This window comes from Schistocerca nitens, chromosome 4 (genome assembly GCF_023898315.1).
Source record: "Schistocerca nitens isolate TAMUIC-IGC-003100 chromosome 4, iqSchNite1.1, whole genome shotgun sequence".
Lineage (NCBI taxonomy): Eukaryota > Metazoa > Arthropoda > Insecta > Orthoptera > Acrididae > Schistocerca > Schistocerca nitens.
In genome coordinates, this window is record NC_064617.1 from 505,874,543 (window position 1) to 505,946,631 (window position 72,089).

The 72,089-nt window shown below is 42.4% G+C and overlaps 1 protein-coding gene across 1 annotated transcript; it reads left to right on the forward strand.

The window, feature by feature from the left end:
• The first annotated feature begins 1,981 nt into the window (after nt 1-1,981).
• Nucleotides 1,982-60,182, forward strand: LOC126252393 (cingulin-like). Its single transcript, XM_049953284.1, has 3 exons — nt 1,982-2,665; nt 3,760-4,260; nt 60,081-60,182. The coding sequence occupies exons 1-3, from the start codon at nt 1,982-1,984 to the stop codon at nt 60,180-60,182; spliced, it is 1,287 nt and encodes a 428-aa protein (XP_049809241.1).
• The last annotated feature ends 11,907 nt before the right edge of the window (nt 60,183-72,089 follow it).

Below are 72,089 nucleotides of genomic sequence, written 5' to 3' on the forward strand. Positions count from 1 at the left end.
GAGATTCCGCGTCTACCGCGTCGGCATTATTTGGATTACAGTGTGGGATTACAGTGATTGTATTTTGCGTGTGACGATTATGAATAACGAAGAAACCTGTGCTGAGATTAGCCGTTATTAACAGTGTATGACGAAGGCAGTGGCTGTCTCCTTATCTTTGTGGTTTTTGAGATGAATATAGGTCTTGATTAGTGAAGCTGTGTTGTTGTTCTCTTGCCACCAGACATTTCATTATTACAGCATTTGAGAAGGACAGAATGGAATGTAACAACTCCGTAGCAGTCCAATCCGATTGCCAGCCCCATTAGGTACACGGTCATATTAATTAATACTTATGTGGGCTGCTATTCAGATCCGCGAACGAGCGGATACACTAGAATATAAGGGAGTGTTACACCCTTGGCTTACCGTGAAAGGACAAATGCAATTTTCGGACAAATCGTAATGAACAATAGGTAATTTTACCGTGCTTAACGCAAGAAAATATTTTTTCAATTTGGAGCGAGACAGAGTAGGAACTTTAAAATCGCGATAAGGAACAGTGCATTTTTGAACAATACGAAGTAATAATATCTTACGATTGTGACTAAACTTTTTCCTTGCCATATTAGATAAGAACAATAGTGTCAATAAACTGTGTTATAATGTGCAAACGCGTAAATCCGCGCAAAAAACTGTGAAAAGTGAACGCCAAAGAAAGACACGTGTGAACAGTAAAATAGCAAAACGAACTAAGAATTCGTCACGAAAGTTGTTAATGAAGTGTTTAGTGGTAGTATTTTGACTGAAATTGCTTTTTGAACAGTGAAAATCGGACAGCTTCATGTGGACCTATAAACTGTTATGCGGACGACAATGTATTGTGGCGACGCAATTATTGAGTGACGTCACGCAGACCTGTGTAGCAGTTGCGCCAAAGAGTTTCGCTCTGCGAGGTGATTTCACACGTCATCCCAACTACCTGTGCAAGGAGTAGTTCAAGCACAGATGCACTACACCGAGCGCCGTCCCAGCATCTAGCGGCCGAACTACAAACTACGCCCACCTGCAGCGCCACGGAGCGGCCGGCTGAGAACTACATCCCACCACGGCGAGCGACGCGACTTCGAGACACTGAGCGCAGTCCCGGCATCTAGCAGCCGAACTACAAACTACGCCCGCATGCAGCGCCATGGAGCGGCCGACGGAGAACTACGACGACTCGGCAGCGCAACTTCACGCAGCTCCAGCGGCAGTACAGCGCCACGCCCACTTCAAACGTCAAAACATCGCGACTCGCGGTAACGTCAGCTGGTGAGTGAAGACGACTGGTTGACCTAACATTAAATTGCGGTGTGCAGTCTTCGCGATAAATAAACAGTTTTTAACTGATATTTACATTAGGAAAAGTGTCCAATTGCAGTAATTTCCGAAAAGTTTGCAAAAAATACTCTGTTATATAGCATACTTATTTATGCACACTGCACTGTCTAAAGGGTAATTATACAGATGTGCTCATTGTTTTTGGGGATTTTACATTTATAGATTTTATGAGTGTTGTGATTTATCTTGTTTAGAACATTTTTTTTTCTACATAAACGGTGTATGTGGAAATTGTTATTGGAAATTATTAGTTTTTTGAGAGTGGTTATGTCAGTACTCATGCATGTTGTATCAATTTTGGGATTAACTGAAAGGACTGCAGGTACTGTTTGATTAGTTTCATGATAATTAGGAGTGTTTTGGGTTATTAGAGGTTATATCATATTACTTGCCTGTGCATTAAAAAAAAAATAAACCAAACATGTCTACTGAAGATAAGCAGGTCTGTGAGGCAGTAGTTGGAAGGAAAGGGATAGGACAGGAAAACAGAGGTGATTCATGAATCAGTGATTGTGGATTGTCATTGGGAAGCCCATTAGCACATTCCACTAGTTATCCCGAGACACCGGGACAAACGACGAGAGCTAGGCCAGTTTCAGAGGATGCCGATAGGTAGTCGATGTTGGTAGACTTGATAAAGAAGAGTTCACAAGAAACTAGAGAAGAGGGAAGAATATTCCGAGAATCAGTAGAGAAAAGTTTACAAGAAAATAGCGCATCATTAGAGAAAGGTCTCAGAGAATCATTAAAGGAAGATTTAGATGAAATTAGAGAAGAGGGAAGAATATCCCGAGAATCGTTAGAGAAGAATTTACAAGCAACCAACGCAGCGTTAGAGAAGAATTTACAAGAAACCAACGCAGCGTTAGAGAAGAATTCACAAGGAACAAGAGAATCGTTAGAGAAGGGTTTACAAGAAATCAAAACATCACAAATGAAGATGGAATGTAATTTGAAGAAGGAAATGCAGGAGTTACAAGAACAACTGAAGATGGACATCGACGAGAGAGTGAGGAAGCTACGGAAGAGTATAGACCAAGTCCAGGAAGACGTGGAGAAGGTGGAAGGAAAGTTAACAAAAAAGATAGAAGACAATATTGAAGAAACGAAAGCCGATTTGGGAGAAAGAATCAACGAAGTGGAAACAAATTGCAATCATCGAATCGCCGAGGTGACGCAGATCCAGAAACAATGCAATGATGCAGTTAAGGGGATAGGAGATAGGCAAAACCAACTGGCTGTCAATCTGAGAAATGCTATAGCCGTGCAACGAGAAGAGGATAACAAGAGGGTTGAAATGGAGGTCAGACAATTACAACAGGGAGTACAGCAATTGGAGAGCAAGACAGAAGAAATTGATAGACGAATTAGCAATGCCACTTTAACCGTTGGGGGGGATAAGGTCGTTACCTTGATGAGCAGTCATAATCGGTACGTCCAAAATAATACAGGGCAGAAATTTAGACCGAAAGGAGGGTTGCACCCAATGATATTTATGAAATGGCTAAAAGGAGTTTTTCCAGCACATCTTAAGGACTCAGACAAGATTCAATTTGCAATAGATAGAATGGAAGGTGAGGCCTTCACTTGGGGAGTCAGAAAGAAAGAAGGGACTACTAGTTATGATCAGTTTGAAGAGGAATTCTTGAAGAAATACTGGTCCAAAAGTCATCAGTGTGCAGCAATTGAGGACCTGCTACACCGCAAGTCACTTAGTACATGGAGAGGAACGTTGAAAGAGTTTGCCGAACATTTGTGGGAATTGAACGAGACCTTGGAACAACCCCTGAGTGATGACGTAATGATATCTGCGATAAAAAGAAGATTGAATCAGAGAATGCAAGAAACTGTATCCGGGAGCCTAATTAAAGATAGAGAGGCCTTGATGGAAATACTGGAACAGTTGGAATCTGTTCGATCACAGGGACACAATCAAGCTAATGATCAAAACCGAGGGGGAAGTAATGACCCAAGGAATCATTTTGGTAATTCGTCTAATTATAGAGGAAGAGGTGGTGGCCATAGGTACAGGAACCATGGTGGTGAACGGCAATGGAGAAATGATTGGAGAAGGAGTGAAGAACCAAGAGATCATGAGAGAAGATGGGATAGGCGAATGAATGACACAGTGCATATAGAAGAAGCGGAGAGACCGGAAAACTGAATGACACTCCAGATGAGGTCCGATCAGGAGTGAGAGCTACAAGGACCAGGGTAAACCTACTAAGACACGACAATGGTGGAGATCTGAGAGAAGATCTACTGGAGGAAAGAAGTGGGATTCCCAAAGAACCCATGCTACCCATGATAGGGATCAAGTTATGTGGACTGAATATCGAGGCATTAGTCGATACAGGAAGTGAAGCATGTGCAATATCCAAAAGGTTATATGAACAGATACTAAAAGCAAATGTTAGCTTGCCTAGTTTCCCAGTGAGTGGAGTGAGAATTGTGAACGCGTTGGGTGCAAGGAGTGAACCTATTAAAGAACAAGTGTTGATTACATTCGAGATAGAGGGAGAAGAATATGAAGGAACATTTTTGGTGGTGGCCGGATTGAACACATCAATTATTTTAGGGATAGATTGGTTGAATGAAGTTGATGCAGTAGTGAGTTTTGATGAAGGTACTATCAAGGTCAAAGGAAGAAAAGGAGAAGAGAAGAGGTTAAAGTTTGCTGAGGGGAGTGCAATCGAAGAAGAGGAAGAATTCAGAAGAATAAATTTGTGTCATGAAGAGGAACCCACCATGGGATACGAGGAAGAGGAACTAGGAGAAGAAGTGTTGATATACCTTGAGGGACTAGCACGAGAGGACAGACATAAAGAGGATAAGATTAGTAAAAAGTTGGAGGAGATGACACACCTAGATGAGAGGACTAAGGAGAAATTAGCCACAGTATTATACAGGCGTTGTAAAGTATTTTCTCAACGGCCAGGTATCATGAAAGGGGTGGAGTGTAAGCTGAAGATAAAGAACCATAAACCATTCAATATAAAATATTCCATTCCCCAGGCGAAACGAAGAGCAGTAGATGAAGAGATACAGATGATGATGGACCTTGGTGTTATAGAAAGGGCCAACAGTCAATATAACAACCCCCTGTTTGTTGGTGATAAGAAGGATGGAAAGGTGAGGATAGTTTTGGATGCACGAACAGTGAACAAAATCATCGAACCGGAGCGGGACAAACCAGAGACTATAGAAGAACTGATTAAAAAATTCCGAGGAGCAAAGGTGCTTAGTAGTATCGACTTAACTGCTGGTTACTGGCAAATACCATTGGCCACAGAGTCCCGCCAGTATACAGCATTTACTTATGGAGGAAGGTGCTATCAATTTAGAGTGTTGCCATTTGGGCTTAATGTGTCAGTGTCTGAATTTATAAGAGCGATGGATAAGATACTAGGCGAGGAGTTACTTAAGAAGGTCACCGTCTACGTGGATGACCTCTTGATAGCAAGCGAATCATGGGAAGAACATTTAAATAGACTGGATGCAATCTTGGCAGCTTTTGAAACCGCAGGGGTAACTGTAAACCTGGACAAGTCGGAATTTGGCAAATCAAAGATGAAATTTCTGGGCCATATAATATCCGAGGAGGGTATCTATCCTGATCCTAGTAAAATGGAGGCTATTAGAAATTTTCCGACTCCCCATAGTAAGAAGCAGTTGCGAGCATTCTTTGGGGTTTGTGAGTTTTATAGGAAATTTGTCAAAGGATCTGTACTTAAAGCCCCGAGTATGTGGGAATTGACCAAGGCAAGGATGCCGTGGCATTGGAGTGCAGAGTGCCAAACCGAGTTTGAGAATATCAAGGAAGCACTATATAATGCAGATATATTGTACCACCTGGATTTTTCCAAGGATTTTTATTTAGGAGCAGACAGCTCTGACTATGGACTAGGAATACATTTGTACCAAATAGAGAGGAGCGGAAATGGTGAGAGTGTGAGAACAATAGCGTTCGATAGCAGAAGTTTAAATGCTTGGGAGAGGAAATATTCGATTACTGAAAGGGAGGCATTGGCAATTGTGTGGGGGTTTAAGCGTTTCCGGTATTATTTGGCCGGGAGGCATGTGAAAGTCGTGACTGACCATAAGGCCCTTACATTTCTGACTACAAGCAAGTTGAGGCATAGCAGACTAACGCGATGGGCCCTGGCATTACAGGACTATGACTTCGAGATAATTTATGAACCAGGAGCAACACACATAATACCTGATGCTTTGTCAAGATTACCATCTGACTCGAGAGGAATGTTGGTGGACAGGCCAGAAGGAGAAGGAGTTAGAATTAACCTGATGAGGGGAGTACAGTATGAAGAATTCATAGGGAAGTTCCTAAAGAATGTGCGTAGGGAACAGAACGAGGACGAGAAATTAAAGACAATTAAAAACAAATACAGGTGTGCAGGAGAGGAAAGGATTCACACATTTTATTATATTCACAATGGGATACTTTATAAAAGAAACAGGGAGAGTGAGGAGAACTGGAAACTCTGTGTGCCTGAGCATGTGGTAGAAAAATTAATTTGGTATACGCACTATAGTAATGCGCATTATGGACCGAAGAAGTGTCTGGAGAAGTTGAAGTTAGATTGTGCTTTCAACAACATGGGAAGGCGTATACGTAAAATACTGAGTACATGTGACACCTGTCAAAAATCTAAAACGACTACAGTACAGCACAAAGGATATATGCATCCAATTGTACCAACAGCAATTAAGGACATAGTGGCAGTGGATCTTTTTGGACCACTTCCTGCCTCACGAGGGAATTACACACAAATATTAGTAGTGGAAGAACTGGTTTCCAAGTACATAAAATTTTACCCATTGAAGAAAGCTACTAGTAGAGCCATCATTAACCATTTTGAGAAAGACTATTTTCAAAAGGTGTGTATTCCTAAGCGACTTTTGAGTGATAATGGGTCACAATTCAGGTCAAAGGAGTGGACAGAGATGCTAAATGAGCACAGAATAGAGCAAATTGCCATTTCTAGGTATAGGCCAGCTTCTAACCCAGCAGAACGAACAATGAAGGAATTGAACCGTTTGTGCCGAACCTACTGTCATAGGAAGCATGGTTCATGGAAAGAATATCTGGAAGAATTTGAGCGGGTTAGGAATCACCTCCCACATGATTCTACAGGGTTTGCACCATGTGAAGTATTGCTCAATCAAGAACCCGATAGTATTTTTCGTGAGTTGGTAGTCTACCCACCAGGAAGTTCATTGACCTGGGAAAGGATATTGGAGCTAGTGGAATTAAGTATGAAGAGAAGGCTAGGAAAAGGCAAGAAAGACATGACAAGCTAGTGAAACCGATAACTTACCGAGTGGGAGACCTGGTATTAGTAAAGGTTCATGCTAAATCAAAGAAGATAAACTCTGAAATACATAAGTTTAACCACGTTTATAAGGGACCGTACAGGATTATAAAAATTGGTCATCCTAACACTGTGGAATTGGAATATGCACGGACAAAGAGAGTGCATGGCAAGGAACATGTAGAAAACATAAAAAGGTACTACTCACACGAGAGCAGGGATAACCCAGATGAGGAAGAGAAACTTGATTAGGGCAAATGTCTGAACTGAGAGTATTCAAGCTCCTTTGATGTAGTTGGGTAGGACATGTTTAGAACATTTAATTGTTAAACGAACATTTGAAAAAGGGAAAGGTTTATTTACATTGTGTTTTGTGATGTATTACAATTAGAATTGCATATTTCACATCGAAGATTATCTGAGAATAGGTATAAAATCTGTAACAACTATTTTGTAGTGTGGTAATTCATATGTCATATGTTTAGGTAATAATTTTTGAGTGTATGTTGCGTGTTTCATTCAATATTGGACTAGAGAGGACTATTGCTGCTTGATAAAAAAAATTGTAATTTGGACAATATCATATTTATGTGATGTAATAACCTTTTGTAAGAATTATTGTGGAGGCAGCCCACTACCGGAGTCGAGGGATTATTTAGTGAATTGTAATTTCATTAATTATTTACACTGTGTGTTTGTTTAAATGTAGCAATGTTTAATTCTCTTGCCGATTCTTTTTCGCCTGCGGCTCTAAAGAAGTTTTCGAGGGCGGGGATGTAAGGGGTCCGCAGGCCCTTACTGCTAAGTTTGCATCAGCACAGGTCGACAGGGCAACTATCGATAGTGTGTTGGGTCGCGAGAGCGAGAGTCAGTTGAGTTCAGTGTGTGTTGTAGGTTCCCGCGAGGCGGGGAGAGCTGTGCAGAAGCCAGCAGTTGATTTAATGCAGAGAATTACCGTCAAAGGGAACCCCTTTGTGTTAGTATTATACGGGAAAGTGAAGAAGTTTAATTACAAGTGTGATCAGTGATATATGTGTGCCGTTATTGAGATTCCGCGTCTACCGCGCCGGCATTATTTGGATTACAGTGTTGGATTACAGTGATTGTATTTTGCGTGTGACGGTTATGAATAACGAAGAAACCTGTGCTGAGATTAGCCGTTATTAACAGTGTATGACGAAGGCAGTGGCTGTCTCCTTATCTTTGTGGTTTTTGAGATGAATATAGGTCTTGATTAGTGAAGCTGTGTTGTTGTTCTCTTGCCACCAGACATTTCATTATTACAGCATTTGAGAAGGACAGAATGGAATGTAACAACTCCGTAGCAGTCCAATCCGATTGCCAGCCCCATTAGGTACACGGTCATATTAATTAATACTTATGTGGGCTGCTATTCAGATCCGCGAACGAGCGGATACACTAGAATATAAGGGAGTGTTACATAGTCCAGCTCGAGCGAGGTGGCGCAGAGGTTAACACTCTGTGGACTCGCATTCGGGAGGACGACGGTTCAGTTCCGCGTCCGGCCATCCTGATTTGGGTTTTCTGTGACTTCCCTAAATCTCTCCAGTCAAATGCCGGGTTGGTTTCTTCGAAAGGACACGGCCGACTTCCTTCCCTAATCCGATAAGACCGATGACCTCGCTGTTTGGTCTCTTCCCCCCAAACCACTCAACCCTCGTAGTCTATTTGTGTAGCATGTGTTGTCATCGTTGGAGCTGCCGATGAGGCCGGCTGCGGGTCAGGTCCCATCGGCCGGCGACCGGCCGACTCCAGTGCGGTCGAGGCAGGCTGCCTCGGCCGTGCTCGTCCTAAACATCTGCGACATCGTTCACTTGAATTATTTATATTGATTTCCACTTTTTCTGTTTTTATTTGACATCTTGTGTACAAAGAGTGATCGCCTTTGGCGATTGTTTCTTCTGAGGTGACTTTCAAGATATGGGAAATAACTTGACGTTATTGTGTATTCGCTTGCAAATGAACTTGGGTTCTCTGTGGGTCCTTGAGTCCTTTAAGGGTGTTGGTTAGGTAGTCGTATGAGTGATTGACTGTAACTATTTAGATGTAAGATACCGAATAACTGAACTTTGAGTCATCTTTGATGGTTCAATGGGGATGTAATAATGCCTCGAGGCACCTAGCATTTGTGCCAATGTCGTGGTAGGGCCTGGCCTACATTCGCAAGCTGGAGGACATTTCCCCGATACTCGTCTTATTTTTGAAAAAGACGAATTGCCTTGTCTTTCATCTTTCCAGCGACGTATTTTCCTCTAGTCAGCTTGTGTATTTCTCTCGCCCTGGCCCACCTTGGGGCGCCTAGGCTCCACTTCAGACACCTATTTTTGTAGTGCTTGCAAACTATGTGTATTAGAGTCACATGTTATTCCCCGAGACGTCGAGCCGTGCAGAAGGGAGAGCTGTACCGTTGCTCCATAAAGTTTTAATTACGTTGATGGGTGTAAATTCCTGCTCCTCAAAAAAGGCGTGAGTGCCTGGATCATCTTCATAGTATTCAATTTTCTATCTTGTACGTGTGGCATAAAAGTCATCCCTTTATCTAGTATGACTCCCAGGTATTTCGTCGTCATAGTCCAGGATATTGGCTGTCCATTGATGGCAAGTCGCAGCCTCAGTTCCGGCCGTTTCTTCTTAAACAGTATTGCTGCAGTTTTCGTAGGGTTTAGGGTGATTTTATTGCTCTTCGCCCACTGTTCGGTGACGTCAAGTAGTCGCTGCATCCTGGATGTTCCTTCCAGAGATTAGGTAGGTCGTGTCATCGGCATACGTGATGAATAGTGGGACGTCGTTAATATACAAATTAAACAGGTATAGCGAGATCACCGCTCCCTGTAGGATGCCAGCTGAGACAGCTTTCAGTGATGACTACTACCGATCTTCTTGTACAAACGGACGCCTGTCCTGCAAAAAGCTATCAATCAGCTTGATGCAACAGTCGGGAAGACGGGTTTGATCGACTAATTTGGCTATAAGCTTGTCACTCCACACCAAACAGCATTCCTCTTCGATGTCTAGGGAAACTCCAACTGTGGAGTTTCGTCTATTCAGGTTGAGTTGGGTTATGTGATCCGAAGCAGATGAATCCACCGATAACCTGGCTGGAAGCCAAACTGTTCGTGGCATGGCGTTATTTTCTTCCAGATGCCTTTGAGACGCTGTAGTAACACCGGTTTCAATATGTTGCCGAGTGTGGGCAACAGACTAATCGGGCTGTAGCTGTCTCGCAACGTTGAGTTTTTTCCTCTCTTTGGAATAAGGATCGTCTCCACTGCCTTCCAGTCTGCAGGGAAGCAGACGTTGAGTAAGCAGCTGTTGATAATTCGAGTTAAGAGAACGATGGCCCTTCGCGGAAGATGCTTAAGATCGGCGTTTGTCACAGAGTCCTTGCCAGGCACTGAATTGTTCGTCTTGAGTTTTTTAACTTCAGCGGGAGTGCTAAGAACACGCCTCTGTTGTGTGGGGAGTTGGTGAAAGTCAACGATTCTTTGCCCGATACGGTCCTCTTCCCTTGCATCCTCTGTATCCTGTGCGGGTGGAGCTGTCATGTGCTAATCATATACGTCGGCATAATATTCAGCTTGGGCAAGCGAGTCGTATATGAGGCCATCTGGGCCGCGTATTGCTCTCTTTGGCCGTCTCTGTTGGCGTAGTGGCCTGACAAATTGTCACTCTTCCCTAGTCTGGAGAAACATTTTTCCGTCTTTGCTTCTCAGACGTCTCGCCGCCACTCTTCAGCTCGGCGGCGTAGCTCCTGGGACAAACGATGCATCAGCTGTCTATCTTCTGGATATCTGTATCGTTGCCATCGTTTTCTGTGATTATTCCGGAGATGCTTGATTTCGTTGAGATGGGGAGGGAATGTTTCAAATTGATGGTCGTGACAAAAGATTTCAGTTGCTGCACGTCTTGTTGCCCGTTGGACTTTAGCTGTCAGGGTTGCCACAGCGATGTCAATTTCCAGAATTGTAGACACTGCTTGGGTCGGTCGGACGTTATTGTTAAGGTATGTCGGAAAGAGGTCCCAGTTAACAGCTCTGGAGCTTGGAGGTTGTATTGGGAGGCCGCCACCCTCGAGAAGTCCTAGAACTGGTAGATGATCAGATGACAGGTCCTGGATGGTCTTGAGCTGTAGATTTGCAGCGATATTTTTAACAGTCGCTATGTCGAGAACGTCAGTTTCCTGGAGGGCGAACGCAGGGATGCGTGTCGGCTCCCATGGCCCATAGATGGTGACTTGAAGGTCGCTCTCTAGATCGTAGAGCAGCTGTCCCTTTCCGTTGGCCCGTTGTTTGGAGTTGAGGTCGCCTCCCAGCAAGTCCTTATTGAATCGGTCAAAGACAGCATGAAGATTTCTGGCCACCAACTGTTTGTTGGGCTCCGAGCACTATGGGACTTAACATCTATGGTCATTAGTCACTGTTTGTTGGGGCTAAGATACGCCGCCACCAGAGTTATGTTTTATATTGCCGTGAAGATTGTAATCGCTGTGACTTCTAGTGATTCCAGGGGCGGTAGATCCTCCTAATGATGACGGTGTTTCTGACGAACACTGCAATTCCGCCACTCTTTGTCCAACCCTGTCTTCCTATAACCATGCATATTGCATAATTTGAAAGTAACCATCTCCGTCAGGTGCTTTTCCGATATCAGAACTATATCCGACATGTGCCTAAAAACAAGTTCGTTCAGTCTGATTTCCGCTTTATAAGCGCTAGGTCTGCCACCTGCTGTCTGTGAGTGGTTATTACACGTTGCCGTCGGACATGGGAGGTGGCCACATTAATGCGACTGGACCGTGTACGTGCCCCTTCGATAGACCGGTAACAAATTAATCCGAACGATGTTTAGTCTATGATACATCGACAGTTCATTCACCTAGACACATTTAACTATCACTAGAGCCGTAATTAAATCTTCCACTCTAGTATGCACCGTGATTCATTCGTTCGTATCCTGTCTCTCCTAGTGATTCCCAAAATGCGACTCTCCATTACTGATTGAGTGACTCAGCTTTCGAACGGTAAATTAAAAGGTAATATATGTTATTGCGAACTTCCTGTTTCATACACAGCGGAAAGTTAAGTTTGAAGACACAATTTAGTTTACCAAAAGCACTCCAGCCATGCTTACTCTTACGTTTGTCTTCAGCTGCGCTAAATAAAAAAAGTCTTGAAGCGGTTGTATAATTCCAGTGTTGATTTGAACAATTTTCTTAACAACTTGTTGATTATATATTATTTTAGCCACATTATGAATGATTTCCAGAGATTCTTTCAAACATGCTTTGATATCATTTCCCATTTGTCGTTCTAGATTATCTATACTAGCGGGAAACAGGAGAGTGTGAACAAATAAATCACAGTGGTTCAGAAATGTTACACTAAAACGTTCGCTAAAGAGCTACAGCATTCTGGCCGCTGTCCAACACAAAACTGGATGCTGCCTCTTGGGTTTGCGGGCACATGGCGCTCTAACTCAGTCCGAAAAGGAGTCTGAAGTCCTCACGGTAGAGATCGACCACCGCGTCGTGCTCAGCTCACAGACGTCACCGGATGCGCATATGTGGTCAGCACATCGGCTCTTAACTTCGGTGATCTGATGGGAATCGATGTTACCACAGCAACAAGGGCGTTGGGACGTGACGCTACAAGGAACGTATATATGTGGACGCAAGACAAGTGGGAGATCATTCTAGCGACGATACGGGTCGCTAATGGGAAAATTCCCTGACATCGACAAACAATACATTTAGTTATACTTAGAAGGAGAGACAGCATTGGTCGTATTTTTTGTTTTATTAACCACAAAATCGATTTTCGGTCACTTAGTGACCATCCTCAGTGCTGTAATATATAATTTAAATTGTTAGGCACTGGTGTCAACAAGTGACCGAAAATCGATTTTGTGGTTAATAAAACAAAAAATACGACCAATGCTGTCTCTCCTTCTAAGTATATCCATTATCTGGTCGTGGTGCACGGGACACTCCATGGAGTCGCCAATCAATAACCAATACATTGTTACGATCTAGCGCCTGCAAACGAGCATCTCGCAAACAGGAGATCAGCTAGGTTCTTTGCGTACTACAGTCGTGAGCATCTATGAAGAGTGACTGAGAGAACAGTGAAAGCAGGAGCAGGCGACAAGGTGTGGGACGTCCACGCCTCATCACAGAACTTGGAGGTCGGAGACTTGTACTCTTCATAAAGTAGGATCGGTGGCGATCTGTGGCAGATCTGGCGACAGAGTACATTACTCGAGCGGGCACGAGTGTTCCTGAGCACACTGTTCAATGCACATAGTTGCACATATGGCTCCTCAGCAGAGGACAGCACAGGTTCCCATATAGACTCAACAACATCGTCCATAAAGACTACAGTGGCACAGGAAATTTCTAGGAATGAATACGGATTCTCAGTAGAACTGATGTGAACACACAAAAATAATTCCAAGCGTAATGTCAACAGTATTGAGTACTGTCATCAGTATGCAAAGTGAGTGTCTTTTAGTCACTACTCATATGAACACTTACTTCTTAGTTAAAGCATTCTTTTCTGGGAACAAATGCACAAATAATGAACACAGTTTGCAAACTACAGAAAAAGGTGCCAATAAAAACAACCTAAAATGATAGTAAATTCGTATAAAGGTTCCTTAAAACAATGGGGATTTTAACCAAACCATGTGAGTACATTTGCCAATCATTTATGCACATCAAATGGAAATCTCATAATTAATGCTCAAACAGCTCTCTCCACTACGAAGGAACAGTACCTAGGGTGAACTTACATTTATCAAGGAATAATAAAATAAAACTCAAAATAGCATATTCTACCGAAGAATGAAACTGTAAAATAAATTGCTCAAGGAGGTTAAAGAGATTACTAAAACAAACGTATTTAAAAAAGTAATTACAAACCTCATGTTATACAATACAGTCTCCACAGTGAAGTATTACGTAGACAACACAGAATAGGGGCTCGGTAAAATTTAACACAAATAAATAATAATAACGATAATAAAACATCAATCATTTCACGTAACACTCTCACTCAATTTTTTCTTCATTTTTCTTTCCTTTTCTTTTTTTCTTTGCTGGCAAGATTTACTTTCAAAGTGATGCAGTGTAAGAGATTAACACATTATCTTCTATCTGACATCAACATATCACTCGTTGTGGGAGGTTGCTGACTCAGTTTTTGAGGTTACCGAGTGGGAAGTTGCAGTACACAGAATGGAAACCAACCATTGTCGCCATGATCCTGACGTGTGCTGATAGCGTCTATAGTCCCACATTATGAAATAATGTTTTGTAATGTGTGTAGTATGTGCGGGGAGTGGGAGCGGAAATGAATGATCAGTGTTGCACTAGGCTATTACATTAATAAATAATTCCTTTGGAAAACTATTGTTAATTTTTTTGGAAATTTGTGGTAAGGTCTTATGAGACCAAACTGCTGAGGTCATCAGTCGCTAAGCTTACACACTATTTAATCTAACTTAAACTAACTTACGCTAAGCACAACACACACACACTCATGCCCAAGGGAGAACTCGAATCTCTGACGGAGGGAGCCTCGCGGACCGTGACAAGACGCCTTAGACCGTGCGATTAACCCGCACGGCAAAAAGAGAGAGAAAAAGGAAAAGCTATTGTACACTGTGTGTAAGACAGAACAGGTACCGAGCGAGGTGGCGCAGTGGTAGCACACTGGACTCGCATTCGGGAGGACGACGGTTCAATCCCGCTTCCGGCCATCCTGATTTAGGTTTTCCGTGATTTCCCTAAATCGCTTCAGGCAAATGCTGGAATGGTTCCTTTGAAATGGCACGGCCGACTTCCTTCCCCATCCTTCCCTAATCCGATGAGACCGATGACCTCGCTGTTTGTTCTCTTCCCCCAAACAACCCAACCCAACCCAGAAAAGATAGCACTGTTTTAAACTGACTGAAGGTGTGTTCGGAAAGGTTGAAGCTCCTATATTTATTAATTAACTGCAAAAACACAACACAAGACGTACCGGCCATGTTGCACTCAAAACTTCAAATTTTCGCAGCCACACTGTGTGCTGATTGGAATTGCCTTACATGTGCCAGTTATACATAATTTTCAAAGTCTAAATGGAGAATATAAACATAGTATCACTAGTGCACAAATAGTAACATTGAATCTATAAAAAACACTGCATGTACTAAACGGATCCGCTGCGAGTAACAACCAAGCGCAAACTAATTCATGGTAGTGCGTGTGATCTTAAGTCAAGGTGCTAGGATATCGATACAATTTACATACTGCGATCTTACAGGCATGTGTAATAAACTACATAAATATTAAAAATGAAATGTGAGGAAAACTACTTAACTGTCATCTTTCATTTGTTCAAAAATTAATTGCACCGTTAAAAACATATGTGCAGACTTTACAGCAAGATAAATGACATTACTCGCAATAAACAATTTCAGTCTACACGTACGAGTCACATTTACTGTTGCTCATTAATGCAACTTCCATTTACATTCATTTTAAATACACTCCTGGAAATTGAAATAAGAACACCGTGAATTCATTGTCCCAGGAAGGGGAAACTTTATTGACACATTCCTGGGGTCAGATACATCACATGATCACACTGACAGAACCACAGGCACATAGACACAGGCAACAGAGCATGCACAATCTCGGCACTAGTACAGTGTATATCCACCTTTCGCAGCAATGCAGGCTGCTATTCTCCCATGGAGACGATCGTAGAGATGCTGGATGTAGTCCTGTGGAACGGCTTGCCATGCCATTTCCACCTGGCGCCTCAGTTGGACCAGCGTTCGTGCTGGACGTGCAGACCGCGTGAGACGACGCTTCATCCAGTCCCAAACATGCTCAATGGGGGACAGATCCGGAGATCTTGCTGGCCAGGGTAGTTGACTTACACCTTCTAGAGTACGTTGGGTGGCACGGGATACATGCGGACGTGCATTGTCCTGTAGGAACAGCAAGTTCCCTTGCCGGTCTAGGAATGGTAGAACGATGGGTTCGATGACGGTTTGGATGTACCGTGCACTATTCAGTGTCCCCTCGACGATCACCAGTGGTGTACGGCCAGTGTAGGAGATCGCTCCCCACACCATGATGCCGGGTGTTGGCCCTGTGTGCCTCGGTCGTATGCAGTCCTGATTGTGGCGCTCACCTGCACGGCGCCAAACACGCATACGACCATCATTGGCACCAAGGCAGAAGCGACTCTCATCGCTGAAGACGACACGTCTCCATTCGTCCCTCCATTCACGCCTGTCGCGACACCACTGGAGGCGGGCTGCACGATGTTGGGGCGTGAGCGGAAGACTGCCTAACGGTGTGCGGGACCGTAGCCCAGCTTCATGGAGACGGTTGCGAATGGTCCTCGCCGATACCCCAGGAGCAACAGTGTCCCTAATTTGCTGGGAAGTGGCGGTGCGGTCCCCTACGGCACTGCGTAGGATCCTATGGTCTTGGCGTGCATCCGTGCGTCGCTGCGGTCCGGTCCCAGGTCGACGGGCACGTGCACCTTCCGCTGACCACTGGCGACAACATCGATGTACTGTGGAGACCTCACGCCCCACGTGTTGAGCAATTCGGCGGTACGTCCACCCGGCCTCCCGCATGCCCACTATACGCCCTCGCTCAAAGTCCGTCAACTGCACATACGGTTCACGTCCACGCTGTCGCGGCATGCTACCAGTGTTAAAGACTGCGATGGAGCTCCGTATGCCACGGCAAACTGGCTGACACTGACGGCGGCGGTGCACAAATGCTGCGCAGCTAGCGCCATTCGACGGCCAACACCGCGGTTCCTGGTGTGTCCGCTGTGCCGTGCGTGTGATCATTGCTTGTACAGCCCTCTCGCAGTGTCCGGAGCAAGTATGGTGGGTCTGACACACCGGTGTCAATGTGTTCTTTTTTCCATTTCCAGGAGTGTATATTTACACACACGTATGGGAACTCTCAAAGGACAATAAAGTAAGTAATCTTACACTACACTGTTCACACAGCTAACCATGGACATTATTACGTTCTCTTTTAGGAAAGGTAGGTGGCATTCCTTTGAAAAAACGTAATTACGGCTTAACTGTGTTGTGACAGTTATTATAGAATACAGTCCGTTAACGATGCATCACCGTGATATTATTTACAGTGCATTAAAGTACACATTTTGCATTAATGGATATATCTAAGAATAAACGTACATGTTTGCATACACGCTATAATATACATGTGTAGATTTACATAATGGAAGAGCAGTTGGTGAAAAACGGAATACTTTATCGTGTGGTGGAAGGAAGGGATGGGGGTGGGGCGGTTTGGGGGACGAGTAAGGAAGAAAGTGGAAGGAGAAATATTGCAACTAAGACAAAATTACTCCTGATGTAAAGAACATTCCATGTGAAATCGTTTGTTTTACTATTACAAAGAAAAAGAGTTATGTGAATCATAATGTTTGATATAGTTATAGTTTGGAAGTTAGAAACATATTAATAGTGGATATAAGTTTTAAATTAAATATCAGATTTTTAAATTTCAGTTAATTCAAAATAATGCATATGCTTCGTGGTGGCAACAGAGTATTAATTGTACAATAAAAACCATCACTGCTATTATAAGATTTAAAAGAAGCGATAGAACTGGAATTTGGTTTCCTAGAATGATGTGCAGGCGACGGCAGTATCATGCTATGGGGGACATTCACCTGGGCTTCAATGGGAGCTGTGGTGGTAATCGAAGGCACCATGACGTCTGTGGACTACGTCCACGTTACTGCGGATCACGTGCGTCCCTTCATGGTTCCTACATGGTGATGGCGTCTTCCAACAAGATAAATGCCTTTGTTACAAGGTCAGAATCGCATTACAAACATTTGAGGAGCTTACTACTGGTCTCTTGTTGATGTCTGGGCCACCAAATCTTTCTGATTTGGATCCAATACAAAACATCTGGGACACTATTGGGTGCCAGCTCTACTACCACAAACCACCGGCCGGTATTTTATGGGAATAGCTTGACCTGTGCTTAAACTTCTGTTGCTACATTCTGCTGGAAACATTCTAAGGATCTGTCGATTTTATGTCATACGCATCGCTGCTGCATTGAATTCCAAAAATGGACCTGTCCGCCGCTCGTGGTCGTGCGGTAGCGTTCTCGCTTCCCACGCCCGGGTTCACGGGTTCGATTCCCGGCGGGGTCAGGGATTTTCTCTGCCTCGTGATGACTGGGTGTTGTGTACTGTCCTTAGGTTAGTTAGGTTTAAGTAGTTCTAAGTTCTAGGGGACTGATGACCATAAATGTTAAGTCCCATAGTGCTCAGAGCAATTGTTTTGAAAAATGGACCGGAACGGCATTAAACATATGATCATGCTGTTTCAGTTCATTGGTTTATTTCTTCTTTGTTACCAGTTTAAGGACCTGAAAAGCCTCTCTATGGCTGCTGAGAGTGACTTTGAAGATATGAGAATTCCCTGCTTCGTGTATAAATAAAAAATAAAATTGCCTTCTGGCACGATAAAGAAACTTAACACCATCGCAGTTGTAAAAACATTCGTTGTTTCTTTACTCAAAGGGGTTCTCAGATACATTATAAGACAAACAAATAAAAAACGACGCAGCACTAAAGAATTACTCGAATGCCACTAAATCTTTAGATGTGATGTACATGTACAGACAAACAAATGATTTCCATTTCAGAAAAAATGTGATGATTTATTCAAGAGCTAGTACTTCACAAACTGAGCAAGTCAATAGCGCGTTGATCCACCTCTGGCTCTTATGCGAGCAATTATTCGACTTGACAGTGATTGATTGAGTGGTCGAATAACCTTCTGAGGGATATCGTGCCAAATTCTGTTCAACTGGCGCGTGAGGTCGTCAAAATCCTGAGCTGGTTGGAGGTCCTGTCCACAATACTCCAAACGTTCTCAATTAGAGAGAGATCCAGCGACCTTTCTGGCCAAGATAGGTCTTAGCAAGCATGAAGACAGCCAGTAGAATATTGTTGTAATATAAGCCCAGGATTGTTTGCCATGAATGGCAACAAAAAAGGGTGTAGAATATCGTCGACGTACCTCTGTACTGTAAGGTTGCCGCCGTTGACAACCTAAGTGGTCTCGATATTAAAATAAGTGGCATCCGAGACCATCAGTCCTGCTTGTCTGGCCGTATGGCGGGTGACAGTCAGGTTGCTATTCCACGCTTGTCTGGGGCGTCTCCAGACACTTCTTTCCTGGCCATCGGGGCTCAGTTCGAAGAGGGATTCATCACTGGAGTCAATCTATACTGTCAATAATATTCCTGGCCAAAGAGGTCTGGGGTGTCAGTTCTTTTCACGGCAGGACCCCTCTGGTTGTCATCCATGGCACGCTAACCGCACAGTAGTACGTCGACGATATTTGCGCCCCTTTTCGTAGTCAATCTTTGCAAGCCATCCTGGGCTTCCTTTCAGCAATATAATGTCAGCCTGCACACAATGAGAGTTTGCGCCGCCTGTCATCCTTCTTGCTAAGCCCTACCTTAGCCAGCAAGGTTGCTGGCTTTCTTCCCAATTGAGAACTTTTGGAGCATTAGGGGCAGGCTTCTACAGCCAGCTCGGGATTTGGACGATCTAACACACCAGCCGCATAGAATTTGGCACGATATCCCTCAGGAAAATATCTAACAACTTTATCAATTGATACTAAGCCGAATAATTGCTTGCATAAGGACCAAAGGTGGACCAGCGTGTTATTGACTTGCTCAATCCGTGAAGCTCTTTCTCTTGGACAAATCACGGAATTTTGTTGAAATGATAATGATTTACTTGTGTGCACATGTGTGCACATGCACATTCCGTCGACCGATTTCTTCCTCGTTAGGCTAATTCCTTCGTGGTGCGTTCTTTTTATGTGTCCTACAGTCGTAGAGTGTATGTACGCATGACTGAATCGACATCTTTCCAGAGATTTTGTCGACGGAAAATCCAAGACAATCACGGGGAATCCAATCCAGAAAAAATATAGCGTGGCTAACAACTAGAAAACAGTAGCGGTAACATAGTTAGTATCAGGTTTCAAATACAGTGATTAAAAAGTCAAGATTACAGAATTTTAAGATTCATTTCGATAAATAATATCAACTGAATTCATTTTCTGCTTGAGAAATATTTCGGCGTTAGCTCTCTCTCAAATGGTCTGTGATATAGTTAACTCCGCAACGCAATGTTCTTTATGAAAATTTACATTCACTTGTATAGTCGTGAAGCTAGCGGTTTCGCTGCTATTTCACTTCGGTGATGGAAACAAAAACTGGCGGAATTAAGTATAGGCATGAAAACGACACGCTACCAATCCGACACGGACAGGCACTCAAGCAAGAGGGCTGAGAGAGTTAAATGCCGCGAAGGCACCACAGATGTCAATATTCGCTGCTTACGGATCTTGATAAAGATTCTGACCTTGCGGAAAACTGCAGGATGCTCAACACGTTGGACAGCTCACGGCACTGATTCTTCTGACCGTCACATACAGCACGTTTTGTAGCAGTGGGGGTGTTATAATCAACACGGATGCCGAAGAGTCTGTGGATGGACTTAGACCAGCAGTTGAGAGCTTTGGAAGAACATCTGCTAGCGTAGAAAAATCTCATGAAAATCATTGCTGCTGGACACAGAAAGTAGAGCACTATATTTCACTTTATTCCACACTAAGTATTGTGATAACGTTATTTCAAGTGTGCAGTTAACTTCTAAGATGTTAGCGTTATTCTGTATAAGTTTATTCCTACTGTTGAACTAGGCCATCAATTCCCATACGGTAAAAATCGTTATTCATGTTCCGTCATCACTTACTCAGTCTTCATTTTGAAAACTGTACGCCCAAAAACTCACGTCAAGTGGTCTGAGGAGATGAAGTGCCTTTAGTGCTAAGTTCAGGCTATATTGTGCCTTAGACAAAACCTACTGCCAAAATTTTACATTTTTCTCTTTCATGTTCGGTGAAATGAATGGGATTCATGTTTTGTGCACGAGAAAAAAGGTAGGCTGGTGCTTAGATGGAAGAATTCATCTCAGACGCTCTCGCGTACTGTAGTTGCTACATATTGCTCAGAGTTTACTGTCACACCTTCGCTGAAGAAATCCCTGACAGTTATGGCTTCCACATCAAAGAAGGTAGGTCTAAAATTTTATTTACTGATAGTACACATCTTCTACTTTCCTTTTCGGATCTTGGTTCTGAATGAGAGATGAGAGTCTACGTTTCATAAATGTAACTGTGTTCTGCAAAATTGCACTTCTTATACTGTAACGCTTAAAAATATTTTGTTTCATTCGAGTAATTTTGGTTCGGGTCGGCACTCCAGCAATACATCACGTACAAACATTGGATAACTTTGGAGTTCAATAACTGATACATCATTTTGGTGGTGATAGACGAGAATAATTCGTTCATTACTGGCCCCGAGCTGCACCAGTGCATCATGGCCCCGAGGGCTCCGAATTACGTAAAATCAAGATAACCATTGTACACAAAAGTTTAGGTATTTCTATTAATATTTAAGTAAGTAGTAATCGGTTAACAACAGAAGAAAACGAAGTACATAACTTTTACAAAATTCTCGGCCGACGTTGGTTTACCGATTTTTCTGGCCACGGAAAGTCTCTTGGACGTTTGTCTACATCTACATCTACATTTATACTCCGCAAGCCACCCAACGGTGTGTGGCGGAGGGCACTTTACGTGCCACTGTCATTACCTCCCTTTCCTGTTCCAGTCGCGTATGGTTCGCGGGAAGAACGACTGTCTGAAAGCCACTGTGCGCGCTCTAATCTCTCTAATTTTACATTCGTGATCTCCTCGGGATGTATAAGTAGGGGGAAGCAATATATTCGATACCTCATCCAGAAACGCACCCTGTCGAAACCTGGCGAGCAAGCTACACCGCGATGCAGAGCGCCTCTCTTGCAGAGTCTGCCACTTTAGTTTGCTAAACATCTCCGTAACGCTATCACGGTGACCAAATAACCCTGTGACGAAACGCGCCGCTCTTCTTTGGATCTTCTCTATCTCCTCCGTCAACCCGATCTGGTACGGATCCCACAATGATGAGCAATACTCAAGTATAGGTCGAACGAGTGTTTTGTAAGCCACCTCCTTTGTTGATGGACTACATTTTCTAAGCACTCTCCCAATGAATCTCAACCTGGTACCCGCCTTACCAACAATTAATTTTATATGATCATTCCACTTCAAATCGTTCCGCACGCATACTCCCAGATATTTTACAGAAGTAACTGCTACCAGTGTTTGTTCCCCTATCATATAATCATACAATAAAGGATCCTTCTTTCTATGTATTCGCAATACATTACATTTGTCTATGTTAAGGGACAGTTGCCACTCCCTGCACCAAGTGCCTCTCCGCTGCAGATCTTCCTGCATTTCGCTACAATTTTCTAATGCTGCAACTTCTCTGTATACTACAGCATCATCCGCGAAAAACCACATGGAACTTCCGACACTATCTACTAGGTCATTTATATATAGTGTGAAAAGCAATGGTCCCATAACACTCCCCTGTGGCACGCCAGAGGTTACTTTAACGTCTGTAGACGTCTCTCCATTGATAACAACATGCTGTGTTCTGTTTGCTAAAAACTCTCCAATCCAGCCACACAGCTGGTCTGATATTCCGTAGGCTCTTACTTTGTTTATCAGGCGGCAGTGCGGAACTGTATCGAACGCCTTCCGGAAGTCAAGAAAAATAGCATCTACCTGGGAGCCTGTATCTAATATTTTCTGGGTCTCATTAACAAATAAAGGATTTGGGTCTCACACGATCGCTGTTTCCGGAATCCATGTTGATTCCTATATAGTAGATTCTGGGTTTCCAAAAATGACACGATACTCGAGCAAAAATCATGTTCTAAAATTCTACAACAGATCGACGTCAGAGATATAGGTCTATAGTTTTGCGCATCTGCTCGACGACCCTTCTTGAAGACTGGGTCTACCTGGGCTCTTTTCCAATCATTTGGAACCCTCCGTTCCTCTAGAGACTTGCGGTACACGCCTGTTAGAAGAGGGGCAAGTTCTTTCGCGTACTCTGTGTAGAATCGAATTGGTATCCCGTCAGGTCCAGTGGACTTTCCTCTGTTGAGTGATTCCAGTTGCTTTTCTATTCCTTGGACACTTATTTCGATGTCAGCCATTTTTTCGTTTGTGCGAGGATTTAGAGAAGGAACTGCAGTGCGGACTTCCTCTGTGAAACAGCTAAGGAAAAAGGTGTTTAGTATTTCAGCTTTACGCATGTCATCCTCTGTTTCAATGCCATCATCATCCCGGAGTGTCTGGATATGGTGTTTCGAGCCACTTACTGATTTAACGTAAGACCAGAACTTCCTAGGATTTTCTGTCAAGTCGGTACATAGAATTTTACTTTCGAATTCACTGAACCTGAGAGGTTTTGGCTGCGTTTAAACTTGGAGTGAAGCTCTCTTTGCTTTCGCATTAGTTTCCTAACTTTGTTGTTGTACCACGGTGGGTTTTTCCTGTCCCTCACAGTTTTACTCGGCACGTACCTGTTCTGCGGTCTCGAAATCTACTCCAGCCCACCAAAAGCAATGGAGGGCAAAGTTTTGACGATGCCAGCAACTCGTGTTGACGAAACGTTATGAAACCAAGGGCACATTTTCAAATGGATAACTTTTTTCCACAAGCAGTTTAAATTCTTTCTTCTTGGCAGTTGTTTTCGCCGTACACCCCAGTGCACACATGCCAACTTGCTTCCCGATTAGCTACTAGCAGCGCAATGTGTGATGGGCATTGTGCATACATTACCAGATCAACGGACACGGGCATCTACTAGTGGACATTAATACGGGGTGTGTTTACAGACTGTATCCTGCTCCAAGACAACTGCAACATCTACAAACAGTCTACATCTACGTCTAAAGACATATGTTGCAAGCTGCTGTACAGCGTATGATGCAGATGATGATGATGATATTTGTTTTGTGGAACGCTCAAATGGTGGTTATCAGCCCCTGTAAAAATTCCCCATTTTTTCACTGTCCAGTCCTGCCACTTTCTATAATGAAGGTGATTAAATGATGAGGTCAGCACAAACAGTCTGTCCCCAGGCGGAGAAAATCTTCGACCTGGCAGGGAATAGAACTCGGGTCCCCGTGATCCAAAGGCAGCAACGCTATCTACTAGACCACGTGCTTCGGACCGCACGGTGCAAGGTGTGTCATAACAATATTACCGATTTTATTTCCGATTGCCCTCTCATGAACTTATCGAGGAAAGAATGGTTATCTGTATGCCTTTGTATGTGCCCTTATCTTCATCTTATGATCACTATGCCAGATATATGACGGTGGTCACTTTGCAGCCCTTTAGAAAAGCATCTACTGCCCTACGTCTCACCTCCTAGAGGATAATTCTCTTTGCGTCGTCATTTTCCATCAATTACTCTACTTTCATCGACCAAGTTTTCTACTGTCTCGCTCTGGCTCTGTGATACGTCACCCAGTTGCTCCAGATAGAATCCTGAATCCTGAGCTAATCTGCTTCTTATAGTGTGTACGAGATTCCCCCCCCCCCCCCCCCATAGTTGCTCGAACGTAGGCCATTTCTTTACACCCCCGCCCCCCTCCCTCCCAAGATATGTAATAAAGACAAATGGCTTTCCTTCCCGTGCCAATGCAACTTGGTCATATACAACAATCGCTCGTCCATCTAGAAACCCATTCTTGTGGATGCCACTACTTCATTCACAAATGACAACAAGTCCTTAGTTGACTTTCCAGGAAAGAGTTAACGAAACTGGTGGCATCTGAATCTAACGCCTATGCATCTCTGTGTTATGTGTTGTATCTATAGTTTTTATGTAATGGAACAGGATACTTACTATGCAGTACTTGTACATCTCACTGCAACCTCAACCCTGTGGAATAACATTATATGTAGGAAACAATAGTAGCAGTTTATAAACATTCTTCATGGTAGCTGTTTCGTCAAAATCGTGTTTTCGTTTATTTGACCTCGATCCAACACAAGTTCAGTTTTCAACATCAACTGCATGTAAAAAATAATTTCTTTAATAGGGACTGGCTTCTGTCTGTTCGAGACATTGATTCTCTTTCTTATACTCTATGGAATAAAATTATTTTAGGGAAAGAAAGCAGTTTATAGTTCTTTTCCTTTAGAAATGTAGAATTACATTATTTGTAGAAAAACCACTTGAAGCAAAAAAAATGGGTTATGCAGCATTTTTTACAAACTGTAACATAGGAGTTGTAACTGTGCCTCTAATCCAATGTAAACAATGCAGAATATCCGATAGAGAAACTTATCGTCCGTGTCTCCCACATCCTAAGCTTCATGTAAACTAATCTGTATTGCTGTAGGTCACGTTAGTATTGTGTTTTATTACTGAAATACTCAGAAGAGACTTCATACACTATGCTCGCCATTTATGTTTACCGTTACCCACTGCGTCAGTACGTCCAATATGTGATCAATGTGCCAATACATGATCAATGTGTACTTTTTGCTGATATAGAATTAATGCGCCACAACAGTAGTGCTACAAGTGTGTTTCTTACACGAAATCTTATATGTGTTGATAGAGACCATTCTTATATTTTGACGTGATCAGAGTTGTATAACCATAATTGCACACTTGAAATTTGGTGTCTCTATTAATTACTGTATCAGCCTCGGTGTTTTTGTAAAGTGAGATGTCACTTCCAGATGAATCGTGTAATGGCATGCTCACCTACACAAAATATTGCATAAGTCACTTCTTCAAACTTAAGTTCCGTTGTGGTACATACGTTTTTGTTCTTTAGCGTATATTAAGAAGCTGCAGTAGAAGAAAGTAAAAGAAATAGATGTTATCTTTTTTAGCTGGTTCTCCAGAAAGATATTATGAGAACCAGCAAGCATGAAGCTGTACATAAGAGAGTTAAAATCAGCACACTCATCTTAGATGCGCTGTAAACCACACCACTTCCCTCACAATCTACATGTTTTACTGTACGTAATGAGTGGCTTTGACAGGTATCAGTGTACTGACGGAACGTTTTCTACGCAGACATTTAGAGGGATAAGAAGTGGTGTTGCAAGGAGTTCATAGATAATCTGGCTGGGTGGGGTAATTAGGATGCTAAAGAAACCATCCGATGCTTGGTAGGGTAAGGTATAAGATGATGGATATTCCTGTACAAAATATTTACTTTTTTTTACATTTGTATTTACACGCGGAAAACATTTATATCTTTAAGTTTTTTTTTTTGCTTTTTGATAGCACCCAGCTCAGTTTTTAAATGATGGTTTAAATCTACATCCAAATCATCTATTCCGTTCTCCAGACAGTAATTTGACAAATACAGCGAACGGATGTTCTCTAATACTGACCTGTATCTAATTTTTCTCCTGTTAAGTACCTGTTTCATGGCTTTCGTAGTCTACTCGATTGCTTCCTGCAATTCTTCTAGTTGAGATCGTTCTAGAACTTTAATCTTAGCTCTTATTTCCTGCATTACACTATTGTTAAAACAATCATCAACTTTTTGGGTATACCCTGGCAACTCTTCTGCTCCACGTTCTTGCAGAATTATTGTGTAAACATTCAAGTTTATAATTTTTTCAAAGAAAATGCCATTAAATGATATTATTCTGTCACTTTTAAACAGTGCAAACGGATGTTCTGCTGCAGTCATCCAGTTCACTACATTTTGATACAATGTGGCCATCCTTTTTAAGTGAATCGAAATGAGAACTAATGTTTATAGAAATTATATAATTTTTTTCATATATATGCTTTAAGACATTAAACATCCAAGGATACATTAATGTCTGAGTATACCACAATGTATGACCACTTTTCATTCATGTTTACAGTAAATGCCAATATCTATTATTCCTCACTCATACATATATGTATTCAAGTAATATGTAAGCCTTGTTTGAAAATATGCAATGGCTTGTTGTTTTTCCTATAACCGTTTATGTTCCTCGTTCATAGCACTTATTTTCAATATAAATTCCCGTTTTCGTTGTTTGACTTGGATCGTCCCACCTCCAGTATTCTTTTTTGTACACATAACGCATCATCTTTACTCAAAGATGCAATTTCTTTGATAGAGTATACACATTGGTTCTTTTCTTAAACCCTGCAGAGTAACATTATTTGTGGGGATCAACAGTAATTTGGTAATATCTACATTTAATGGTACTGAGAAAAATATGTTTCTCTAGCTTTAATGTAGCACTTCTGTATAATACTTCTGTATAATACTAATATCCAAGTAGTTTAAAGGTAAAACATTGAAAACATAGACAGACAGAACATAACTTATAATCTTTTCTCTGCCTTGAATGTTTGGAAGGTTTATTTCCATACCAGTCACTTTCAATTGTTCTTATTGCCACAGTAGACAAACAACAGAAATGCGATGTGTTAAATACAACACAGCAGCTACTCTATAACCTGTCTGATAAGTTACACCCGATAGAAGTGATTGATACTGAGTACAGTGTAGCACATTGTAGATACTTTTTGTTGGAATTCAGTAGATCCCATAGTTAAACAGTCTCACAGAAGTTTGAACACACCATTCTATAATTGTAAATCGTAACTTCCAGCCTGGTAATATGTTCTTTAGCCAATGAAGACATAAATGATTCTGCTATCACAATTGCAGATATGGTTATAAGTCTCTGACCAAATGTAAAATCAATAATTGTCTGTATTACTTATCAAAATACATATGGTGACACATTTAGCGTAAGTTCTGTAATTTGTTTGTTATTTAGCAGCAAAAAGATACAAATAGATCACATATTAGCTGTACTGGATTAGTGGATGATAGTATGCATGAAATGGTGAAAATAGTGTATGCAGTCTCTTCTAAGCATTCCATTAATAAAACACAGTAGTACTGTGACGTATAGCAGGAGACATTAGATTGCAGGATACTTTAGATTGGGAGACATGGAAGATAAGTAAATTCTTTAGATGTTCTGTATAGTTTGCATTGGCTCAGAGGAACACAGTCACAGTTGCTAGTGCAGAGTTAGCAGAGAAAGCTATATAATCAATTAACATTACATACGTCTTAAGAACAAGAATCAGTATATAGACAAGCCAGTCCCTATCACAGAAATTATTTCTTTAAGTCCAGTTAATGTGGAAAACAAGAAATATTTTAGATGAAGGTGAAATAAATGAAGCCCGAGGAATCTGGCGAAACAATTGCCATGTAGAATGACTATCAAGTGCTACTGAGGGTTTCTACAAATAGTGTTATTCCATAAGCTTGAGCCTGCAGTGGAGTGTATTGTATGATGTCCGATTCCACTACATAACAACTAAATATTGGATAACATGGAGATGCACAGGTAGCTAGCTCCTATGAGAAAGGATATAGCTTCATACAGTTTGGCCTCTCCTTTGTTAGATTCAGCTGCCACTAGGTTGGTTAGTCCTTTGAAAGATCAACTAGTGGAAGATGCAGAGATTAGTTTTAGGGTAGATGAGCAATTATAGCATATGACTGACTGCTTGTGGGGCTGCCTGTGGTGTTGATGGTGATGGTTGGGGGACAGTGGAGATGGTCGATATTTGTCTAAAATAGATATGCAACTATACCCATCCAATCCCTTTACACCATGGGTTCACCATGGCCATATAAGAAATCACTCATGGTAGTTATTAAAACTTGAAACCAAGTGCTGTCAGCATAATTTGTTCATGGATCTCCAAAGCGTAATGTAGTAGTGTCTTGTAAGTATGATTCATAACATGTTTTTAATATAAAAATGGAAATGAGCGTATGGCATCATTGGCCAGGAGGGCTAATTCGGTGAAGTTCGGCTGCCAAGTGCAACTCTTATTTCATTCGACGACACATTAGGCGACTTGCGCGCCGGTGATGAGGATGAAATGATGATGACAACACACCACCCTGTCCACGAGAGGAGAAAATCTCCAACTCAGCTGGGAATCGAACCCAGGCCCGCTTGCATGGGCGGCAAGCACCTTACAACCCAGCTAAGCAGGTGGACGTTTTTAATGTAATACTGGTATATAAATGTACTGCATGAAAACACCATGTAGACCGCATAAGTGGGATTCCCATCATTCTTAAACTCAGGGTAAGTGGGGTTTTTTCATTTTCCACCATATTTCACACGTCCAGTTAATGTTGTACTGTTGGACTTACCTTTGGCAGTTGTGTCTGGATAGTTGGTCATAAATTATACTGAGTTTTGCATTTTACACTTAGTACAGCATCTGGGATACCCAGTACCATAGGATTTTAACATGATACTAGTGCATGGATGTCAGAAATATTCCTACAATATGAACTTCTTTAATTTCTCACAATTTTAAACTTGTCACAACTATGCGTAAAAGAGCTACATAAATTTAGATTTATCTCCTGCAACAGCGAGATGTCTTGGATTTTCCCACCAATTTTGAATTTCCACTCAACTTTACTTAGCAGGTGAGCAGTATGGTGTTATAGGGGCCATATCACACTACACCTTCTTGTATAAAATGTCTTGGCAATCGTTTTGTTTGGGTCACAAATTATACTAACGTACCAGATTAGTGTTTGACAGTGATGTAGACTATTGTATTTTGGATTTTTTTAAATTTCCCGCCATTTTAAAAGTACGCATTGGATGAATCTGGCAACTATATTGGCTGTCACAGCATTCCCACAACTTTTGGGTCACTAATCATAAAGAATTAATAATAATTAGGTAACGCAGAAAGGGTGTGGCTGAAAGGGACAAGTCATTAATAATGGTACTAAATTAGATTCACCACACTGGATAAATCTGACATTCATGCAGCCTGAGCCACCTTTACTGACAAACGGGACAATCCCCTGTATTTTAACATCATATCTAACTCATCCAGCAGGCCTAGAACAGGAGGAAAGGTGACATTTGGTAGGGAGGAAGGAGGGAAAGGGTATCTTTGACCTTGATATTGGGGGAGATTTGACAACAGAGCTGGTCTAGTCCTTAACTGAGGAATCTAAGAATATTCTGTGACCGTCTATATTTTAATGCCATAGGCACTTTGAAAATTAGACTAATTAAGCAGTCAGTCTTCTGGCATTGGACATGCAAATGGAATGGTAAGAAATTTAAATATGTGGTACAATAGGAGGCACCTCTCTGTTACACCCTTCACAGTGGACTGAAGTGGTTAAGATGTAAATACATCATGTCTTTCAATAACTGTGTTGGCTAAAATGTGATAAACACAATGAGAAGTCAAAGATGTACACTGATTGACATAAAAAATGAAACATCAGAAGTAGTAACAAGTGAGGACACATGATGCCCGTGATATAGTGTTGTCTCATCAGAGTTTCCTTAGTCACTATGATCCATGACCTGAAGTCATATTCGATGGCAGCCCACGCCATGGTACCACCATTGTGTCTGTCTGAAACATTGAGAGAATGGAAGATCTCTCCAAGTCTCCTTATATACTCACAAACGATGGTCATCAGGTGTAGCACAGAACTGTGATTCATTGGTGACCACAATGCGACACCATTTGTCAGGAGAACATGTTTCCCAGTCACAGAACTACTCCAAATGCAACTACTTGTGTTGTGGTGTTAACAGTAGCTTACATATGGGATGATAATTTCCTAGTCTGGTTACTGCTAGTCTCTGATCAGTGGTGCGAGGGGACGCAAGATGTCGCAGGGAGTTCATTACTTGTTCTCATACCACTGGCACAGATGTGAAGGGGTTGTGATATGTTTAGTGAACAATACAATGGTACTCCCTTGTGGTGGGCAGACGTGGTCGACTGGATCCCTGATGACGAGTATGTCTGCCCCGACATTGGCTTCCAGTGCTACATCAGGCCACTGTCGCATCCAAATGCCCCACCATCTGGATATTGCGCTATTTAAGGAGGTGGCCAAATGGAGCCCCACACTGAGGGCTGTTTGAAACTCTACTAGGTGCTAATAAGGCTGCATCCTACTAGCATGGACCATCTCTGTGACTGTCACAGTGATCATTCGACATATGACACTGTTCAGGCCCCTTACATATCTTATGACGCCTAGCAACAGCATCATAGGAACAACATTAATGCACTCTGATGGTCGTTCTGTCCATCACAGAGAACTGTACTTTTGATTATATACATACCGGCAAGTGGTGTTTAGGTGCACCAAGATGCATTGACACCAGACCATGTGTTCTGGGAGATTTACTTTTTTGTCATGTTGTGTACATAAATTTAAACGTCAGAACATACCCGCTAGTGGTGTTTAGGTGCACAAAGATACATTGACATCAAATCATATGATCTGGAAGATTTGCTTTTTGTCATGTTTTGTACGTAAATTTAAATGTCAGATCCACTTGGATTTATAGATCCTAAATATATGTACCTGTTTTTCGTAATCTCCACAATACGACCACCATAAAAGTTGAAAATTAACTTAAATATTCAGAAGTGAAGAGGAATCTAGATTTTTCATTAAAGACAAGTACTGCAAGACAGAGGATTAGAAATACTCTAAACGTTTTGTTATGTGGTGTGTTTGCCACATTTGAGCAGTAACTTTACTATACTTGCTCATTAATAGACAATGATTATTACAGTACCATGACGCATTCGCATGAAGTATAGAAACATACTTTCACTGGAAGTAAGTTATTACAGTAAAAATGCGACGGTTGACGTTTTACACAAATTACGATAAATCTACTTGTCTAGTAGTAAAAAACACACAGTATGTTATACACCATAAGGAAGTTAATTGAAGAATAAGTCCCGAGAAATTTGCTATTGGAATTTTAAATGGAATTTAGTGAGATCAGCAGATTAGAAATGAAACATAAGAAAAAATTTCAAAGCATTTATTAGTAGCATTATGACATATGGATCGAATGTATGGGCCTCTAAATCCCATTTAATGAAAAGGTTGATGGTTACTGAGGTCGTCTTTTTTAAGACGGTCTGATGGGATATCTAGGCGCAAAAGCGTCAGTAATGGAGTCATCACAAAGAAAATGGGTATCATAAGTTCGATTATTGTTTTGTGGAAGAAAATCGAGTCATATTGCATGGACTCACGAAAAAGGTGTCTAAGGAGAAATTGCCACGTCGTATCCTGGAATAGGTACCACCGAGAAGGAAGAAAATAGGGAGACCAGTGACATAGATACAACGAATTCAAACGCTAATTGGAAGAAATACTTAAGAAAACTTATGGACAGATATGCACAAGTGGGGAATAAAAATTAAATACGACGTATAATCTTAGGTTTCCGGAAAACGTAAATACACTGCAAAACCAAGAACAATAATAATATCTGCATCTACATATATACTCTGTAAGTCACTGTATAGTGCATGCTGAAAGGTATTCGTGCAGATATTAGTAACTAGCTTAGCGCCTGCTGCTTCGCTTGCGTAGACTGTGTGAACTGCAGACATTTTGTTTTTGTTTTCATTTAATAGAAATTTTATGTTGTTCGCAAACTGCAACACCTTCTAAGCTTTCCACGCTAATTAAGGCCACATAAACATGGTCTTCTGCGGATGTACTTCTAACAAACAAGCGACTCCTGTAGCTGGAGCCCAAAGGTTTTCTGAATCATGCCTTTTGCGTTCTTGTTGAGGTATGTCCATAACACTTTTCACCCCCTAACAAATATTTCCTTATATCTAACTGAGAAGTTAAATGCCAGTTCTCATAAATATAGTTTTAAAAGTTTGTTAACGTAACGAAATATTTCCTTAAAATGTTCTTTCCCCATTGCACTCGCTTAGGAGTTGAATTTACAGAAACTCTGAAACACGTATTTATCTCTAGCCGTGAAGTCGAACACCAAATGCCATAAATGTAGTCTTAGAAGTCCTTTAGTAAATCTTTAGATATTGCTTATTTTAAAAAAAAATAATCCACCCGCTATTTTATCCCCTTAGTGGTTGAATTTTCAAAAACGCACAAACACGTTTTTATTGTTTTCTAGCTGAGAAACCATATACCAGTGTGCTAGTTCTAGCTTCCAAATTCCCTTAATAGCGACATACTTTCAAAAACCCTTTCCTCCCCTATTTCACCCCCTTAGGAGTGGAATTTCGGGATATCCCTTATTAAATGATTCCTACAGTGCACGATCCACACACTTTCCAAACTTCAAGTTTCTATCTTTAGCGGTTTGGGATAGGAGACGACGATTCAGTGAATCAGTCTGATCCTATTTCATCCCTTTGGGATTGAATTTACAAAAACAGTGAAATATGTATTTTTTAATCTATAACCGAGAAGCCAAACACCAATTTTCAAAGACTTAGCTTTAAAAGTTCATTCGCAATCAAATATTTTCATAAAATGTTTTACCCCCTATTTCACCCCCGTAGGGGTTGAATTACCAAAAACAGTGACATGCGTATGTTTTATTCCTAACAGAGAACCCAAATACAAATTTTCCTAGATTTAGCTTTAAAAATGCTTTCATAATAAAATATTTTCATAAACAATTTCATCCCTTGTTTCACCTCCTTAGGGGTATAATTTTCAAAAACACTGAAACACGTAGTTTTTTATTTGTAACCGAGAAGTCAAATACCAATGTTCGTAGATATAGCTTTAAAATACTTTAATAGATCTGTGATAATGACGTATTTCCAAAAAAAGCTTTCACCCACTGTTTCACCTCCATAGGATTAAACTTCCAAAAATGCTGACACATGGATTTCTTTACTTCTAACCGAGAAAACAAATACCGATTTTCGTTGGACTAGGTTCAAAATTACCTTGATAGCGATATTTTTCAGACAAGCCCCTTCATCCCTATTTCACACCCTTAAGGTTGGAATTTCGAAAACTCCCTTGTTAAACGACGCCTGCAGAATCAGATCCACAACTTCTCCAAATTTCAAGTTTCTATTCTTAGCGGTTTAGGCTCAAATGGCTCTGAGCACTATGGGACTCAACTGCTGTGGTCATTAGTCCCCTAGAACTTAGAACTACTTAAACCTAACTAACCTAAGGACATCACACACATCCATGCCCGAGGCAGGATTCTAACCTGCGACCGTAGCAGCCGCACGGTTCCGGACTGCGCGCCTAGAACCGCGAGACCACCGCGGCCGGCAGCGGTTTAGGCTTGGCGATGAGTCAGGTCAGTCAGTCAATCAGGGCATTGCCTTTTATACAGAGAGATTTTCCGCTCCATTATGTTTCCATATTGAACGATTGTTTTTCTAAATTGAGCGATGAAAAAATAATTCTCGAGGTCCGTACGAGAGATAATCAACGATGGAAAGAGAATTGTCGTTTAGTGTTCTTTAAATATCGGTTGTGTAAAATTTTTCAACAGGTTTCGTGACTACGATGTCGCCTGTCTTCAAAACATCCTTTCCCGAGCGTTTCTGTTGCAGTTTCGTAAGAGCTATACCGAAGCACCTCCCTGCAGCTCACTCTTGAATTCGTTCTACGTCTGCTCTTACGCCTACCTGGTGCGATACTCTAGAACTGTCTGCTCTCGCGTCTCCTTTGCGATTTTCTTCATAGATGCACAATATTTTGCCTGAGCTATTACCAATGTAAGTCTTTCATTCTGCTGCCCTCCTGCTGATTATATGTGTTGGCCACGTTTCGCATCAATTCTTACTATCACTCCTGTGGCAGCTTCAGAAGGTTGCCACAAATCTGATAATCTCATACTATCTCACATTTTCGTTTTATTGTGGGCGTTGTCTTACATTCATCCAAATTTAGTTGCCTTCATTATAACAAATACAATTTCTTTTCAAAAAGTTGTGCACGTTCTTACGATTGTGTACCAACGATATTTTTCTGTGGATAACATCGTAAGAGAAAAGATCTACTGCTAAGGCTATCTGATCAATCGATTATCCGTAGAGTGTATAATGCGGAAACTAGTGACCTTATTACGCTTCCCTGAGGCACAGCCAATGTTACTTTCGTACCTGTTGAGCATTCGCTGTCCACTATAACGTTATCTGCTTTATTAATTAAATATAACTGAACCACTTACTTCATTGATGAAAATACTCCATATCATAATATCTAGTTAGTTGTTAGTCGGCAATATGGTCCACCGCCGAATGCCATTCGTAAGTCTAGAAAGACAGAATGTACCTCTACCTCCTCGTGTCTATTGTTTGTATGATAGTTAGTGTAAACAAAGGAAGACGTATTAAGCACGAGTGCTTGTTCACCTAAATTCGAGCCATACCTCTGGAGGTACATCATAAAGCGCGAGATTTTCTGTCGGATTCTGCAGCACACTGCCCTGTTAGTAACAAAAATAAAAATTGTGCTAGGATGAAAGAGTAGTACTGTCATCAAACTAAAGTTCTCCAAATAGTAGTGCGGATTCAAGGAAAGATGAATTGAATACGGAAATGGGAAACGTTCCAAATGTCATTGTTTCAAAATACGCGTTTTCAGAGTCGTTGTGTTGTAGGTAACGTGTTGCCTGTACCATGACTTGATACAGACGCCAATATACGCGGAAAGTCTCCCAAACATGCGTTAGTAGATGGTTTGTGATCTGTGTGCCAAGCTGTGCTTCCCTCTGGAGTTCCAAACTTTAAGGAACATCAGCAGTGGTTTTTGCTGACTTCAGTTCTGCTAGTTAACAACCTAATGCCGTACTTCTGCTCTTGTATGGTCACAAATATAACTTAGTGCCTCAGCATTAATGACGCTTGCTCCAAAAAAGTTCCTGCCAATTTGTTGAATGGTTCAAATGGCTCTGAGCACTATGGGACTTCTGAGGTCATCAGTCCCCTAGAACTTAGAACTACTTAAACCTAACTAACCTAAGGACATCACACACATCCATGCCCGAGGCAGGATTCGAACCTGCAACCGTAGCGGTAGCGCCTAGAACCGCGCGGCCACTCCGGCTGGCTTTGTTGAAAACACCAGATGATTCCTATAAAGAAGAACACAGCAACCAGCCAGTTTTAGTATTACTACATATTTACACAAACTACGCTATTACCGGTTTCGAACAGACACGATTATTATCAGATGGCGCTTAGCTTTTGTATTACATTTGTTGTATCCAGCATTACTTGTTGGTTATTTTTATCCAATAACTAACGTAAACAACAACAAATAATATAGTATAAGCATGAGTAGCCATCTGAAGATGAAATTCTCTGCTCGAATACAGTAACGGCGCAATTTGTTTAAATAAATAGCGTTATTAACATTGTCTGTTTGCTTTTTTCTTCCCTGTAAGCATGAAATTGTATAAAACTTCCTTATTAGCACCTAGAACCAGCCAGTTTATTGGTGTCACACTTAGAGCGTTCTAAATAAACTATTTAGTTTCTAATTTGTCTCATTTTTCTGGATATATAATGAGCAGAGTAGATCTCTGCCGATACCTCGTATGCAGTTAACCATCTGACGCTGCTTAAACCGATAATATTTTATTACTGGATATCGCAGCGAGATCATTAATTAGTACACTTGAAAATACGACTGTGGTTATCGGGTCACTGAAACTGGTATTTTATTATGTGTACGGACTGAAATGTGGTAAGCAGTGGGAAACACAAGTACGGTTGACAATGCATCCAAGAAGGTAAATGATCTCGCACTTTCTGTGATTTGGTGCCTTAACTGCTAATTTTCATGTCTAATTCATTTTTCGGAGTGTGGACGTCTTCGGAATTACATAGGTACCTTTTGCATGTAATTAAGGATCAGAACACATACGATACGATGTACATATGATAAGTTTGAGATCGATCAGTTGAACACTAGGGTCTTCCGTTGAATATGTGTGCAGTATACAATTTTAAAAACTTGGGCCTCAAGAGTCTTCAGTGACTTCCTGAAAATGGAATTGAAGTCGGGGACAAAGGGGCTTCACTTAATTTATTCCCATACAGAACTCTGGAATTGTTGTCTAGCAAATATTTGTGTATATATTTATATATGCTTTTCACTGTAAAAATTATATTTTAAAATTTAATTGCGGCCTTGTATGCTGAAAAATGGTCAACTAAACAAACTTATGCTGTACAACATTCACACTTTTGTGCTTCTCATTTACAACACTTATAAAATTAGAATCAGAAAGATTGCTCCATAGTCATTTATTATAGTAAAATAAAGAGTCAATTAGTTGCTAAACAGCGTAGGGTCTCTTTTACAATGCGACTCCTGGAAAGCCGATGTCACCCCCGAAAATAAAAGAGTCCGGTCCCGATTCGCCAAGCAGGCGCTCTCTTTCGCTGCGCTGCCAACTGCTGGAGCAGCCAGACCACGCCCTTCCGGTTTTCTCTTGGCTCGTACCCGATGCAGTTGCTGGGTCGGTCATCCTCGTCAATTATCACACCATTCAGCGACACCAAAACATGTTGTAGCTGCGAGAGACGCTTCATTTCGTAAACATCAAATTCCTGAAACAATTTATATCTCATACCTTAACTACTCCCAATTAATGATGAGTTAAGATGAAGTTCGGCACAAAACAGAGCGAACAGTGACAATCAAAAACTTAACTCCACAGAACCAAATAGAGATTTCATTTATCTCGTAAAATATTTTTTTCATTAAACCCGAGACTTCATTTGTGTTTGCCAACTCAGCCTCTTACCCCTGTACACCTGAATGGAATCAGATATTAGCTAGTACTATACCCCTCCCCCAAAACCCTGCTCCCCAGCAACATCAACAACATTAGCAATTACTAAATCTTAGAATGAAAAATAATTTTTGGACACTTTTATTTTTAAAATTGCGAAAGTTAAAATATATTTAGTTTTTGTAGGTGTTTAATTCAAAGTACAAATTAATTAGTCACTGACAGAAAAAGTGCTTCTTGTTTTTATGGAACGATGAAGCAATTCTCAGTGGAGCTACAACTCCTTCTGATAAAACGAATCTAACTGTCCACACTAAGGGTAGACACTAGTTACAAAATATGTATATCTGCAACACTTCTCTTCCTAGCGATACATGCTTCACGTGCATCCTGCACTTTCATTTAAAATAATCCAAGTTAAAATGTATGCACTGCAATTAGTCCTACTGTTTGTAAATCGCTTAATTTCTAGACATCTTACTTCTGAAGTGGCAGATATTGCAATACACTTGGCTGCCAGTACTTTTTGCATGATAATTGACAGTCATAATAATAATAATAATAACACAGTGTAGGCCCTAATACGGTGGACTAGCCACTTCGTACTTGCTGTTATGTTGTACTGTCAGCTAGTTCGATTATTGTTGGAAAGTAAAAAACGAAGCAGTTTCTAGTCCATTATAGGAACTATCTGCAAACTCACAGAAGGTATTTTCAACAGAGAGTTTCAAATTTGATGTATACATCTCAGTTTTACTGTCACCGATACATTGTAAATAACAAAGTACAAATTATGTGTAGAGTGGGTGGGTTATGTGAGGAAGATGTTCATGTATCCGTTTTACAAGGAGTAGCCTTCCACCAGATTGTGTTACATGTTAATCGTGGTACTTGAAAGAAAATGTAAGTTGTTCACTCAGTACTACAGTCTTACAAAATAATGATAACAGTAACGATCCTTAAAAATAATTTACTTTTGTGACTTAAACAAAATGTAACACATTTTTTAACCCTTACAGAGTTTCATTTTACTCTCAGTGATTAATTACCCCCAGTTGGGAACCGCTGACTTAGACGAAATCAAGGAATCAAAACATTATAATAAATTCATTACTGAAAGTCATGTACCCTCGGTTTTGATTTTCTGATCATCTTTTGGCATCGTAAAATAATTTACAGTATCCAGCATGTCAACTTTCTTACTGAGACATTTTATAAAATAAGAGTCATCCTGCCTCGCTGCCACCCATAGTGTTGCACAGTCAACGGTAATGTGTTGCAGGGCAATGAAATATGAACATCTTTATAAGGTACAACTATTCTACCGATGCACATTCTACAAATGCGGTTAAGTCTCGTTCTGGACTTTTTTTAAAACTGCATACCTTCGTTCTTTGGAGTTCGCAACTTACAAAAGTCACATGTACATGAAGAAGATGCTGGAAGATTCCATTAAACACAATGAGAAATATCCAGCCACAGAAATAAAACCAACACTTTGCAGTAAGACATTTTTCTAACACGTTTCTTGTAGTGGCGATTTTCTCAGCAACCGTATATAAATTGCAGCTGTTTCAAAGAAAATGCTTTTTTTGCATGCTGCACAGAGAAATTGTTATTTTTACTTATACACCCAGATGCGTTTCGCCCTTTTTACAAGGCTATTCAGTAGGTGTCCTGAAATATTACATGATTTGCCCATTTTTACACATAGGTTATGGTCTCACATCTAGATTATAGATTTAAAAACAGTTCCTTAACGTTTTTTTATGAATTGGAAAGATTCTCAGTTATCTGCATTCAACTGTTTTGTGTGTGTGTGTGTAATTCTCCCTCCCTAATATATCTGATTCATAAGAAATCACGTGTGGAGTTCCCCAAGGCTCAATCTCTGGTCAGCTATTCTTCCTCATTTACGTAAACGATTTTCCATCTAGCAGACAACAGGCAGAATTAACTCTTTTTGCAGATGACAGAAGTATTGTAATCAGTCCAAGCATATATACAGCAAGAGCAGAAATGGTAAACAATATTCTTGAAACTACCATTGACTGGTTTTCTGTTTAAGGTCTCGCATTAACCTTGAAAAAGATGCAACGTGTCCAGTTCTGCACATCTAGAGGTAGTACAGCAATGATAAGTGTAACACATGGTGAGAAAATAATAAATAGGGTGGAAACTTCAAAATTCTTAGATGTTCATATTGACGATAATTTAAATGGAAAATGCACACTTCGTATCTCGTAAAACAATTTAAGTCAGTCACATAAGCATTAAGTATCATTTCAAACCTTGGGGAGAGACAAATCAATAAGCTGACGTATTTTGCATATTTTCATTCAGTAATGGCGTATGGAATAATGTTCTGGGATAACTCACCTTTAACAAAGAAAGTCTTAGTTGCTCAGAAACGTGCTCTAAGGATAATATGTGGTGCTAACCCACGATCATCTCGTAAAGATCTGTTTAAGGAGTTGGGGATTTTGATTACTGCCTCATAGTATATTTATTACCTCATGAAGTTTGTTATGCACAATCTACTGTTATTCAAAAAGAACAATGATGTTCGTGTTTATAATATGAGAAGAAAAAATGACATTTGTTACTCCGCCTTGTCTTTAGATCGAAAAATGTGCACAATGCTGCAACCAAAGTTACTCTTACGCTGTGACATAAAATGTCTCGGAGACAGCAAAGTAATATTTGAAAATAAATTGAAAAAGGTTTTCATTAACAACTCCTCCTATTCCGCACCAGAATTTCCATTATTGTAATGTATAAAAGGTGGTGGATACTCACATCTGTATATATTTTTTCATTAAAAAAATCTTGTCCATGATCAGCATGTAAGCGTATTACAATTCAAATCGCGACGTGAATATAAAATGACTCGTTCTCCATCGTTGCGATTTACAGTGGAAATAGTCCATGGAACATGAAACTAACTGGCTGTCTCTCTCTCTCTCTTTCTTTCTATGTCTCTCTCTAGAACCAGTTTAAGATTTGAGCTCACCACCTGTTACAGAAATCCACTCTTTCTATGTCTCTCTCTAGAACCAGCTTAAGATTTGAGCTAATCAACTGTTACAGAAATCCACCTTCTATCAGTTAATCATCAGTTTGTAAATGTACGCGATGTTCTGAATGTTAGCTGAAAAATTCTGCAGTTCATCACATTTGAGGACTCCTTAGGTTCATAATTACGACAGCGCAGCACGCCAATCGGAATTTATACCCATCGAAAGAAAGTCTAAATTTTCACTGAAAATCTCGAAATTTTCGTAGATGTCATCCAAGACCAGTCACAACCTTTTCCGGATTAATCTGAATCTTCGTAAAACAAATTTAACACAATCTTAATAAAAATTGTTAGGGCTGCAGGCTATTCGTCTTCACGTCACAAAAGTGAGCACGGAATTCTAGAGACGAATGCGTGAAATCATCTGCTTGTACCACAGTGCTCAGAAGATCTCTTCTCTGATTGGCTGAATGAAGAGGGAGGCAGTCAGCTTCCTATTTCAACTCATACCGCTAGTTAAACTTCGTCATTCCACTAATCCCAGTTCCGAAGTCAATTTACACGAAACGCAAATTAATAAGTTACGAAAAGCAAATTAAATAAAAATAGCCACAGCTCTCATCGTCTTACGATACTGAAACACCGAAAACTGGGTACTTTAAATCATACTGTTCCCTCCCTTTACTGTATGTGACTCACAGAAAGATTGCACGATATGATTTCGCTCTCACACGCACATAGCTATTAACGATTTTGAATATTCATGTTTCACTTACACACCACATTCTTCTTCTCATTCGCCGAGGTATCACAACTAATCAAAATAATGCAATCCAAGAATGAAATAATGGTGGCTGTGTGGAACTGAAAACATTACGAAAATTAAGCTTTTAACCCAAATGCTGTACACTTAGTTATTTAATGATAAAATATGACTTTACTGACTGGTACAGAAAACACACCTGTGTGGAAGTTATTTATCGTGGAAAGTCATAAGTTCCGTGTTGTAGATTATTTTGTCCATTTCAGAAGTTTCATTAGATATTAAACTGAAATTCGTACCGGTGTTTACTATTATTGTTACTAAAGTTTATACAAAGTTTAATGGGAATGGATTTGCTAGAAGTGAATAATATTTGCTATCTAAATAGCACAAATGTACAGCATGGCTTGAGAACAACGCCAGCCAACATGTAATATAGGGTTCTACCAGTGTGGGAGAATGTTCTCTACGGCGCTAAGTAATTGACTATGGCAAGAAAGATTCTGACGGATTCCATAAAGGTGTCATATATCGCTGTGTCTCGATAGGAACTAATAGTTTCTGAACTTACTGCAATACTCGTATTAATATTTCTATACTGATCTAGAAAATCCTCATATTTGAGTATATTAGACTATTATTTTTACATGATTCTTTATTGAGCCGAGAATGTGGTTATAAAATATTCAGTATGTAATAACAATTGCGCCCATGTTTCTGAAGTCCTCCGCACTGTAATGGATGCGTTTAAGGCCATTTGATGATGGAAAATTCGTCAAAATGACATGTCGATCTCCTTTGGTGTCGTTTGGCTGGTGGGACACAGCTGATCTTCATCCTACGTGTCCCACGGCTATGATACGACGATCTCAGCAGTTTCACTCATTGGTTCTTCTGGTGCTTGACAGCCAGCGCAGTGATCAGCTCGCAGGGGCAGCGTTAACATAATGTTTGAAACATGAGGCATCAGTGCTACACAGTCAGATGCTTAAAGATTCAAGCGTCGGACCGTAAAAAGTCCATCCAGCATGGAATGGAAAACTAAGATGCCGGATAGTGGTGATAGGCATCAGGATAAATGCGGGGATCTGACTCAGAGACTGAAAACTGAGTCGACAGTAGACTAGCATGCCTCCAGGAAGCAAATTTCTAATGTTTTGCGCCAAGCAGCAGCACACAAATTACTACCTCTCACTTCCTCTCCCTGATCGACCCCTAGGTTGCCCTTACTCGACAAGTTTTTCCATTTTCCCACACAGTGTCTTCCAGGAGCTGAATTTACCGTCATATCGCCTCTGTGAATAAAAAACTAAAATAAACTCCATCCTCAGATGACAGGCGTCACTTGGAGGGACATGTGGTCTGCTTATCGCTCTCTTGGCCGTTGTCAGCTTCGTAACCAGAGCCGCTCTCAGTCAAGTAGCTCTTCAACTGGTGTCCCAAGGGTTGAGTGCACCCTGTGTGCCAACAGCGCTAGGTACACCGGGTCGGTCACCCATCCAAGTGCTATCCAGGCCCAACAGCACTTAACTTTGGTTATCTGACAGAAACCTAGGTTAGCACTTCAGCATGGCTGTTACCCATCTTTGTAACCAGCGAAATTTGCACTCTCACCCGGATAACAATCGACTGTGGGGAAACACACCCAAGCGTCTTCCAGCAGAGTCCTAAACTTTCTGCTCTTGCGAGTCGTATAGCCTATGGGCGACAGCTGGTGTGTTGCATGGAAATCATCCTCATTGTTCTCACTCTGTTTCGTGAAGTGGCACTTCACATCATGGGCTGTGCGTTCTGTAGCGGTTTTCATGCCGCATTTTCTTCTGAAAATCGCTAAGAATTTCTTTAAATTTTAATCCGCGTTGCTGAATTGTTGAGAAGGCTGCACCCACGAACAAACCCGCTTGTTTATAAGCATATACTCTATTGCATTCATACGTTTAAGGTTCGGTATTGGACGTTTACTGTTAGTCAGTCTTTAAACAGGGCAACTCTGTCAGAGTAAAGTAAACACTTCAATTAAGCCGTACCCTAAATCGCCTCTGAATTCACATATAATTTTAGAATTTCTGTATCGGCCCTAGTTCCCATATGATACAGGTTTCTGTGAATGCGTCAGCCTATGTATTACAGTATTATAGTATGTCACTGGCAAAAAGAGAACGTAAATATCTGTGTCGGGACGCCAATTAATCAAAGAAATGAGCAGTATATGAGTAACAGAAACTAAATAACGATGCCTAAAACTGTCTTCTTCCTGATGTCCTGCGATACTTTGCCTCAGCAGCGTCTCTCCGTAATATCCAGCAGTAGTGGAAGAAAATTGCAGTACTCCAATTCCTTTGATAAAGCTTTTCAATTTGAGAAATATCCTGGTGGAACTGTTCTCCAAGTTCCTCACTAACGGCACTAAAACTATTTGGTAATAAGAGCAACTGATCGTTCAAGAAGTGTATTTTCAAATGGTTCAAATGGCTCTGAGCACTATGGGACCTAACGTCTGCGGTCATCAGTCCCCTAGAACTTAGAACTACTTAAACCTAACTAACCTAAGGACATCACACACATCCATGCCCGAAGTAGGATTCGAACCTGCGACCGTAGAAGCAGCGCGGTTCCGGACTGAAGCTCCTAGAACCGCTCGGCCACAGCGGCCGGTCGAAATGTTTTTTAAGTGACATGTTACGTCCCACTTGCTGGTATGATCTCACTAGTTCTTCTACAATACAGCTATAGTTTTCTGTCTAATGATTGCGTCAAAGGTCCTTACAAACACTTATGAAACACAGCCAACATCGTTCAACAAATCAAGGAAATGTCAGTTAGCCATTAATTCCCTATTTGCGATCCTACAAATATTGCCTCATTAATTTTTGCTTCACCAACCCTTGGGAACTTACAAAAATGTGAATCCAAGTGATGTTTTTTCTATGAATTTCATGAAGTTTTTGATCATATCGTATTTAATTAGCAGTAGAGGGAGACGCACATTTTTCAGTTCAACAAGAGGAGTCTTCACCCACGCTTCTCTACTGTCAGCGGTTCTTTCAGAGCAGGTCAATTTCTCCTGAAATAGTGGCTTTTCCTGTTATTTATTTCAAGTTTCTGCTACCATTCACTTTTTATTTTATGCTTAATCTAACATAATGCAACTCGTTTCGAACATGTTTTGTTCATCTTCATACATACATACATCGAGAAATATTACTTAAAAATGAACAGTCTTAAACTAAATTAATCTAGAAGAGTTTGTTTTTTACTGTAGTTGCTGGTGTGGCATTTGGGGGGGAAGGAGGGGGGCAATGTATATCTAGAAATTGAAGTCAGTGGTGTCTTCTGCTGGTTTTCTTCTTTTTTGTTGACTATGTATATCACAGTCTGTATTGGATGCAGATAGATTTGCATCAGTTATGTGTTACGAAAATAGTTCGAAAGGCTTTTATATGACAGTTGATCACTTCCAGTTACATCATCTTGCTGCTTCACTTGCGTCACTGGTGTAATGGCGAAGCTGTTGATTGACATTACACTATTGCACATTATATTTTGTCACTGATTGCCACTGCACAAATTGCTTCGATGTTATACACACAACACAAGATGGTGGATTGCAGCATGTCAGTCTGTGTCGATTATCGTGGTTTTTTATCGATATTCGTGGTTCTAGTCAATTATTTACATTGACATTTCTTGAATCTATTGAGTTAGAGCTGGCTTAAGACTGTTGAAGAATTCTGAGTTTTTGAATACGGTTATTTCATTAAAAATGTTATCTCCATGCTTTGTGTTATGTATGAAAATTTCCATTTCTTCCATGTTATCCATTCTTTTACTTTTTCCTATTTTGTGTAAAATTTCGAGGTTGTCTTCGATTTTCAAAGTGTGGCCTGTGTCTTTAATGTGAGTTGCTACTGCTGATTTGTTACATTTATGAAGCCTGTAGCAGTCTAAATGTTCTTTGAATCAGGTTCTGAAATTTTTGCCTGTTTGGCCGATATAATATTTATTACATTGGCTACAGATAATTTTGTAAATTCCAGATGCATCAAGACTTGTATCTGGTGGTTTTATATTGTGAATAAGCTTCCTACTTAGGTTGTTGATGCTATTGAAGCTAATTTTAACTTCTGTGTTTTTGAATAGTCTTGCTAATTTGTCAGATACTATTCCAAAAGATGGCATTTTTACATATTTGACTGCTGGGGGCACTGTCAGTTGTGAGTGTAGTTTGATGTTGTTTGTTCAGTTTATTATTTATTTGTTGTGACTTGGTATTAATAAGAGAAGGGTCATATCCATTGTTTATTGCAGTGCACGTTATGGTTTCTATTTCCTCAACGCATCCTTCCTCCCACAAAAAAGCTGCTTATATATCAATGCTGTACAGATCACACAAATTTCCACTTCAACATACAGAACTCCAACAAGAAATAGAGACTATAACATATACTGCAATAAAGAATGGATATGACCCTTCTCTAATCAACAACATCTCGCAACAGATGAAGAATAAACTGAACAAACAACATTAAACTACACTCACAATTGACAGTACCTCAGCTGTCAAATATGTAAAAATGCCATATCTTGGAATAGTATTTGACAATTGAGGAAGACTACTCAAAAACACAGAAGTCAAAATTAGCTTCAACAGCATCAACAACCTAAGTAGGAAGCTTATTCACAATATAAAACCACCAGATACAAGTCTTGATGCATCTGGAATTTACAAAATTATCTGTAGCCAATGTAATAAATATTATATCGGCCAAACAGGCAAAAATTTCAGAACCTGATTCAAAGAACATTTAGACTGCTACAGGCTTCATAAATGTAACAAATCAGCAGTAGCAACTCACATTAAAGACACAGGCCACACTTTGAAAATCGAAGACAACCTCGAAATTTTACACAAAATAAGAAAAAGTAAAAGAATGGATAACATGGAAGAAATGGAAATTTTCATACATAACACAAAGCATGGAGATAACATTTTTAATGAAATAACCGTATTCAAAAACTCAGAATTCTTCAACAGTCTTAAGCCAGTTCTAATTCAATAGAGTCAAGAAATGTCAATGTAAATAATTGACTAGAACCACGAATATCGATAAAAAACCACGATAATCGACACAGACTGACATGCTACAATCCACCATCTTGTGTTGTGTGTATAAAATCGAAGCAATTTGTGCAGTGGCAATCAGTGACAAAATATAATATGCAATAGTGTAATTTCAATCAACATCTCCGCCATTACACCAGTGATGCAAGTGAAGCAGCAAGATGATGTAACTGTAAGTGATCAACTGTCATATAAAAGGCTTTCAAACTATTTTCGTAACACATAACTGATGCAAATCTATCTGCATCTAATACAGGCTGTGATATACATTTTGTTGTTGTTGTGGTATTCAGTACTGAGACTGGTTTGATGCAGCTCTCCATGTTACCCTGTCCTGTGCAAGTTGCTTCATCTCCAAGTACCTACTGCAACCTACATCCTTCTGAATCTGCTTAGTGTATTCATCTCTTGGTCTCCCTCTACGATTTTTACCCTCCACGCTGCCCTCCAATGCTAAATTTGTGATCCCTTGATGCCTCAGAACATGTCCCACCAACCGGTCCCTTCTTCTCATCAAGTTGTGCCACAAACTCCTCTTCTCCCCACTTCAATTCAATACCTCCTCATTAGTTATATGATCTACCCATCCAATCTTCAGCATTCTTCTGTAGCACCACATTTCGAAAGATTCTATTCTCTTCTTGTCCAAACTATTTATCGTCCATGTTTCACTTCCATGCATGGCAACACTCCATACAAATACTTTCAGAAACGACTTCCTGACACTTAAATCTATACTGGATGTTAACAAATTTCTCTTCTTCAGAAACGCTTTCCTTGTCATTGCCAGTCTACATTTTATATCCTCTCTACTTCGACCATCATCAGTTATTTTGCTCCCCAAATAGCAAAACTCCTTTACTACTTTAAGTGTCTCATTTCCTAATCTAATTCCCTCAGCATCACCTGACTTAATTCGACTACATTCCATTATCCTCAATTTGCTTTTGTTGATGTTCATCTTATACTCTCCTTTCAAGACACTGTCCATTCCGTTCAATTGCGCTTCCAAGTCCTTTGCTGTCTCTGACAGAATTACAATGTCATCGGCGAACCTCAAAGTTTTTATTTCTTCTCCATGGATTTTATTACATACTCCGAAATTTTCTTTTGTTTCCTTTACTGCTTGTTCATTATACAGATTGAATAACATTGGGGAGAGGCTACAACCCTGTCTCACTCCCTTCCTAACCACTGCTTCCCTTTCATGCCCCTCGACTCTTATAACTGCCATCTGGTTTCTGTACAAATTGTAAATAGTCTTTCGCTCCCCGTATTTTACCCTTGCCACCTACAGAATTTGAAAGAGAGTATTCCAGTCTACATTGTCAAAAGCTTTCTCTAAGTCTACAAATGCTAGAAACGTAGGTTTGCCTTTCCTTAATCTTTCTTCTAAGGTAAGTCGTAAGGTCAGTATTGCCTCACGTGTTCCAATATTTCTACGGAATCCAAACTGATCTTCCACGAGGTCGGCTTCTACCAGTTTTTCCATTCGTCTGCCAAGAATTCGTGTTAGTATTTTGCAGCAGTGACTTATTAAACTGATAGTTCGGTAATTTTCACATCTGTCAACACCTGCTTTCTTTGGGATTGGAATTATTATATTCTTCTTGAAATCTGAGGGTATTTCACCTGTCTCATACATCTTGCGCACCAGATTGTAGAATTTAGTCAGGACTGGCTCTCCCAAGGCCGTCAGTAGTTCTAATGGAATGTCGTCTACTCCTGGGGTCTTGTTTCGACTCCGATCTTTCAGTGCTCTGTCAAACTCTTCACGCAGTATCGTATCTCCCATTTCATCTTCATCTACATTCTCTTCCGTTTCCATAATATTGTCCTCAAGTACATCGCCCTTGTATAGACCCTCTATATACTCCTTCCACCTTTCTGCTTTCCCGTCTTTGCTTAGAACTGTGTTTCCATCTGAGCTCTTGATATTCATACAAGTGGTTCTCTCTTCTACTAAGGTCTCTTTAATTTTCCTGTAGGCAGTATCTATCTTAGCCCTAGTGAGTTAAGCCTCCACATCCTTACATTTGTCCTCTAGCCATCCCTGCTTAGCCATTTTGCACTTCCTGTCGATCTCATTTTTGAGACGTTTGTATTCGTTTTTGACTGCTTCATTTACTGCATTTTTATATTTTCTCCTTTCATCAATTAAATTCAGTATTTCTTCTGTTACCCAAGGATTTCTACTAGCCCTCGTCTTTTTACATACTTGTTCTTCTGCTGCCTTCACTACTTCATCCCTCAGAGCTACCCATTCTTCTTCTACTGTATTTCTTTCCCCCATTGCTGTCAATTGTTCTCTTATGCCCTCCCCGAAACTCTGCACAACCTCTGGTTTAGTCAATTTATCCAGGTCCCATCTCCTTAAATTCCCACCTTTTTGCAGTTTCTTCAGTTTTAATCTGCAGTTCATAACCAATAGATTGTGGTCAGAGTTCACATCTGCCCCTGGAAATGTCTTACAATTTAAAACCTGGTTCCTAAATCTCTGTCTTACCATTATATAATCTATCTGATACATTTTAGTATCTCTGGTATTCTTCCATGTATACAACCTTCTTCTATGAATCTTGAACCAAGTGTTAGCTATGATTAAGTTATGCTCTGTGCAAAATTCTACCAGGCGGCTTCCTCTTTCATTTCTTATCCCCAATCCATATTCACCTACTATGGTTCCTTGTCTCCCTGTTCCTACTATCGAATTCCAGTCACCCATAACTATTAAATTTTCGTACCCCTTCACTACCTGAATAATTTCTTTTATCTCATCATACATTCCATCAATTTCTTCATCATCTGCAGAGCTAGTTGTCATATAAACTTGTACTACTGTAGTAGGCGTGAGCTTCGTGTCTATTTTGGCCACAGTAATGCGTTCACTATGTTGTTTGTAGTAGCTTACCCGCACTCATATTTTTTTATTCATTATTAAACCTACTCCTGCATTACCCCTATTTGATTTTGTATTTATAACCCTGTATTCACCTGACCAAAATTCTTGTTCCTCCTGCCACCGAACTTCACTAATTCCCACTATATCTAACTTTAACCTATCCATTTCCCTTTTTAAATTTTCTAACCTACCTACTCGATTAAGGGATCTGACATTCCACGCTCCGATCCGTAGAACACCAGTTTTCTTTCTCCTGATAACGACGTCCTCTTGAGTAGTCCCCGCGCGTTGATCCGAATGGGGGACTATTTTACCTCCGGAATATTTTACCCAAGAGGACGCCATCATCATTTAACCATACAGTAAAGCTGCATGCCCTCGGGAAAAATTACGGCTGTAGTTTCCCCTTGCTTTCAGCCGTTCGCAGTACCAGCACAGCAAGGCCGTTTTGGTTATTGTTACAGGGCCAGATCAGTCAATCAACAAGACTGTTGCCCCTTCAGCTACTGAAAAGGTTGCTGCCCCTCTTCACGAACCACACGTTTGTCTGGCCTCTCAACAGATACCCCTACGTTGTGGTTGCACCTACCGTACGGCCATCTGTATCGCTGAGGCACGCAAGCCTCCCCACTAATGGCAAGGTCCATGATTCATGGGGGGAGGGGGGGGGGTGATATACATATGTGTGTGTGTGTGTGTGTGTGTGTGATATACATAGTCAACAACAAAGAAGAAAACCAGAAGAAGACATCACTGACTACGATTTCTAGATATACATTGCCCCCCTCCTTCCTTCCAAATGCCACACCAGCAGCTACAGTAAAAAAAGAAAAAAAACAGGTCTAGATGAATATAGTTTAAGACTGTTTATTTTTAAGTAACATTTCTCGATGTATGCGTGTATGTACAAACGCATGAAGATGAACAAATTATGTTCAAACGTGGTGCATTATGTTAGAGTAAGCATAAAATAAAATTGATTGGTAGCAGAAACTTGAAATAAATAATTTTCCCACACAGTCACGAATTACAAACATAACCATTATGGCTGAAAACAATTATGTCCCTTGTATTTTTCATATTTTATGTGTGTGAATAGCAGCTTAAAGTTCTCAAATGCCTCCTTCATGTTAACTTCATGAGCAGTCGGACAGAAGAAAATGTGTTCCCATTGTGGAGAAGTACTGCTTACAGACTATGTTTGCTAGAGTCTATGATCAAGCGCAAATCACTTGCACTGTAACCATGGCCAAGATTCCCCGCAACGAATTCGGTGTCATTTTAAAAAACCATGTCACATTCCTTGAAGAAATATTCAGAAAAAAAGAGCATGGCGTTTAGGACAAGCATTCACCTTCGTATCAGGAAGAAATCGAGAAGTTAGTAGCTCGACAATTTTAGATCACGAATAAGATCACTGAAGCCTCGCTGAGAAAAAAAAATGTGGCTCACTCGATGCACAGGGGGCGTAAAATGTTGTCTTCTAGGCGCTCGAATATGTACTCATCTTCACTCACTGTCAGATTGTCAGGAGACACAAGTACAGGCAATTGTTCACCGTGACGTATAGGTTTTAAAGAAGATCGTAAATTAGGATATTCTTGATTTAGAGGTGACATTTCCATTTCGCAGAAATAACAGTTTGTTGTGTGACAGATCCATTTGTTCTCTACAAATCATAGGGGCACCAAAGGACATGTGTGTGATCCATATAACTAGCCTGTGAGGAGCGTAACACATGTCAAATAGCGTATGTGGGGCCAATTTTTTGTGTTAGTCGCCATCCTTGCAACAACAGATAAAGTTCATAGCACTTATTTACAAGAGGTTTAAGTTTTTGTTTTTGCGATTTCAGAGTTAACTCGCCACAGATACAACAAAAAGAATTTGGATTATTTACCCATGTGCGAGGCATTTCTTCTTCTGAGTTTACACAAAACACAAACCTTCACGAACCTAAAATAATTAAATCGCAAGGTCAGAGCTCTCTCGCTGCTGAGACTGATGCAAAAAACACAACGCGATGCGATGCAACGTGAGCAAGACTCATCGGCCTCCTTCGTATCCTGGCGGCGAATGTCGGGACTGAGGATCGTCTATGAAATTCCTTCTATATATTTTGAATGCTTACCAGCAATTACATCAACAACAAATAAATAATAACAAATTAATCAAGCAATACCAAAGTAAACAATATGCAGTATTTTATAGATAGTGGGTACAGCATCACGAAAACTGGGCCCGATTGGGAAGAGGGTATTTCATTTCCTAATACAGTTACAACGCCTTAACTAAGTGCAACGTTCACATTCTTTGTAACAAAAGTTCTGCTGGCCAGTTTAATTAGAAACTTAAAAGAAAATTATTAGTGGGCCTACCATCGTCGACAGAGGCAATCAGTGCCTGTACCACCTGGAACTGCAGCTACAAGTTCTGAAGACAGCCCACAGTGGAGCTAATAGTTCAACTTCACGTGTCGTACGTGGCTGCTGAAAGAAATTTTTGTTTTTAACTCTACTGCTTTGAGCAGGAATATGTACTCTACAAATGAAAAGGAAATTTCTGGTTGCTTAACAAATTGTTGCAACTGGGGGTAAGTATTTTCATTAAAACATAAAACTGAAATATTACTCTCGTCAGCCAGTACTAAAATTACGATAAAATTTTTCCTGTTCCTAACTTTTGTTACTTAGACTCGTCGAAGATACATGTCTTTACTAATTCAATACTTAGGTTATTACGAAAGTTCCTTTGTATTTAAAAATATAATATTTTTTATTGCTTACCAAAGTCCATTTGCTCGGACACACCCACACACATTATTTTTTATTTTTATCTATTTGTTCAAATTTTTTAGCGCTGTTCATTCCTCCGTGAATTTTTTTAAAGGCACAGAGTTTCAATAACGTCTCCTAGAGACAAGGTGGTGTTGGTTTAAGGGAGTCCGCTTTTATTATTTCTGGCTACAGCGCTGCTCTCTGTTGGTTAACGTTGTACCTATATTCTATACCGTTTTGTTATTGCGTTCATAGAGCGCAACTTCTTCGTCTAGTAATATTTTTCCACCCAGACTCCGTGACGACATATGAGAAACACAAGAAACAACGTTTAAAATGTAGTTTTTGGTGATAGTACACACATTCGTCACTCATTTCGACAAAAGTGAAACTGATGAGAAATTTTTTGAAATATTTAGTGACTTCAGGGTGCACTACAACCTGACAAAGACCTATTATGTCCAGGTGTGACCTTAAGAGGTGGCCTTTTGTACTTAGCGGCTAGAGGAGAACTATTATAGACATCTCCGGCGGTAATTCGGAAGAATACCGCCCTTCGATTGTGCCATTCCAGCACTAATGGAAGCGTTACGGTTTCAGGGGCCAGCCAGCCAGCCAGCCAGCCAGCCAGCCAGCCGAGTAGCAGCGGTCCAGCCGAGCAGCAGAGCAGCAGCAGCGGTCCCGGCCAAGAGCAGCGGCGGCGGCGGCAGCGGTCCCGGCCAGCGGCAGCGGTCCAGCCAGCCAGCCCTCCAGCAGCAGCAGCCCCGGTCCCGTCCGCGGCAGCAGCAGCAGCTGCAGCGTTCCTGCCAGTCGTCGCCAGCGCCAGCGCCAGCAGCGTGGGACTGGTCCTCGTCTTCGTCCGTCCCCAGTTTTTTCCTCTCCTTTTCGTCCTGTGCTGTTTTCGTTCATCCCTGTCATCATGTCAGCCCCCACCACCACTGCCACTACTACCACCACTGCCATTGTGTACACTTCGCCCTCCGCCGCCACCACCACCATTTACATGGTGTGCCCAGTCACCATCACCCCTCTTTCCATCCCTCCTCTTCTAACTCTCCCTTCGCCCTCGCTCTTTGTCGCCCCCTCCCCAGCTTCTTCCTCCCGTTCCTCTCCATCTGATCCTTTCCCCCCACTCCCCCAACCTGTCACTGCAGCTCCAGCTAGGGTGGTGGCCCGTCGTGCCACTGCCCACGCCCAGCTCTCCCCAGCGCCTTCGCCATCACCGCCACCGCCACCACCATCGCCGTCGCCGTCGCCGTCGCCTTTATCATCACCATCTCTGGCGCCGCCTACTGCGCCCACGCCGGGACCTGCCACTTCCCGCCACCTTCCTATAGCTCCGTCCCCCATGTCACCACCCACCCGTCTGCTGCCATTAAACGCCCTAGTGGCGCCACCCCCTCCTCCGCTCCCAAAAAGGCTCGCCCCGTCCTCCTTCCCCCCCCCCCAGGATGCCATGGATGTCTGCCTGCCTGGCCCTGCTCCCTCCGCCTCTTCCTCCTCCTCCTCCCCCCCTCTTTATACAAATACCTCCTCTCCCATCTCGATCCTTCCCTTCTGGAGGCCCGGAACCTCTCCCTCCTCCTCCGCCAACACTTCCCTGGTGCCCCCATCTCACTCCTCACTCCCAGGGGGGATTCAGTTCTCATCTCCTCCCCCAGCCCCACCCTCCATACTGACATCGTCTCCCGTGTCCCCATCACCCATTTTGGCCCTAACGCCTACCTCACCCCTGCTCCTTCACCATCTCCTACCTTCCAACCCCAACCCCCGCATCACCTGCCGACCCTCACTGCCGCGATCACTCGGCTTAGTCCGACGATCATGGAGGAGCAGGTGTTGTCGGAGCTCAAGGCACATCCCTTGCTGGAGGTGCGGGTGGTCTGCTGCATTTTTAACTCGACCGGCCCCACCCGCCTTATTCGGGTTTTCTCCGAGGACGCCCCCTCCACTGACCGTCTCCTGAAGGAGGGTACCCTCCTCTTCAACCAGCACTTTTAAGGTCGACCCCTCCCGTTCCCCTCTTCAATCCCTGCGCTGCCAGAGGTGTCTGCGCTATAACGAGCACCCAGCAGCCGAGTGCCGCGAGGCTCCCACCTTCCCGCATTGTAGGCAAGCGCACTTCCCCTGGCAGTGCCCTAACCTTCAATCCCCTCCCTCCTGTAATACATGCAATCTCCCCCCTCCCATCTACTCCCAAAAGTGTAAAGCCCGACCCCCTCCGACCACTCCTGAACTCACCGTCCCTGTCCGTCCTCTGGACGCCCCCGCCCCTCCTGGAAATTCCCTTCGTCCCCCCCACTGCTGAGGACATCATCAGGTTCCTCACCATTGTCCTGCAAAACGTCCACCCTTTCCAGCGCCCTCACACCCTCCAACAGGTCTCCCTCGCCGCCCATTCCGTCTTCCACCTACAAATGTATGCCACCTACTCCCACAACCGGGCCCATTTCACCTTCTCCCGTCTCGACACCATCATCTAAATCCCTGTCATGATGTGACAGCACCGTATTCTGCTCAACAACATCCATTCCCTTCCCGCCAACAAGAACCTCTTCATGCACACCCTTGCAACCCACCGTGTGGATGCCTTCCTCCTCAATGAAACCTTCCTCCAACCCCACCACACCGTCCACACTTCACCCTACCTTCTCCACGGCTCCGATAATCCCCTCTCGATTGCGCGTGGCGGAGTTGCCATTGGCCACCACCGCCAGATCCCGGTTCAGCTCCAACCTCTCTTTCATGACCCCACCGAACACCTGATCCTTAGTCTCTTCTTCCCTGGCCTTACCGTCACTGGCGCCACCACCTATGTCCGCCCTAACGCTCCTATTCCTTTCGACTTCCTCTCCCACATTGATCATGCCTTCTCCTCCTACGTGATCGCCGCCGACCTCAACATCCATTGTCGCTCTGCCACCCAGTTACAGCAGTGGCATCGGTTCCTTTCCACCCTCCAAGGCGACCTCGTCCCCATTCCCCAGCACACCCACCCCCAATCCAACTCCACTCCCGATGTCATCCTCTCCTCCCCCAACCTCCTTGGCCGCATAGCGGTGGATGTCCTGGACCCCATTGGCTTCGACCATCTCCCTGTCCTCCTCACTGTTTCAGACGGTCGTCGCCCCCGCCCCGACCCTCATAATGACCCTCCCCTGAAGTACGTCCATGATTATTCCCATGCCAACTGGAATGCCTACCGGGATACCCTCTCCACCAGGGTCGAAGGCCACCCCTTCACCTACCACCACCCTGACGCTGTTACCCATGCCGCCTCCTTTCTCCAGCAGACCTTGCCTGAGGCCGTGGAGGCCCACGTCCCTACTGTCGCCATCCACCCCTACCGTCCTACCTTACCCCCACAGGCCGTCCTCCTCCTCCATGAATCCCGCCGTCTCTACCGTGCCTTCCTCCACACGTGTGACCCGGACACACTACGACGCCACTGGCAACTCCAACGACACATCCGAAACTTGCTCGCAGCTAAGAAACGCCGGGACTGGCGACTGACATGCACCCGTTTAAATGCTACCCTACCTATAAACTCGTCCAAGTTCTGGTCAGCCTTCCGTCGCCTTACCGGAACTAAACCCTCCCCCTGCTATCCTCTTCTCCATGATGATCACCCCTTCCCTGACACCCTTAGTAAGGCCAATCACTTTGCTTCCTACCTTTCTGATGTCTTTTCCATCCCTGACGATCCCCAGTTCGATTACTCCCTCTTCCCAGACGTCCGCGATCGAACTGACACCTCTGTCCCTCCCCTCGCACCTGGTTTCCAGTACTTGGACAACATTGCACACACGGAACTCAATACCCCCCTCACTACACAGGATCTCATTGCTAGACTCCGCACAAAACGCAACACCGCTCCTCGTCACGATCGTGTCACCTACCGCCACCTTCGTGAAGCTCCTGTCTCTTTTCTCTCCACCCTGGCCAGGCTCTACAATGTAGTCCTGTCCACCGGCTACTACCCCGACCTGTGGAAAACCTCCCATATCCTGATGTTCCTTAAACCCGGTAAATCGCCATCCGCCGTCTCCTCCTACCGTCCCATCAGCCTTACCTCGGTCTTCAGCAAGGTCCTGGAATCCATCCTCACCTGACACATCCACCAGCATCTCCGCCAGCACCGCCTCCTTCCCATTACCCAGTGTGGCTTTCGACCGTCCTGCTCTTCCAATGACCTTCTCCTCCGCCTCACTCATCTCCTTTCCGAACAGCTAAATTCCCGTCGCTCTGCAATCTTCCTCTCCCTGGACCTCGAACGTGCCTATGACCGTGTATGGCATTCCGGTCTCCTCTTCAAGCTCCAAACCTTCGCCCTTCCCATTAATTACGTCCGTCTGATCGGCTCCTTTCTCTCCCACCGTCCTTCCTACGTCACCATCCATAACACAGATTCCTACACCTTTTTTCCCTCCGCCAGTGTGCCCCAAGGCTCCGTCCTCTCCCCCCTTCTGTATACAGTGGACATGCCCCCGAGTTACCCCCCGTCCACCTTCTCCAGTTTGCCAATGACACCACCTTCCTTTCCCTCGCCCCCACCCTGCAGCGTTCCCAACACCTTCTCCAATCCCATCTCGACCGGTTCACTGCTTGGTGCAACCAGTGGTTGGTCAAGGTCAGTCCCTCCAAAACCGAGGCGATCATTGTAGGCAAAACCACCCCTTCCTTCTGCCTCCTTGATTTCTATCTCACCATCTATGGCCATCCTATCGCCATCACCCCCACCCTTAAGTACCTTGGCGTCACCCTCGACCGTCGCCTCTCCTGGACCCCCCATCTCCGGACAATCCAAGCCAAGGCATGCTCCCGACTCCGTCTCCTCGAGCTCCTTTCCGGCTGTACGTGGGGTCTGGACCCCTCCACCATACTCCACACCTATAAATCCCTCATCCGCCCTATCCTCTGTTACGCCCATCCTGCCTGGATCTCCGCCCCCCCTACCTTTTACAAATCCCTTTAGATTCTTGAACGCCATGCTCTCCGCCTCGCCTATCTGTCTCCCCTCCCCCCACGCGGATCCTGTACGACCTCATTCCATTCCCCCACCTCCTCCTTTTCCTTGAACGGATACGGATCCTGTACACCTCCCGAAATTCGATCCTCCTCACCCGCTCGTCTACCCCATCCCCTCCCATCCCTGCCTGCTGCCGTGCCTGTATTCCCACGTCCCACCCAGTCTCCATCTCTCCACCCTCCTTACCCTCTCCCAAGGTGGCTTCCGCCAGCTCCCTCTCCCTGATGATGCCCTCCTCCCCTCCATATACCCCTCCTACCAACTTTGATCCTCCCTCCCTCTTCCTATGTTTGCTCCTTTGGGCACCCTCCTCTCCCTCTTCCCTCCCTCCTCCATTTCTCCCCACTCCTGCCCTGGGCTTCCCCTCCCCTGTCCCTCTACTCCTCCCCCCATCTCCTCAGCCATTGGCATCTTTGTTCTCCCCTCTCCCCCCTTCACCCTTCCTCCCCTCTTGGCAGGTCCCCGGACTCGTACACGCTACGTGGACATTCGCGCGCCTGAGATCATCGCCATCAGTGTCTCGCGTGTGCCGTCGTGTTTAGTGTTCAGTGTTCACCGTCGCACTCCATCGTTCACCTGTGCGATCGCCATCTTCAGTGTTTGTGCGTCGTGTCAACAGTTTGTAGTGTGGATTATCGTCGAGTGTGAACGGCTCCGTGTTTGTCTTTATGTGTCTACTGTTTTATTACCCACCGTTATGTCACTTATGTGTATTCTTTCTGTTGTTTATTTATCTACTCTATGGCTGAAGAGCGGCGTAACGTACTGCTGACAGCCTACCTGTTTGTACTGGTTTGAAAATAACAATAAAGAAAAAAAAACTATTATAGACATACAGGGCTGTGTGATACTGGTGTCATTTAGCAGCATTCTAATTGAAATTAAAACTTCTGCAAAGTTGCTTTAATGCGGTAAATGTTTTGGTATCCGCAATATATATATATATATATATATATATATATATATATATATATATATATATATATATATAAACCTTCCCAGGATGTGGTACTACAGATGTGATAACCACTAAAGTAGTCCAGGTTTGACACGATCAGCCAGCCTTCAAAGCCTCCTCCAACCATCGTAAAGCCAGTTACGAGGTCTTGCTGAAAAACAATGTCTCCGAATTTTTTATGTAAAAACTCTTAAATGCTTTTATGAAACAAACTTTACTAACATAAAAAATCTTTATTGTTCATGTCTACATATTTGCAGTCCTCTACCGCTAGGGGACTCCAAAATGTAGAATGTAACATGACAGTGTGTAAAGTAACTATATCGACGCATCAGAAACAGCGTGCTGTAATCGAATTTCGAATTAGAGGAATTCGTCCACACATGGAGCACCCCCTCGTTCAGCTCGACAATACCGTACCACACACGAGAACTGCGACATCTGCAACATTCAGACTCTAGGGTGACTTATGCTGAGAAATAAATGTGTAGAGATGAAGAATGAAGATGTAGAATGTCAATTACGTTTTTTTTATTTATAAAGGTTTAAGTGTTTTCACGTAAAAAAATACCGGAGGCATTATTTTTCAGCACGTCCTCGTATGTGAGGTTTCCGAAAATCATTTCATTAGTACGCTGAAATTTTGCTTTAAATAGTCTATAACTGATTCCTTCGACATCATTCTGCCACTGAGGAAACACTCTGACTGTAATGAACAAGACGGCAAGAAGGTACAGCCTAAGCTTTCCGCTTATCTTCTACACGTGATGTGTGCATCTGGAAAGTGAGGTCTGAAGTCGATTAGGACACTGCGCCTCCCCTGAACTGAATTCTGTGGATGAGCTGCACGAGAAGTGTGGCCGATCGCAATACAGAAGAGCTACATCCAGATCTCCGGTAGACTATTCTGGTGCGAATTTTTAGCTATGTTCTGATTTCAGATAAGTGCACCAACCTGATTGCGCGCAACAGACCAGATCGATTTCTACCTCGTCTTTGTGGAATGCGAGCGAGTGCTCCGTCTCTTGTGAACTCCACGTCAACAGGGCGTTATACTTTTAACGTTTTCGTGAGTTTCACTTCTGGCCTCTGGAAACCTGTGTAATTTACTATTGTATGTGGTGTGCTGCGTTTCCTCTGGGCTGCAACACCAGCAAAATACTGCATGCCGGATCTGTTAGTATTACGTGGCCTAAATTACCTTTGATTGTTCTTCATCCAGCGTCGTAGCTTCTTAATTTTGTTCTCGTTGTCCGGCTACTCCGTACCACGAACGTGCGCGAACTTATTTCTGTTGACGTCGTACCCAGGCGGGGTGGCGCTGTAAGAGAGTGTCTCACCACTTCGAACTACTGAATGACGTTCCAACTATTTACATCAATTGTGAAGTCAGATCCAAATATCAGTACGTCATAAACTCAGACTGATCGATCAATACGTCTGACCATATCGAACTAGACTTAAGATCCAAGATTTACAATCTTCATTTGTCTTGAGCGTTTAGATAGCAGTATGTCCGTTTTCTCTGAGGTGTTCTTGATACCTTTAAGGGTATATACGAAGACAGTAACTTGTTCTCGAAAAACACTTACTGTTGATGACCGTGCAGCTTTTCCCTGGAATAAACGATGACTAACTGACAACCTCAGCTGCCGACAGATGTTGTTGATATACCTTGATGTGAACAGCTGAAAATGTGTGCCCCGACAGGGGATTCGAAAGCTGCACGGTCATCAACAGTAACTGTTCTTTCGAGAACAAGTTACTGTCTTCGTATATATAGTTAAAGGCTACCCAATCATTGACCTTCGTCTGTGTGAATGCGCACAGGTTGCCCAAACTCTTACGGGAATCGCCAAAGCGTGCGCGAGTTATGAGTGGTTGGGCAAATGTCTATAAGGTACAATACATATGTAGAATTGTCGACAGTTGGGAATGTGAGTCTCACGGGAAGCGTGCAAGGGATAAGTCCCTGCAGTCGCACTATTCGTCTGTGTCCTCGGTGGCTCAGATGGATAGAGCGTCTGCCATGTAAGCAGGAAAACCCGGGTTCGAGTCCCGGTCGGGGCACACATTTTCAGCTGTCCACATCGAAGTATATCAACAACACCTGTCGGCAGCTGAGGTTGTCTGTTGATCAACCTTTAAGGGTGTCACCAAGGCACAGGAGCCCACGTCCAGCAAGTGCTCCTGCGCTCACAACGCCGCCCCTAAGGCGGGCCGCAAGATGAGACGCAGGCCCGTGAGGTGACGCAGGGGGGCTCACGCCAAATTCCTCACGGCAGTGTGAGTCACGGCGACAATCATCGCCAGTTGGATCGCAGTTTCAATACGTAGTTTGCTGAGGAACTTTGGCTCTGGCAGAGATGGCGACTACTTCTGCTATGTTAATAGATATAAGTTCAGAATCGGATTCCGATTCTGGGTTTGAGTTCGAAACGGTGTGTTACATAGCTTTGATGAAACTGGCTACAGGTTCTCACGCCGAAGAAGGCACGAGGAGGACCATATGGCGTGAGTCAGAAGGGGCAGAGTAGCTGGTAAGAAAAGCCCTTGCTGTCGCCAGGGCTACTGTATATGTAGCGAGAAGTGGGCAAATTTCATTATTATCAGTTAACGGAAACCGTATTTTCGTAGCAGAAACAGAATCCTTTAGTCATAAGGACTATCCACCAACAAATCAATTTAAACAGTCCTCAGAGAACTTTGTGTCATTACTCAGACGACAGTTTCGATTCTATATGATATCAAAGACGTGGTTAAATCCATCTATTCTGTTTAACCAGGACAGAGCACATCACGAACATTTGCTACAGAGTTTTAACAATGTCAATGTAGGATGTTAACAACGATTTACAATGGAACTTACCATTTCGTATGTCCGTTTCCTTGGCCACTTCCTCCCAATTCTCAGCTTTCAGCTTCGTTTTCAAGTAATCTTCATGGCTTGTACCATACAGAACTTTGCGAACACGTACGGCTTCAATTAGCTTTTCCTCCATTTCGAACTACCAACAGCCAGAACCACCGTGAGCCTCGCAGTAAACTGTGTACAGGAGACTGCGGTCCGCAGGGTCACCAAGCTCAGGAACTGCGTCACGTCACGCTGCCCTCTAACGTGCGCAGGACCATTCAGTTGTGTGGTTCGCAAAAACTCACCGTGAGTCAACCTGCGTCACCTCACGGACCTGCGTCTCATCTTGCGGCCAGGCTAAGTGACGCCACTGCATGCGCACCATCTGCACATATCCCAGATCGGAGCGTGCACAGTGAATTGTTCCCACTGAATAAAATGTTAATGAGAGACACGGACATCTTTCGCCAGCATGAGCGTCCACAGTGGAACGAATATCTCATGTTACACTACAGGTGATACTAACCGGCCGGAGCGTTTCCGCAATATTTTTTAATAAATTTCCAAGGCCACAGACGTACACCGTACACTGCGTGGCTAAACGTGCACAAGGCACCAGAAGCATTCCCTCCCCTAATCCACTAACTCTTTTTCCGTTGGCGATACTGTTCTGTTTACGCCAGAATGTAGCGAATTTTGCCCTTACAGTCATTAAACAATACATGAATTAGAGAAAGCAGCATACGTCTTAATTCATATTGCAACGTGAGAATTCGGTATCCGAAATCCAAAGAGTAAAGCACTAGTGATGCACAATGTTTATCTTGCAGCGTCTGCTGTTTGATTTTATTGAACACCTCTGTGATGCTGATAAAATCACATGGAACAGCTAGTTCTAATATTCTGTTACGCAAATCCATTACAGATTCATTACTGTTTGAACATTTGTCTTGCCTGATCTGCTAAAATACGTAGGTCTGTAGCAAGAGTTATTTGTGAAGACAGGTTTGTAGTCGTTCATAAACGAAAAGTGGTTCATCCTACTGACTGACAACACATTCCATCGATGGTGCCACCCGAAAACGTGTGGCGCTCACTGCTGTGGGACATCCCGTTGCGCAGTTGCGCGCGCGTGGCGACGCGCCGACATCTGTATTCCTGGCCGATCGATTTGCGACAGACACCACCTGTTGGTGTCGCGGCAGCGAGACGCTCGGGCGTTGCAGAACCTCGTTGCAGCCGGCCTGTAGGGGCCACTTGCAAAATCTATCAGCTACACCTGCCTTCTGCCTGACGTTCAGCATTCCGTTGAATGATGAACGCGTTATTTATTAATTTATATATTTTTCGTACGATTTTTATATTGCAAGCGGCAGCTTCGGTTAATTTGAAATAAAATCAGCTTTTAAACTGAAAGATATGAAGCGATTTTGAGCAATTTCTTTTGCATTTGTATTCAGCCGTTTTTCTCTCTTTTCCGTCGGTAGCAGTAGATCTGTAAGGCACAGTGCTACGGGTTTTGAAGGCAGGTTAAATAATGCGGCATTGATTGAATTCTTCGGCATTCACCCAGAGTATCCACATTTTCTGCTACATCCACTTAACTAAACTGTCCGAATAACTACACTTTAGAAGTCAATCCGTTAAGGGCTCTTCAGAGACCAAGGTCGGTATGAAATTCCTGCAACAAGTTTCATCTACTGCTTCCCTGTGCCCGTAAGCGGTTCTGCGACGATTGTGCAAGCTCTGCGGCATTCTTTATAAAGTTCCTGCTTTGCCTGACACATGACCTGCAGTAAGAGTATACAAGTAATTTATAAGAGGCAGCCTAATGAAAACGATACAGATGGGAAAAAGTAAGTAAACTGCTTATTATTTAAAAGGTAATCTCCGTCACTGTTAATACATTTAGCCCACTGTAATATAACACAGCAAATGCCTTCATGGAAAAATGTTTGCTGTTGTCTGCGAAACCATGATTGTGCCCTGGTGTGCATCTCTTGGTTCAAAGCAAATCGACTGCCACTAATGTCTTTCTAAAGGGCTCCAAAAACATGGAAATCGCAGGACTGTATGGAATACGTGTAAGGGGATCCCAGCGAAAGTTCTGCACCGTAGTTTTAACAGCCTTTGCAACATACGGCGGGCGTTATTCTTCAACAGAGTGATGCCATCCGTCTACATTCCTGGCGATTGTCCTTGATGGCGCTCTTCAATTTTTGCAAAGTTTCCACAAACGACAATCAATTTGACAGACGGCATCATTCTGTTGCAGAATAATGCCCGCCATATGTTGCCAAGATTGTTTCTAGCGCAGCAGAACTTTCGCTGGAAAGCACTTACACGTCCTCCATACAGTCCCGATCTCTCCACATTTTTGAAGCTGTGAAGGAAGGCATACGTGGCCTTCGATTTGCCTCGGACGAAGAGCTGCACGTCTAGTTACAGTCATGGTTCCGTAGGCAACCTGAAAATATTTATCCATGAAGGCGTTGAAACTTCCTGGCAGATTGAAACTGTGTGCCGGACCGAGACTCGAACTCGGGACCTTTGCCTTTGGCGGGCAAGAGCTCTACCACCTGTGAAGTTTGGAAGGTAGGAGACGAGGTACTGGCAGAATTGAAGCTGTGAGGAGGAGTCGTGAGTCGTGCTTGGGTAGCTCAGATGGTAGAGCACTTGCCCACGAAAGGCAAAGGTCCCGAATTCGAGTCTCGGTCCGGCACACAGTTTTAATCTGCCAGGAAGTTTCATATCAGCGCACATTCCGCTACAGACTGAACATCTCATTCATGAAGGCGTTGATCGCTTTGTCTCACAGCGGGCTAAATGTATTAACAGATTTGGTGATTATTTTTGAAATAATAAACAGTTTACCTACTTTTTTTCTCGCGTTTCGGTTTCATTTGACAGTCCCATATTCATTGATCAGCCAGAACATTATGAGCACCTACCTAATAGCCGGTATTTCCACCTTCGTAACGGACAACAGGGGCGACAGGGAAGCAATGAGACCCTGGTAGGTCGCTGGAGGGAGTTGGCACCACGTCTGCACGTGTAAGTCACCTAATAGCCGTAGTTTCCGGGCAGGGAGGTGATGAGCTCTGACGCCACATTCAATCACATCCCAGATGTGTTCATCGGATTCAGGTCTGGCGAGCTGGGGGCCCAGCACATCAATTGGAACTCGCCACTGTGTTCCTCGAACCACTTCATCACACTCCTGGCCTTGTGACATGACGTATTATCTTGTTGAAAAATGCCGCTGCCGTTGCGAAATGTGATCCTCATGAAAGGGTGTATGTATCTGCAACCAATGTACGATACTTGTTGGCCACCCTGGTGCCTTTCACTGCCACTGGGCCCATGGATGCCCGTGTTAATGTTCCCCAGAACATAATGGAGCCGCCGCAAGCTGCTCTCCGCCCCGCAGTACAGGTGTCAAGGAGCTGTTCCTCTGGAAGACACGGATTCACGCCTTCCCATCGGCATGACGAAGAAGGTGCCGGGATTCATCACACCATATAACGCTCTGCTACTGCGTCAACTTCCAGTGCAGATAGTCTGGTGCCCATTTCAGTCGTAGTTATCGACATGGTGTTAACATTGGCACGTGCATGGGTGGTCGTCAGCGGATGAACGTTTTTATTAGTGCTCGTTGTACTATGTGTTCAGACACACTTGTACTCTGCCCAGAATTAAAGTCTGTTGTTATTTCTGTCACAGTTCGCCGCCTGTCCTGTTTTACCTATTTGCTCACCCTAAGACGTCCGAAATCTTGTAATGAAGGATTGCCGCCCACCCCATGACGTCTGGACACGGTTTCACCTTGATTTCGCCACGTGTTGAAGACATTCATTTTGTGCAGTTTCCGAAATGCTCGTGCCTAGTCTCCGTGCCATCACAATCAACCCTCAGTCAAACTCACATCATGCGCCTCTTCCATTCTACACAAGAACAGCACGCCCGCTTATAGTACATACACTGTGCGTGTGTCTGACTAGCAGTCATTCTTCGCAAAATGACGCTTCTATCCCCGGGGCGGGTTTATATTGATAGACTGTCGGTGGTCATAATATTTCGAATGAAATTTGCGTTCGTCAGTGAGAGAACACGAATACCAAACTGCATAAGACTCATGTCTACGTCACATACACAAATAATCACTAAATATTCAATTAGTATCATATACTAAAGAAATAAAATGTGTCTGGTCAATAGTAAGGGGCTAATGAATGCCTGTTTCCTGGCGACTGACGAGTTGCTGGAGATACAGTAACGTCATCGCAGTTACTGTTTCTCCCTTTCTGCCACGAGCATCTAGCTGCCGAGTAGAAAGTTTGATGGTTGTAGCTGATATCTCTGTATCGCCATGAAATGAATGTTCTATGAGAGTTCGACAGTTGTCAACAACAACAGAAACACGGAATAAAAAATGCACATGTGTTATATAACAACAGTACCTGATCGTTGATTGGGAATTTATCTTACTATGTATTCGGAGAAAAGAAGTCATTCATTCTGAAGCAGCTGAGTCGCCACCCCGGAAAAAGATACTCTACGTTACGATATCAATATTTTACAAAAGGTATCAAGACTTTGTTCAAAGATTAGCTTCTCGAGTACACCGATAACTGTTATACGTTCATTATTTAATGATACACTACATCACAGGGCTAACACAAGGTGGTAATACGAATTTTGAATGACTGAAGGAACAGATATCCAGAAAGTACCACTACAAATTAAGTACCTTCTTCGCTCCTCGTGATATTGGCACCCGTAGCAAATCCCATCTATAACAGGAAAATATAATAAGTATTTCTAAGATATTCATTCGACTTAATATGACTACCGAAAAAAGGAAGATCTAAGTTTAACTTCCCATCAATATTAAGGCCATTAGAGACGGAGCACAAGATCGAATTATTTCAAAGATGGAAAAGAAAATCGGCTGTGCCGTTTCGTAGGAACTATCACGGCATTATACTGGGATTTAGGGAAATTACGGGAAACCTAAACCAGTGTGGCCAGACTCAGATTTGGACCTTCGCCCTTCGAATGGTTCAAATGGCTCTAAGCACTATGGGACTTAACATCTGACGTCATGAGTCCCTTAGACTTAGAACTACTTAAAACTAACTAACCTAAGGACACCACACACATCCATGCCAGAGGCAGGATTCGAACCGGCGACCGTAGCAGCAGCGCGGTTCCGGATTGAAGCGCCTCGAACCGCTCGGCCACAGCGGCCGGCGACCTTCGTCCTCCCGAATACGAGTCTAGTGTGCTAACCACTACACCCCCTCACTCGATGATAACACTACCCCTTCTACATCATTGAAGATCTTCTACAATAACACTACACTTTCTACATGAATGAAGATCAACACTTAGATTAAACTGTAACTTATTAATGCAAACTAAGAGTTTAATACGGCGCCAATTCTAAGTTTCCGGTTCATGTGATCGCTTGTGTTTTATGTTCTACTTTCCAGAAGGTGCAAATAATTACTAGTACGTCGCGTGATTTTCGTCGGGAGTACGGCACTGGACATTGTTTTGTGTAGTATTGGCCTCGCATTTCACTACTGATATCTCAACCAGCCTTGTCTTTTGGTACGTGATATTTTTAGTGAGGTTTCTGTGAAGGCTCCGTAGATGTAACTCTGCTTCCAACAAGTTTTGATTAATTGCCATACGATATAATAATAGGGGTGTATGCAGTATTCGAATTACGGTCGCAATTGACTCTCGTCTGGAAGTTTGTTGCGGGCACGGTGGAGGACACGCTGAACATCTGTGAAAGGTAAATCAAGTAAGTGCATGCGTGTGAAAGACATACTCTCGTAAAATTCGATGATTCTTTCTAAAATAATAGCTTTATAGTGCTTTACGTAAGTTGAAATTTACTTTAGACTTCAGTCCTTTTTCGCTTAGAAGATTCAGTGATGTTGATAATACTTTTCGAAACATGCAGTATTTGGGACAGGGCATACAGTGATATTTTCCTCGCTAGGTTGTTGAGTGGGTGTAAGGAACTTCTTGCTAGACAAAGACGTGGACTGTAAATAGAAAAAAGACAAAAATTAGCGTCTAATTTCTCGTCGACAACGAAGTCTTAGCGACTGAGGAGAAGCTCGGACTTGGGGAAGGGATGGGAAACAGAATATGCCGTGTCCTTTTCAAATGAACCAGCCCGGCATTTGCCTTAATCGATTTAAGAATATCACAGAAAACGTAATCTTTCATAACCAGAAGCAGTCTCTATCCATCACCTTCTTCCCCTCTCCCTGTTCACCTACTTTTTGCCTTCTCTGTCTATATCCTCCTTCTCCTTTCCTGCTCTTCCCTCTCTCTCTTCATTTCCTCCTCTCACGTCCTTCTCTCTCTGTTCATCTCCTTCTCTCCCTCTCTCTGCCAATCTCCTCCTTCTCCTGTCTCTGCCAATCTCCTAATCTGCCCTCTCTCTGTCTGTTTCCTCCTCCCACACTTACTATCCATCTCCTTCCCCTATCTATATCCATCTCCTCCTTCCCACTGGCTGTCTGTCCATCTCCTCCTGCCCCTTCTCTCTCCACTTTGTCACTCTCGCCCAAATAAGAAGATGGTGGTTCTTACCCCCCACAGTATTTCTTTCCATATCGTAACTGATATGTGTACCGAATTCGTTCCTAGGGTTCAGGGTGAGCTTTTTACTCCTGCCTTTGGCCACGTATGTACATGTAAAATACATTTTACATATATTTAACGCATTTCACACGTATTTGTGCACATATTTCACTTACGGCTCTAGCGAATTCCGCCCTGCCGTGTCATTTGCATACAGCTCAATGGTGACGTGGTATCTTCTGAAGTATGTATCGTACAGTGATACAATTTTGCCGGTATATCCAGTGACATATGTGTCTACTGCCTGCGAAATGTGTTGCGAATAGGCTCAGTAGTAAAGCAGGAGTGAATCAATGCATCATACGTGATGTGGCAGTTTTTCACGTGTCTCATTGTTTATTGAAAGGTCTCTGTTGGATTCCTTTCATGTTTAATTTCTTAAATCTGTTGTCATTTACGGCATAAATTCCTCTTCTAAATTTACTGTAGCGTTTCTGACTGTCTGGGAGGAGACTGAGTAGTGGAACGTGTTACTTTTACACATAAACAAGAACGATCTGTCACACTACTACACTTTAAAACACAGTTTATATGTAATTCATGTCACACAGTCTCATACGGAACCTACATCCGCTTTCTTTTATATACTGTATATGATAAGATACTGTCATCCCCCTTCCCTTCTGTGTGAGAGGATGAATGAGCAAACGTATTTCTAGTTGCATGCTTGAGGGTAGCAGACAAGGCTGTCTGCTAGAGAACAGTAGGACCAACGTCGGAACAGGTAGCTACGCTTTCTAAAAGCAAAGAGGTTTCTATCCTTAGTATGGTCCTGTCCGTCCGTTGTCATGTTGGTATAGGAAGCTGCCCCTCTGGCCACTTCCGTTTGTATTTGTGAGCCACCCTCAGGAAGCACGCTCGGTAGTAGCGCAGGTCAGTTGGTCCGTGGCGAGCGTCTGAAGTGGTAAGATCTCCGGCTAAGCGCGTGTCTGCTAAGTCCGTAGGACAATGGATTTGTTAAGTTCAGCCTAACTGAAAATTTAAACACCTTTATTTCGGGTTTAGCTCTAAAATATCTAAGGTTATCTTAAATTGCAGCGCAGTGTAATTCTCGTGTGAAGTTCAGATTATTTTCCGGTAGTTGCTTTGTCACTACTTTATGAGTAAAGTGGAACCACGTGTTGATCAGTAACTCTAACTAAGATCAATCTTAAATGCGAATGCTTGTGTGATTATAACGTCTCGTCTTGACAATATTTTTCAATATAGCAACTTTTCTTTATGTTCAACCCACGTGGGGTGTACTTTGCGAGACCAGTACCACGTGCTTATATAACTGTTTGACCCGTCAGGTTAACAGTAAGACGTTAGTAACCAGTTCGAGGTTCTTCTTTTGTAAATTGCTTTTCGATCTAATTTATTTTAATTATCAAAATTATTGTGGAGTTATACGTTTTGTGTAAACCAAGTTGACCACGTGAAGCATGTGGTGTAATCATCAAAGTAGCCCTCAGCTATTCTTTTTGCGAAGATTTCACAGAGAGTTAGTATGAATTTAGTATACCAGTGTGTGGTAATTACATGACGGACAGGATTGTGCTACGAACGTAATTTCTTTGGGTGAAAATTTGAATCTGTTGGTAGTGGTTAACTTTCTCTTGCATACGTTTCAACATTCTTTGTGTGTTGTTTTATGAATCCAGTGTTGTATGCAGTCTCCCAATCTTGGCTCCATATTTGATGTGTTCCGTAAGATTGCAATCTCACATTTTCACAATCCTAAATAAGGCACCAGTTTAGTTAGGAATAAAGTTTAATATGCTGAAATTTCAATGATCAATCTGAAAAATAAATTTCCAAATATAAACTGATTTCTTTCTTTTTATTTAAATTCTCATTTTTATATATATATATTACCGGTTGTTGTATGACTATTAAAAGATTATAATTAATGTTAAGTCTGGTTGGGAATTTGGTAAACCTAGACTAGATACCTGGTGAAACAGTTGCTTAATAATGCAAGGTTAACTTCCCCAGACAGCCCACAGCGTTTAACCCGCTTTTATTGGCTAGCAGTACCACTTACATACCAAATTAAAGTAACAAACTTACATTATGACGTAGCACCTCCTGAACTAAGTGTCTCTATTTTGAGCCATCTGTCCCCTAGAACTTAGAACTACTTAAACCTAACTAACCTAAGGACAACACACACACATCCACGCCCGAGGCAGGATTCGAATCTGCGACCGTAGCGGTAGCTCGGTTCCAGACTGACGCGCCTAGAACCGATCGGCCACTCCGGCCGACATTCCTCTCATGTGCCAACCTTATCGTCTCAGAATAGCACTCGCAGCCTGCGCCCTCAATTATTTGCTGGATGTATTCCAGTCTCTGTCTTTCTTTGGCAGCTTTCACCCCACAGCTATCTCTAGTACCATGGGAGTTATTCCCTGGTATCTTAACAGACGTCTCATCACCCTGTCCCTTCGTCTTGTCCGTGTTTTCCATATATTCCTTTCCTCACCGATTCTGTGCAAAACCTCCTCATTCCTTACCTTACGAGTACATTTAATTTTCAACATTCTTCAGTAGGTTAACATCTCAGATGCCTCGATTTTCTTCTGTTCCCTTTTCTCACAGTTCATTTTCAGTACCATACAATGCTGTACTACAAAAGTACATACTCATAAATTTGATCCTCAAATTAAGGTCTATGTATAATAGACACTAGTAGACTTCTCTTAACGATGAGTGCCCTTTGTGACAGTGCTAGTCTGCTTTTTATGTGCTACTTGCTCCGTCCGTCATGGGCCATTTTGCTGCTAAGGTAGCAGAATACCTTAAGTGCATCTACTTCGTGGTCAGTACTCCTGATGTGAAGTTTCTTGCTGCTCTCATTTCTGCTGCTTCTCATTATTTTCGTCTTTCTACGATTTACCTCAAATCACGTTCTTTACTCATTAGATCGTTCATTCCATTCAACATATCCTATAATTCTTCTTCATATTGACTGGCGATAGCAATGTCGTCAGCGAATCTTATCATAGGTACCCTTTCACCCTGAATTATAATCCCACTCTTCGACCTATCTTTTATTTCCGTCATTGTCTCTGTGATGTACAGACTGAATAGTAGGGGTGAAAGACTACATCCCCGTCATACACACTAGTTAATTCGGGCACTTCATTCTTGGTCTCCCAGTCTTGCTGTGCCCTCTTAGTTCTTTGCGCATTATCTATTACTCGTCTTTATACCTTATGCATATTTTGCTCAGAATTTCGAACACCTTGTACCAATTTACAACGTCGAGTGCTTTTCCCAAGTCGACAAATGCCATGAACGTTTTTTTGATTTTTCTTGACTCTTGCTTCCATTAACAACCGCAACGTCAGAACAGCCTCTTTGTTGCCTTTATCTCTCCCGAAACCAAACTGATTGTCGTTTAACAGTTCCTCGATATTTTTTTCTTTTCACCTGTATATTAGTCTTATCAGAAACTTGGATGAATGAACTGATAAACTGATTGTGCGAACATTCTCGCACTTGAAGACTATTGCAGTCCTAGGAATAGTGTTGATAACGTTTCTTCCGAAAGTCTGATTGTACTGTATATCGCCAGTTTCATACAGCGTGCACACTAACATGAATAGTCGTTTTATTGCCACTCCCAGCAATGATTTTAGAAAAATCATGATGGAATGTTACTTACCCCTTCCGTCTTATTTGATCTTAAGTCTTCCAACGCTCTTTTAAATTTTGATTCTATTACTGGATCGCCTCTCTCTACCCTATTGACTCCTATTTCTTCTTCTATCACGTCGTCAGACAAATCTTCCCCCTCATAGAGGCTTTGAATATACTCTTGCCACATATCCGCTCTTTACTCTGTATTACCATTGTCGCCCTTCCTTTTATTCTCACCGAAAGTTGTTTTAACTTTTCTACATGCTGAGTTAGTCCTTCCAGCAATTATTTTTTTTCGATTTCCTCACATTTTTCATGCAGCCAATTCAACTTAGCTTTCATTGCTAAGTATCTTGTATCTCTGTATTAAAGAATTACAGTGAACATCATTGTACTATCATCTTCTGTTACTCATGGTTTCTTCGCAGTCATCTTCCATGCTCAAAGTGGTTCAAATGGCCCTAAGCACTATGGGACTTAACATCTGACGTCATCAGTTCCCGCGACTTAGAACTACTTAACCCTAACTAACCTAAGAACATCACACACATCCACGCCCGAGGCAGGATTCGAACCTGCGACCGTAGCAGCAGCGCGGTTCCAGACTGAAGCGCCTAGAACCGCTCGGCTACAACGGCCGGCATCTTTAACGTACCTGTGTATTTGTTTCCAACTCCTATGACTAACATTTTTAGAGATTTCTAGTGCTCTTGAACTGAACAGCCTTCACAGCTTTTCATTATCGCAGTATCTATAGCCTCAGAGAACTTCAAGTGCCTCTCTTCATTCCTTAGTGCTTCCGTATTCCAATTCGCTGCTCATTGTTTCTTCCTGAATAATCCCTAGAGCTTAAATTTACTCTTCATTGCGACTAAATAGTGATCAGACTCTGTATCTGATTCTGATTACGTCTTACAATTCAATATCTGATTTCGGAATCTCTGCCTGACCATGATATAACCTAATTTGAATCTTCCCGCATCTCCAGACCTTTTCCAAGTATACCTC

Excerpts from the sequence above, each read along its gene's own strand:
- LOC126252393 (XM_049953284.1), top strand. The coding sequence starts at position 1,982 with ATGTTGGTAGACTTGATAAAGAAGAGTTCACAAGAAACTAGAGAAGAG. Across the intron at positions 2,666-3,759 it reads ACAAGAGGGTTGAAATGGAG|ATACTAAAAGCAAATGTTAG; the intron begins GTCAGACAATTA and ends TTATATGAACAG. Across the intron at positions 4,261-60,080 it reads CTAAGGAGAAATTAGCCACA|GGTGTCACCAAGGCACAGGA; the intron begins GTATTATACAGG and ends TCAACCTTTAAG.